We start from the raw sequence: 71,864 nt of genomic DNA on the forward strand, positions 1-71,864 counted from the left end.
ACAATAACCTGTTTCCTCCTTCCTCTTCTGCTTCTTTCCATTGTTCTTTCCCCCATTATTTCTTCTCCTCCTTTTCTTTCTTTTTCCTCTTCCATCCTCCCAAACTCTCTAGGCTTTACTTAGTTTCCATTTCTCACAATACAACTGGCATTTGGGCAAACAAGTGTGGACTCACTCTTGTCTGAGAAGGAATTAAAGGTGACTGAGAAGAAGTCAACAAGGCTGGGCTCTGGCTTGAGTTTGCCTCAGCCTGGTTCTATGTAGCCCCCTCCACTGTTTTCTTAGCTAGAAATGGGAACCAAGAAAGCTTGCTACAACATCTTCAAGAGGACATTGAGTTAAATTGGCATCATTGTTTAAATGCAATGGATCTACTCCCTCAGAAATGAGTGGGAGTTTGTCAGAATAATGTGATGGTATTTAAAAAAATTTTTTGAATTATAAAATTTTGAAGTTAAGATGTAAAGAGCAGATTGATAATACCTAAATCTTAAATATATCTACACCTAAAATAATGTATCTCCTGAAAATTCTGGTTTGGTGTGTGGAGTGGTAAACAAGCTGGAAATTTCACTTTAGATTTAGGTGTAGAGTTGAGGAAGGCTTTGTGAAAGTGCATTTTGCATCTTGAATGTTTTGTAGCTGGAACTAGGTTTATAAGTAAGAGGCAGATTAACACCACAGTTTGTATTCCCTTAATCCACAAGGTGCTTGGCATTGTGATTGTGGCTTACTTCTCTCAAATCACTAATGATATTTAACACCCCATCCACCTAATTTAATACTAAATTATACACTCTTCTATATTGTTCACCATTTCCCTAGTCTCCCTAATTACAACACAAACTCCTTGAAGGTAGAGTCGATGTTCTGTGTAAACTTCAGAGTTGGGCAGACCTGGACTGGAACCTTGACTTATGGTTTTACCAGCTATATGATCGTGGGCAAGACTCCCTGCGTCTCTCTTCAGAATGGTGATAACAGCCACCTCTCAAGACGGCTGAAAAGAATGAAATAAAGATGAGATATATTTAATGTTCAGAGCAATGGTTGGTACATACCACATGCCAATTGCCTGTTGTCAGTAGACTCACCCCAAATCACCCATCTCAGGAGACTCTTCCATTTTGGAAATATATGGGGAATCAATATATTGTTTGTTGAGGGAATTATTGGCAGATCTGCCACGTAGGGGACACACATACTTGCAGGTTTTACTGGTATCCCAAAACTGATCCCAAGACCGGTCACAGCAGCCATAACTCTGAGCACAAGGAATGCCATGCAGAAAATCTGGAGACATTGCCTGATGGGAGGCCAGCACTGCCCGGTTCCAGCAGAACACAAGCACAAAAAACAAGTCTGCATCTCAGGGCAGAGACTTGTGTTGAGGGCCTTGTTAACTAGCTAGGTGTTGTCCATCGTTACCTTAGGGTGAAAGAGGGTAGCCAAAATGATAGGACCTTAAATCTATGCTTTGAGTTATAGTGGTGCTTTTGATGTCTACAGTCTCTAATCTGATCTTCTGACAAGTAAGTTTGACCAGCCTCTGACAAGTGAGTTTTGCTCTCCCAGTTGTGCAAATGAAGATTTAAGATGAAGAAACAGGTGGGCACTGAGTGATGTATGGAATTGTTAAATCACTACAACATACACCTAATATAACCAAATAAACTAGTATAACACAAAACTAAACTATAAACTAAACTAATATAACAACAAAAAGAAATACATAAAAAATAAATAAAATGAAGAAACAGAGCCAGTGAGGTGAAATAGCTTCTGAGGTTTATGCTGGTATAAGTAGAATGATGTCACCTCAAACCCAGATCTTCTCTTTCCCTGCCAAGTTCTATTTGTACTATGCCAATGTTTTCCAAAACCTGGTTTTCAAACTATCTATATCAGAATCACTGAAGGAAATGCAGATTCCTGCCCCCACACCAAGACCTGCAGAATCCCAGTGTCTAGTGAGTGGGGCAGGGGGTCTACATATGTTTGAGCTTCTCGGGTTATTCTTACCCACACCAAAGCTTGAGAACAAGAGCCATATACCCAAGATGACATGCAGACTTTGGTCTTGGGTTCCAACCAGACATTCCAAAGGCTGTCGCTTGGTGGTTTCTGGAGTTGGCAGTCCTTGAGGAGGAGAGGCGAGCTGTTTCCCTTGAGTGGCTTGGCACCACGAGAACTGGCCTGACTGGTTTTATTGGCATGCTATGAAGAGAAAAACAGAGTGCTCAGTCTGCTCCTGATCATTTTTGTCTGAGTTCAGCAGCCCTACCTTCCCAGACATGGAGACCCTTGGTGTTTCTGAGGCAGCCTGCTGGCCCAAGTTCCTGAATATCTCTGAACCTTCTTTAGGGGCCCAAGTCTGCGGTTGTGGCACTTCTGGACCCCCACCCTAGGGAAATCAGCATTCAAACCCCCTTGTGGGCAAACAGTAGATTTTAATAGAAGACAGATGGGATGGCATCTTTTCTTGGGAGCCACTCCTAGACTCTAAGGCTTTTGTCCTTTGGAACTATATCAACTACAAATATTAATTATTTTCTAACACTTAATAGTTTAACAGAATCAACAGCCCTGTCATGTAGCTGTGAACAGTCACTTTATTGGTGAAGAAACTTAAGCTTAAAGACTCTCAGTGTCGCAGCCACTAAATGCTAGAAACAGAGACTAGAACTCAATCAGACCTCCAAGTCTTTTGGCCACACAACAAGGCTCCAGAAAATTCTCTCTGCTGCGTCACAAAAATCCTGTCAGCCCTTGCTCCTCAAACAGGAGTCTCCAGCTCTTGAGATCAATGTTAATTTGTCCTTCCCAAGTATCTACAACCTTTAATACGTCCTTAATCTTTAACTTAGAAATCCCACTTCTAGGACTCTCCCCTATGCATATAATAGGCTATACAGAGGGTGCCTGGGTGGCTGTTGGTTGAGCGACTGCCTTAGGCTCAGGTCATGATCCTGGAGTCCCGGGATCGAGTCCCGCATCGGGCTCCCTGCTCAGCAGGGAGTCTGCTTCTCCCTCTGACCCTACCCCCTCTTGTGCTCTCTCTCTCTGTCTCTCTCAAATAAATAAAATTAAAATAAAAAAATAGGATATACAGAATAAAGCTATGTGTAGGGTTTTTTTTACATACTGTAATTTATAATAGAAAATACTAAATGCTAAACAATGCTAAAACACTTTAGTCACTTTAAATATTAAATATCTATTTACTAAAATTGATTTAAAACCTACTCAGTTTTATATATAATGGGTTCTCAAAAGCATAAAACTATTAAATAAAAATATTGAGGATGAAAACAAAGGCTGGAAGAGTTATCCGTGGCTGTCTCTGGATAGAGGTTCATTTATCATTCATTCCTTCAGCAAATATTTATGAACACCTATGTCAGGCAGTGTGCTGGACTCTGTAGATGCAACACTGAACAAGATAGATCGATATAGTTTGCTGTTGGTGAGTTTCCAGTCTGGAGAACAATGTGATTTTTAGCAGGAGGGTTTTCATCAAAATCATTAGGGAGTACTTTTAAAAAATTCACATATTTCATGCTTCATTCCTGAAGATTGGCTCACTGAGTCCAGGATGGGTCTGGGGCAAAATAATAATTTTTGAAAAGCTCCCTTGGTGATTGTGAACACAGCTAGGATGAATAAGATGATCAATACTCCTCTAGAATAGAGATCTCCAAACTTTTATGACTGTATATCCCTTCAATAACAAAATAAATGAAATAAAATTAACATTCCCCCACAATATGTAAATACTTATTTATAAATCTACACCTGTACTTGCCCACTAAAACACTGTCCAAAATTGAAATTTAAGAAGGATGAAATTAAATTCTAATTTTCTAAAGTTCTAAAATTTTTTTTCTCTGACCCCACTGGATTCTCTTGTGCACCCTATGTGGTTCATCTGGAAATTATTTCTCTACTCTAAAGGATAATGAGGCTGTGAGTGGCAAACAAGAAAGGAAGCTGCTTTTAAGAAGTCATTGCTTATTTAGTGTGACAGTCCTGAAAGGTATTCAAAAGCTAATGCAAAAACTAATTATTAAAATATAATTAGAATTAACATAGACCTGTATCATTAAAATGGAATTAGAGCAACAGAGCATGCCTTCATTACCTCAGTGGCTAATGTGCAGCTGGAAATCATTTGACCACAGGTCAGCAGACACGAGGAAACTTTATGGGGTCTCTGGGCCCTAAAACGCATCTTAACGAAGCCAGAACACCCAAGCGGGAGGGAGAAGGAATTGTGCAGACTGAGAGAGGAACAGAGGGGCTTCCACGAGGCCTGGAAGCCTGAGGGCCTGCAGCGGCTCAGGACAAGCCTCAGACAGTGGGATTCGGAGGTGCCCAGGGGCTAGAATGTTGAGCTGGGGTGCCCACCACCTTTCATCCTGCCAGTTTCCGCATTTGCAGCTCAGACTCCATCTGGTGCAAGACCAACTTCCAAACTGAAGGGAGCAGCAGAGAGCAACGAACAGGCCCTAATTGTTTTTAGGATCTTTTCAGCCCACTGAGTGATGGCCACCACCCTAACTTGCTCAGGAGTGGCGCCGACAGGGAGGACCACGAGGGCCAGGAGCCACTCATGTCCGTCCCGTGCTACTCCGGAATGACTGGCTAGCACATTTTAAAGCATTTGGAGGTAAATCGGCGGCCACACGCCCCTGCCACTGTGATCGTGTTTCCCATCTGTAAGCAGCATGAGGATTGTTTAAGCACCTACGTATACACTGTCTCATCAACTTCGGAGTGAGTTGCTGAGGTAAATGGGATTTGCAGGACCATTTCATAGTTGAGGAAACAGATCCCAGAGATGTGAACACCTGTCCAACCATGGAAAGCTAGTTAGTGACGGAGCTGGGCTTAATAGGGTTTAACTTCTTCTTATCTCGCCTTTCTCAGAGTTCATGGACAGTTTCCCAAGAATCTGCAAATATATCCTGTAAAAAAAAAAAAATCTAAGTTTTTGTTTTCATTGTGATGATAATCTGCAACAGTCATAATAAGCATAATCTGAATTATCTGGAGGATCACAACTGAGGAATGGAATATAGCAGCAGAATCTTTGTTTTTATGCTTTAATTTGTGCCTCTCTTTGAGTTTATACCAAGCAAAATTCAGTGGACTTCATGGTATGCTCTATCACTGAGATTTTTTTGCAGGAGACTGAACACAGAAACGTGGCGGGAGAATTGAGTCATCTCAGGACCCACAAAATACAGGCATGACAGACTAAAAAGTAACTTGCGCCATAACATCCATGTCCAGGTTTCCAGTAGATGTGCGCTGAGGTCTCAGTCTTTTTGATAATATCATCTTTTAGTTATTAAATTAAAAAAATTTTAGTAGGAAGTATGCCCTGAAGAACGGTTCTGTTCTGGAGTACAGCAATAACTGGATTAGTTGTCCACTGAAGGCAGACTAGTATCTTCAAATGAAGAGAGAACCTTGGAGTTTTCAAGTGACATCTGCATTGCGTGCTTACAGAGTGCTCGTTAAGTGAAACTTTTGCTTCTCCTGAACGACAAACAAAGGGACATATTAACACTCCTGTTTTGTATGCAAACAGGCATTCCCAGGAGTTGTATTTTCAAACTCACAATATGGAAACAAAAACTGAGCTAACATTTTTCTACCATTAACCCAAACTGACATTTTTATGATTCAGAGCACTACTACCATCCACTTACCTATCACATTAAATTCATTTGCAGATCTGCATTTTATTACCTTTATGGTAGTTGATTTCTATTTTTTCTTCAGTTATATAGTAATCTATAAACATGGAGTTTATACATTGTTTCATGGTTCTACGTACTGAAATAACATTTTAATAAAAATTAAAATGAGAGTCACCTGGTGGGCGTTGGGGCCTGCAATCGTTTTCCAAGAGCGTGAAGGGGTTCCTTCAGTCCCCCGGGGCGGGGGGGGGGGGGGGGGCGGAACCTATAGCAGAGGGCGCTGTCCTGTCTCCGCGCGGCATCCCCTTCCCACTCCAGGATGGCTCACCTCCGAGGGCTGCTTACAGATTCCTTTCCTTCCCTTCTTCTTCTGCACCATCAGCCCCAACTCTTCCCTTACTCTAACTCCCTTCTTAGCTCCTGGGCCCATCAGGGGACTCTCTCTCTTGGGAAAAGTTTTGAGATCCTAATCTGGTCCAGTTACCTTATTTTCCACATGAAGACGCTGGGGCCCAGATGGATAAAGTGACTCTAGTTCAGGGTCACTGGAGACCCTGCCGCTGCCGGCCTTCGTGGTCCGTAGGGCAGGGACACAGGCCCACGGAGAGAGCACAGGGAAGCTGCAGTCATTGCCTGCCACGCGCCTGCTCCTCTCGGGTTTCCAGGGAGGGAGGCTGCCCTGCGGGCCTGCAGCAAGCCTCGAGCCGAGCGGCATTACTCTCCCGCAGGCCACCATGGCGCCCGCAGCTCCCGGCGCGCTGGCCTCCGGCTTCCTCCAGCAGAGGCCTGTGACAGACGGACGGCGGGAAACCTGAACCGAGACTTGGGTCTGCTAACGTGGCAGTCCGCGCCCCCGGGGGAGCCTTTGCTCTTCGACGGGCCTCCGTGTCCCCTTCCAGGAAACCGTCAGGACACCAGGAGAATTCCAGCGTCTCCCAGTCTTCCCTAAATCTAAGAATTCCTTGGCGTGTTTCTTAAAAACCCCGATTCCTGGGCTCCAGCCCAGATTTGGAATATCTAGGGGATTTGCCTGGCAATCTGTGTTTAACAAGGGCCCCGGCTCGTTGCTATCGGCAGGAAAACGCCGAAGTGTGAGCCGTGCAGAACTGTGAGTCCGCAGAAGGCCCACCCCATGGCCCGCGAGGCTGTAAGAGGAGCGCCGGGCAGGCGGGGCAGCTTGCCGCTCACAGGATGTCTGTCACACCGGTGACTGAGTCAGCAAGTCTGAGGGACTAAGGAAACAAAATGGGTGAGTTTAATCAGAGGAATTAATTGACAGAGGACAAGGACAGGCTTTGTGGTTTCGTTGTCTTTTTTATATATAAAGATTTTATTTGTCTGAGAGAGAGAAAGAGTGTGCACAAGGAGGGGGAGGGCCTGAGGGCGAGGGAGAAGCAGACACCACACTGAGCTCCTAGTCTGACACAGGGCTTGATCCCAGGACCCTGGGATCATAACCTGAGCCAAAATCAAGACTCAGACGCTCAACCGACTGGGCCATCCAGGTGCCCCAAGGGCAGGCAGCCCCAGGGACAGAGACTACTGTGAAGGAGCAGCAGTGAGCTTTTCTGGGTGACAGGGGCTCGACCTGTGGAGGAGGTCTGGCCTGGATGGCCAACTGCACTTCCTTCAAGGGTTTGAGTGGGGTCAGCCCTGTGGTTCCGTTTCAGAGGATGGGTTTTTGTCCAATGTGGCATGTAGATTAGCAGTGGCTGGGCTTCAGGGGATCAACTGCGTTCCCTGGGTGACATGTCCTTACTCTATGGGAGACCAAGTTCCATTTTCTGTCCTTATGGGTAATGACACCACCATTCAATCAGAAATAGATATGTGGATATAAAGGGTGTAAAAGAAAAATTATTCTGACACTTGTTAAAACGTTAAGGAAGACTTCATTTGACACTATTGCAGTAGGGGAGAGGAAACTCAGTTTCAACTATAGCAAAAATAATTGAGGATTTATAGCTAATGAGCAGAGTGAGGGGGTCTGTGGATGGAAAGTTATTAAGAGGAACTTGATTAGCCATCAAGGGTAGGGGGACCCTTGCTAAAGTAGGCCAACATGCCCAGCTATCAACGGCAAGGGATGCAAGACTGGACTCAGCCGGCCAAGGTCAAGGGAGTAGGCCAAAGGCAAAGTCAAGTCAAGAAGAGAGCTCAGAGGAGCCTGACTGAAGTTTGGTCAAGAAGAAGTCTTTGTCAGGGGGTGAGATCTCTCATGGTTGAAATGAGGTAATAAAAAGCTAGTAGGAACGGGAATTTTTCTCGGTCAGGTTAAAGAAGCTGGCTAAGAAGAAGAACGATCCTTAGGTAAATATGGAGGATTGAACTGGGGGCTTGTGTTACCTGATAGAGATAATATTAATAATAATATAATAGTAATAATTATAGATTATATTAAAAGCTCTCATTTATTAAGAAATTATCATGCACCAGTAATTGTATATACATTGTTTCAAATCCTTAGAAAAACCCTCAAATAGAGTATTATTTTAATTTTTTTAAAAGATTTTATTTATTTGTTTGAGAGAGAGAGAGAGAGAGTACATGAGAGGGGGGAAAGTCAGAGGGAGAAGCAGACTCCCTGCTGAGCAGGGACCCCGATGCGGGACTCGATTCTGGGACTCCAGGATCAAGACCTGAGCCGGAGGCAGCCGCTCAACCAACTGAGCCACCCAGGCGCCCCCTAGAGTATCATTTTAATTTTTACAGGTGAAGAAACTGAGGTTCAGGCAAAGCATTGTCAAAGTCAGGCACTGAATCCAGGTTCATCTGATTCTGAAACTGATTACTTTCACTGTAGTGTGAATGAATTTACAAAGTGAATGAATAAATGAACACATGAGCTTTGTTTCAAGACTAAAATAATTTCCCAGATAAAAAGACTTTTTTCATCTCTGACAAGCCGTAAAAACTGCATGAGCCTCTTATCCACACTAACTTTGCCTCTCTCCCTGGTATTGCTACAAGGCCCCAGGTTCAATACCATAGTTCTGTTGTTTTTTGTTGTTGTTGTTTTTTAATGTGACTGAGATGTTTAACAGGAAAGGTTAGTTGGCTCGGAGCCTGGAAAACTTGGTGGACAGCTGAGCACATTGGAAAGCCTGGAAACTGAGGAGGACCAAAGGGTATTACACAGATCTCCTTGGTGTGTTGGTGTCCTGGGCTTACGGACTTCCCTTTGCCTATTTCTGACTAAAGGCCACTGGTCAAAGTGGTAAAAGGAGAGAGAAATCTTGTGACTTGTGTGTGGAGAAGATTCGTTTCCTTGTTGCTGTTGTCTGTGGAGAGACGGCTTATTGCCAAAAATGCACCAGTGATTTGAATACCCCAAGAGCTAGAAATATTAAGAGCTAATCCAAACCATCAGAATTGTTGGCTCCAACTCTAACAAAGAAGGATAAACAAAATCTTTCTAAACTGGGAAATGGTTCAGGATTATTTTTCTTTGCTTTTCCAACTCATCAAAGATAAGCTTTCAACATCAGAATGTTTTATTAAAACTTTTCTAATTGCCTTCATTGTTTTGTTAATGAAGCTTATCGCAAGTGTAGCATCTTTTATCTGTACTGTTAACTGGGTTCTTTCAAACCATGTTGACATTTTGGTTGTTTTTGAACCACCTTCCCCTCCCCCCCTTTTCATGCAGAAGGGGGTCATGTCTTATTAACCTCTTTGAAGATGATTGGCTGTCTTTTTAAGGGATATTTGAATCATACTGATTTGTATGCTTACAAAATATGCAGTGAGGACAGATGAACAGAAGGCTGGAGTGGAAAGAAGGAAATAATTCTCTTCTAGTGCAAAGTGCGTCTTGTAAGTTTCTAATTATGCCACAAACTATGAGGTCACACACATAAAATAATGGTATGAGTTATTATAACATAGTTGTTTTCTGTTAGTCTCAGCCGACTGATAATGATACTATCAGCTAGGAATGCCTGCACCCCTTCTACTTGTGGCAAACCCTCACAGCCATTTCCGCAACCAGTGCTGCAGCTGGACCTGCCCTGGGGCTTCTGTACGACTGCAAATTGTACCTCAACAACAGCTATGGGGGAACCTAAAAAAAAAAACAAACCAAAAAACACAAGGTTTATTACTCAAGTCCTGGAGGGTACCAGGCACACCTGGGGCCATACATCCAGGTCATGGGTAGAGAGAGAGAGAGAGAGAAGGAGGGAGGGAGGGAGGGAGGAAGGGAGGAAGGGAGAGACCTTCTGCCTTTATGCGGTTGAGGGTGGTGCCTCTTGTCTCAAGGCTTCACTGTCGGTGAATTCTGACGCTGGAATTAAAATAGAACCTAGTTCCTGGCGTTATTATCTGATCCACCACATAAAATCAACTCTTGCTGTAGTTATATTTTGTTTAAAACAAGGCATTGTGTATTTCATCAAATCTAAGATGCTTTTGAGGTTGACGATTTCTGGATCCTATGCGAAGGGGGTCAATAATGGAAGAGCTCACATTACACTACATCATGACTGCCACCTGGTGGCCAGTTATTGTATGACACATCGACTGCATCCCGCTTTCAGAGAAGCTTGCTGATTTGAGAGAGGTTAAAATGAGGGGGAAAAAAAGTGCACAACTTTAGAATTGTTGAAACAGGGTATATTCACATAAAAGAAAAATTAGACACTAATTTTACATTTTTCATAAATTTTCTGAAGTTGACCCTCAAATAATGACTTTGGTCCTTTAAAATATAATTTGATTTATGAAATCCTAGTTGATACCCCAGTGGTGACGGAGTATCACTATTGCACAAAGTAGGTGACACCTCTGCAGGTCGCCACCATCTACCTGTTGAGAAATAAACGCTGTGGCCGCCCATCTACCTGTTGAGAAATAAACGCTCTTATATCCATACATAATTTAGTCCTGATAATCAACCAATCTCTATCTTTTCCCCTCTCCCTCTCTCTTTACTTTTGGAAAATATAGATAGAAAATTATTTATGGTCAGCATCTTCTTTCTTTTCTTTCTTTTTTTTTTTTTTTTTGAGAGACAGAGCATGTGTGCGCTGTGGGGAAGGGGCAGAGAGAAAGAGGGAGAGAGAGAGAATCTTAAGCAGGTTCCACCCTAAGATCATGACCTGAGCCGAAATCAAGAGTCAGGCTTTTAACTGACTGAGCCACCCAGGTGCCCCAGCATCTTCTCTTTCAAATAAAAACACTAACAGCAGACCTTACAAGAGAGGATTAATGGTTTTTTGTGCCTCTGTATTTCAGCCTGGAAAATGCCAAAGTGTATTACTGTGTTTCTATTTTGGGCTGTACAAAGCACAAGCTTGGGAGGCCTGGTTCCTTTCCTTTCTTACTAGTTGTATAAGTTTTTCCACCTCCCTGCATGTCAGTTTCCTTGACTGTCAAGTGGATATACTCACCCATCCTTTCAACCCGGAGGGGCTTCATGATGAAACAAATGGGGCAATGGGGGGAAACATTCTGGTAACCATGAAAGACCTTATACAAATATATGATGAGGATCACTGAAAAAATACTTAGAGAGTTTTGCAAGTGCCTGTGGTTGTAGAAACAAATCTTTTCAGTTTAAATTACTTTGACTTTTACAATAATTTGGAACAAAATCAAAGGGTTGGATCTAAATCTGTGTAGTGTGAAGGATTTAGCCTCTTTCTAGGGTTTAAAAATAATGACAGATTGTTATCCCATGGGACTCCCATTAGGCCACCAGTGATGGCGTTAAAGTCCCACTCTGTGAGTGGACACAATTTTAGTATATGTGCTGCCGAAGCGAGCACAAGTGGACACAATTTTAGTGTACAAGTTGGGTCCTTTGGGATAAAGGGAACAACCTCAACTTTCTCCCACGGTGCATGTTTACCTGGTAGGTGTGTGGGGACCTCAACAACTGGAACATGAATCCCTCTCAGAACTTAGGCAGCCAAACCTCAGGGCCCCTGGTCATCTCCAGAATGAGCTCTCCCTGAGGCTGAGGGGCCTGTGCTTTGGGGACTCCGTGATGAAGAGACCTAGGTCTACTCAAAGCAGGTGGAGACAGAGGCTTCTCTGAACTCTCCTGGAGGGTCGACACTTGTGGATTCCTCTGTCCTTATCCTCTTGAAGTTCCTAATTTGGAATAATCCTTCCCAGCTCTTAACTAAATCTCTGACAGAAGGATTATAAGTGCATAACTCTGGCACTTGAAGATGCAAAAAATCTGACCCTTGAGATCCTGTGGCCTGTGAAAATCTGCTCAGGTCATGATTGTGGAAAATCATCTTTAGCAGGAATGAAGATAGACTGCTGGCTTTAATTATTTTGTGAATGGCTTAGTCTATAACTTATAGGATAAAAATTTTAAGCAGTTTAACTACGTATTTGAATTGGAGACTGTGTGTTTAAGTATGTCAATAAATTTATTAAAATGTGCCTTTATAATGAAACTCTATGTATATGTGTGTATATGTCACGTGTATATGTCAATAGATGTATATGTCAACATATGCTTATTGACATTTATGGAAAACTGATGATCAGAAATGATTGTCAGTGGTTGTGAGACATTCTTGTGCATAACTTTTGGTTCCCAGGGGTCCTGAAGGATTTTGCCCCCATCACCATGGTCATGGGGAGTTTACCTGCGTTTGCCCTCCAGGTAAAGCCTCCCAGGAGCCAGAGTCCCAGAAACCCTCTGAGCCATGAGCTGACAGCAAGGACGATATTATTGACTGGCTCCTGGGTCCTAGCCAAATGGTTCTTGTTTGACAGAGCCCTTTTACTGATTTTAGGGAAAAAAGTGAAGTATCACCTTTTTTATGATTCAGCTCTGAAGGTATTTTCTTTGCAATGGAAAGAGAAGAGACTTCTGTCACCTATAAGGGCAGTAGCCTTGGTGACACTGATGCAGAGACTTACTTTGGGTTATAGAACACAATTGAGTGAAGTGAAACTTCTCTGAGGGAGAACTGCGCCGAGGCTCCCCCATCTAACCTCATTCCTAGAAGGTGCTCCGGGAATACTTGGGGAAGACAGGGAGGAGGGGGCGGGGGCAGGAAGGCAATTGGCCAGGTCCAAGTCTTTAGGAAGTGGGTATCAGGCTCAGCAGGGATAATTAAGTCCTGCTAAAGATAATCTAGAAGGGTATTTTCATAAAAAGGACAACTTATTTTCCAAAGTCATGAATTACTTATGGTTAGGGGTTCTTTTTTTTTTTTTAATATTTTTTTTATTTGACAGAGAGAGACAGAGAGAGAGCACAAGCAGGGCCAGTGGCAGGCAGAGGGAGAGGGAGAAGCAGGCTCCCTACCGAGCAGGGAGCCCGATGTAGGGCTCGAGGTGGGGCTCGAGGTGGGGCTCGAGGTGGGGCTCGAGGTGGGGCTCGATCCCAGGACCCTGGGATCATGACCTGAGCTGAAGGCAGACGCTTAATGACTGAGCCACCCAGGTGCCCCAGAGTAGGGGATTCTAAGCTAGGCACAAGTTGTGTCCTAGCCTGGCAGTCGGACTTGTCTGAATAGGACGGGTGAATTATTAGAATGGTGGCCCCGGGGGTCTATTTATAGGAGCTTGTATATTGTATTGAGTGGAGGCTCTTCTCAGGGACGGTTTGTGGAGGGGGCTGAGGCAGTGAGGGATGGTGAGACGGGGTGGTGACTGTCTCTGATATCTGCCCCAATGCTGGCCTTCCGGAATCTGGAACCACAGCTGAGCCCTGGAGAGAAAGAGGAGGGGAGTGGAGAAGGAAGGGAGGAAGGAAGGGGAAGAGAGGAGAAGGTGGGGGGAGCGGAGGCAAGGAGGGGATGGTGGAGGGGAAGAGGGGAAGGGAGGGTGGAGGTGAGGAGAGAAGAGAGGGAGAAAAGAGGGGGAGGGAGGAGGGAGGGAGGGGTGAGAGGCATGACCTGAACTAAGGGGCCTGCTTTCATAAAGGACTCCCGGTGCTCAGGTGGTCAGGTGGGACACGGGCACGGGAGAGGGCTATTCTCCTTATTTATTGTAACTATCAACATTCTTAGCATTAGAAACCCACTCTGGTTAAACAGAGAATCGATTGGAAAGCTGCTGGTTTACAGAAATACCAGGAAGTTGTGAGAAGCTGGCTGGAGGAAAGCCAGGGACAAGGGAGACCACGTAACCGCAGGACCACAGCCAAAATCTTGCCAGTGACGACACGGCTGTCATATTTCGCGCAGCATCCACTGCTCCCAGAACCTGGATATTGTTGTGGCCAGTGCTGTCACTCTTGTGGACATCACTGCTCTTAATGCTTTGGGTCAGTAGCTATCAAGTCAAAAATCTGGGGTGGGAGCATCTGCTTGGTTAAACCTCCATCACATACTTGCATTCTAGCTGCCAGGGAGGCTGGGAGGAGGAAGGCTGGCAAGTGGAGGCCAGGAAAGAAAGCACCTGAACTTTTCTGCTTCTCTAAAGGGAGGTGATTTGAGGGGCGCCTGGGTGGCTCAGTCGGTTAAACAGCTTCTTCGGCTCAGGTCCTGATCTCAGGGTCCTGGGATTGAGCCCCGCTTTGAGTTGGGCTGCCTGCTAAGGGGGGCGTCTGCTTTTCCCTCTCCCTCTGCCCTTCCCCCTGCTTGTGTTCTCTATCTCACCTAAGTAAATAAAATCCTAAAAAAAAATTTGAGATATTGTTTTGGGAGCACAAAGGTATTGGTGAACTTAACTACACAAAAATAAAATGTACATGCTGTGAAAAAAGTACCATAAAGCCAAAAGCAAGAATCCAAATGACAAATCAACTTCTGAAAGAAATTGGAACACTTTATTTTAACATGAATCAACTAGTCATCTTATTTACTCACCTTTATGCACAAAAGAGAAAAAGAGGGAGTTCTAAGACTGTTATTTTTAAGAAAGAAGGATGGCCGATTATATTTTCTAGTTACAAAGCTCCATGTGAATACAGTTATCCATGACTACCCGGCAGCATACAAAGTTTCTAAAGATTACAAAGCTGTGTTGAAAAAAACATCGTTTCTCCCCTGAATCGCAGTGGTAACTTTTTAAAAATTCGTTGACATACGGGCACAGATCTGTCTCTAGCCCCTATTCTGTTTCACTGGTTTATTTGCTTTGTCAACACCTGTATTAACTGCTGTAGCTTTATATGGTAAGTCTTGCTATCTGGCCGTTTTACTCTTCTAACTGTCCTTTTTCAAGTTTTGGCTATTTTAGGCACCTGCAATTCTGCATGCCAGTATTTTTTTTCTTAAGATTTTATTTATTTGAGAGCGAGAGAGACAGAGATAGCGAGAGATAGCACAAGCTGGGAGGAGAGGGAGAAGCAGGCTTCCCGCTGAGCAGGGAGCCCAACGCAGGGCTCGATCCCAGGACTCTGAGATCATGACCTGAGCCGAAGGCAGACGCTTAACGACTGAACCACCCAGGCACCCCTCCGCATGCCAATATTAATGTGGCCACACCCACATCATTTGGTCAATGTTTATGGTGTCGTTTCCCATCTTTCTACTCTCAATCTATTTGCATCCTTATATTTGAAGTTTGTTTCTTGGGACGCATGGGTGGCTCGGTCGGTTAAGCTCTGACTCTTGATTTTGGTTCAGGTCACGATCTCAGGGTTGTAAGATCGAGCCCCACATCGGGCTCTGCTTTGGGTGTGGAGGTTGCTTAAGCTTCTCCCTCTCTCTCCCTCTGCCCTTCCCCCACCCCTCTCTCTCCCTCTTTAAAATAAATAAATAAATAAATAAAATAAAACAATAATTTTTTTCTTTAAAATAACAATAGGAGATTCTTTCTTGGTTTCCTTAGTCCAGTCTCTCAACCTTTGTCTTTTAATTGGAATGCTTTTTTTTAAAAAAGATTTTATTTATTTATTTGAGAGAGAGAAAATGAGAGCCAGAGAGCAAGAGAGGGAAGAGGGTCAGAGGGAGAAGCAGACTCCCTGCTGAGCAGGGAGCCCGATGTGGGACTCGATCCCGGGACTCCAGGATCATGACCTGAGCCGAAGGCAGTTGCTTAACCAACTGAGAATGCTTTGTCCTTGTACGTTTAATGTCGAATTTAAGTTTACCATCTTTTTTTATTTTTATTATTATTTTTAAAGATTTTATTTATTTGACAGAGAGAGACACAGCGAGAGAGGGAACACGAGCAGGGGGAGTGGGAGAGGGAGAAGCAGGCCTCCCGCAGAGCAGGGAGCCCGATGTGGGGCTCGATCCCAGGACCCCAAGATCATGACCCGAGCCAAAGGCAGACACCTAACGATTGAGCCACCCGGGCGCCCCTACCATCTTTTTTTTAAAAAAGATTTTATTTATTTATTTGACAGAGAGAGAGACAAAGAGAGGGAACACAAGCAGGGGGAGTGGGAGAGGGAGAAGCAGGCTTCCCGCCGAGCAGGGAGCCCGATGCGGGGCTCGATCCCAGGACCCTGGGATCATGACCTGAGCCGAAGGCAGACACTTAACGACTGAGTCACCCAGGTGCCCCTAAGTTTACCATCTTGCTATGTGTTTTCTTTTCTTTCTTTCTTTTTTTTTTTTTTAAAGATTTTATCCATTCATTCATGAGAGACAGAGGGAGAGAGAGGGGGGGAGAGAGAGAGAGAGAAGCAGAGGGAGAAGCAGGCTCCCAAAGAGCAGGGAGCCCGATGCGGGACTCGATCCCAGGACCCCAGGACCACGACCCGAGCCGAAGGCAGACGCCCTACCATCTGAGCCACCCAGGCGCCCTGCTATGTGTTTTCTATTTGTCCCATCTAGTCTTTGTTCCCATTGTCTTCTATCCTGCCTTCTTTCAAATCAATCAAGCATTTTTTTATTAGTCCATTTTATCTTCTTTTGCTTACCGACTTAAGGTTCCTGGTCAGGGCTCTCCAAAGTGAATTTCATATGTGTTATACTTGTTCCCTTTTTTCCCCTTCTTCACAGAACGCCGGTGTTTCTCCCCACTTGGCCCAAGCGCCACAGAAGTTGCTGGCCCTCAGTTGACTGGGTATGACTGGTGGATGCTAGGTTAGTCTTAGTCTCTGTAACTGGTTCAGGAATGAGCATGTACCCCAATGTAGTAAACGAGACTAGAGGAGCAGCTCTAGACAGAAATGGAGAAACACATGGCCCCTGTTTTATTAGTAACCACACCATGGCCCCGAGGGAAAGCAGACTTAAGATGGTACTGAATTGTTCCCAGCAGAGCGCAAACTGAAGTAACCGAGTCTTACTTGACATTGATCTGCTACATCAACCAACGTTGAAGTCCCCTGAACTCTGGATTTCCTCCTATGTGAGCAAATACGTTTACTTCTTTGTTTAAGCCATCTCAAGTGGGTTTTATTTTTATAGCTGAATGCATACTAACAGATACAAGAAGTATACATTACTTTTATATTCAGAAAAGATAAACATAACAGTTTTTTAAATACCTAGGTACTGGGGATTCTGATTTTGGCTTCCTGAAGCCAAAGAAATAATTTTCTTTCCCAAATTAACTATTTGCCATCAACTTTTGTTATCTATTACCTCACATTGCTTCGAGCTTAGTTCATTTGTACCGCATTCTCTCCCTGACAAGACCACCAAGGTGCAGTGGCCATGACCCAGCCCCTGATACAAACCTGGACATTTGTGCTGTGCCCTTTCTCACGAGACAACAGTGGTGGATATATCTGATTTTCTCCCCCAGGAGAAGGCGATGTGAAAGCTGACCACACAGTACACAGTGATTTCTTGGGGAGGGCCCTATAATATCTCATCAATACAGGGAAGGCAACATTAACTTTTAAGAAGAATCTAGGGGCGCTTGGGTGGCTCAGTCGGTTAAGTGTCTGCCTTTGGCTCGGGTCATGACCCCAGGGTCCTGGGATTGAGCCCCGCATCGGGCTCCCTGCTTAGCGGGGAGTGTGCTTCTCCCTCTCCCTCTATGATCTCTCTCTCTCTCTCTCTCTCTCTCTCAAATAAATAAATAAATAAATAAATAAATAAATCTTTAAAGAAGACTCTAGAATGGCACAAAGAGAGTGGTTTATCTGTGAAGAAAGCAGTAAGGCCAAACTCTGGCTCAAATGGGCTCTTCATCAGGGCAGCCAATTCAGAGGAGAGAGAAGTTTTCGTAACAGGCTGTCATGGAGGAGGGGTTGATTACCTGGCTTTGTGGATGAACCCGGTAAGCTAGCAGCAGTTCTGGGGGGCCCATGCTCAGGCAATGCCTGTGTCCCAAAGGAAATCCTAGAACAAAGGAATAACAAGACAAGCTGTTTGGCATTTGTTGGTATGAACTACTCTCCTGGATGTTCAGGGCTCCTTTTTATCTGAAAGGTAAGCAAAAGAAATAAACAATTGTATCGCATCAGAAGTGGGCTCTGTCTTTCAGAAACACAGATTAATAAAGGATGTTCAGTCACAGCTAACAGCTCGTTGAATGATGAAAGGTGAATTATTCACAAAAGGTAAGATTAGTGTTTTGAAATTCTTTGTCACAAAGACTTAAAGGGGAATGTGTTTACCTTTACAAAAGAATCATGGCAGGTACCAACAGGCCAGAGAGAAAGGATAAACCAGGTTCTTTCATAACGTTATTTTGTGGACAGGATGGCAAGGCAAACGTTAGAATGTGGTTTGGCATACACTGGTTCCACCAGCTAGAGCAACGGTTGTCAGCTTTGGCTATACATTAGAATCACCCAGGAAGCTATTACGCTTCCCCATTTGGCGTCCCAGACTAATAAATCAGATTTTCTGGCGGTGAGACACTAGCTTCAGCATTTTCGAGCCCCCTCCAGATGATCCCATTGTGCACCCCAGCTTGAGAACCAATCAATTGCCCTTGGAAGGGAACCTCCACGACTCTCAGATCCGCTCCCTCTCTTTCCTCTCAGGACATAGAGGTTTCTGTTGTGTCCGTTAGTCAAGGAGGACTAGTGTTAGGACGCAGCAGAACAATCAGCACATGATAACCCCAGTGACAGGCATTTTAGAGCCTTGAACATGCCTCAGTTAATACGTGACATTTTTAACTTGTCCTCAGGATGTACGGGACAACTGGAGACAATTTTAAACAAAACCACACTTGCTGGGAGGCAGACTCTGTGTAAGGTGTGCAGGGCAGGGCAGGGAGCCAGGTCCCTGTGGGTATTCTCCACCACCCCCCCGCCCCCCGGTCCAGCCCAAATCTAGCATGGAGTATGGGCTCAATAAATGGGTGTGATTGGATGACTGTTAGGGGAAGTGTCTTAGTTCAAATATTTAATCTTTTAGAGAAGAGACAGTGAACAGAGGACTAACTGAGCACCAGCAAGGAATTTATGACACTTTCCATGAATTGATTCTGAGATATGTAATATGTCTGACTATGCTCAGTGGATGTGAAGAGGGAACATAATGGAAACATCTAAAATTTTAAGATGGTTTCCAGGCCCATAAAGTAACATGAGTAATGTTTCTTTTTTTTTTTAAGATTTATTTATTATTTATTTTGAGAGAGTGAGAATGAGAGAGAGAGAGCACATGAGAGGGGGGAGGGTCAGAGGAAGAAGCAGACTCCCTGCCGAGCAGGGAGCCCGATGCGGGACTCGATCCTGGGACTCCAGGATCATGACCTGAGCTGAAGGCAGTCGCTTAACCAACTGAGCCACCCAGGCACCCATGAGTGATGTTTCTGAATGGAGGGGTGCCTTAGTGGCTCAGTCAGTTGAGTCTGCCTTCAGCTCAGGTCTTGATCCCAGGGTCCTGGGATGGAGCCCAGAGTTGGGCTCCTTGCTCAGCGGGGAGCCTGCTTCTCCCTCTCCTTCTGCCACTCCCCCTGCTTGTGCACACTCCCTGTCAAATCAATAAATAAAATCTTTGAAAATATATGTCTGAATAGAGAGCAATTTCACTGAATTTACGAATAAAAAAATAAAACATGGGGCAAAGGGATCATAACAGTGATCTACACTTCTTTTCACGGGGAGAACTCAGCAAGCAGTGAGTCTAGGGCAGTTTATTGTGAATGTAATAATTGTGTATCCAATTGTAATTTCAATTCCATAGAACTTAAAATCACCAATAATCAAGTTTCCTGCCCTGAGTCACTGACATGGTCATGCAGGTGAATTGTGTTCCTGTGCACACAGCCAGCATCACATAGGCTATCTTATTCAGAAAAGATAAACATAACAGTTTTTTAAATGCCTAGGTATTGGGGATTCTGTCTCACTCCAAAAGGCTTTACTTGTCTTGAGAGGAAAATCTATACAAAAAACAAAATAATTCTTTGAAGTTTATTTGAACCAAAGAATATTTACACAGTTCTCTTTGTGTTGCACAAAGAGAATGATTGTATTTCCTTTTAATAAGTGATTGTATTTTCTGCCTCAATGCATGTCTAAAAGGCTTCAATCATGTTATGGTCCTTTCTTATATCTTTGGTGTGATCTTATTTTTTTATCCTTTATTTTAAAACCAATATACATATATTAAAAATTTCTTTCTTTTTTTTAAAGATTTTATTTTATTTTGAGAGCGAGAGCACATGAACGCAGGAAGGGGCAGAGGGAGAGAGAGAATGAGGGAGAAGCAGACTCCCCACTGAGCAGGGAGCCTGACGTGGGGCTTGATCCCAGGACCCTGGGATCATGACCTGAGCTGAAGGCAGACACTTAACCGATTGAGCCACCCAGGTGCCCCCTAAAAATTTCTAAGCATTAAAAAAATGTTAAAAGTTATTGTTACCATTTGCATTTTATCAATAGTATCCACTACAAAGAGAGAGGTGGTAAACTTTTTTTTTTTTTTAGATATTTTATTTATTTATTTTAGAGAGAGAGCCCACAGGAGGGAGCAGGGGAGGGGAAGAGCAGAGAGGGAGAGGAGCAGAAGGTAGGAGGAGCACAGGGGGAAGGAGAGAGGGAGGGAGAGGGAGAGAGAATCTGAAGCCGACTCTGTGCTCAGCACAGAACCCCCGCTCCGGGCTTGAAGCCATGACCCGAGATTGTGGCGAGAGCCGAAATCAATGGTCAGACACTTAACTGACTGAGCCACCCAGGCTCAGTCATATGTTCTTCATTTATTTTTTTTTTTTAAAGATTTTATTTAACAGAGAGAAATACAGTGAGAGAGGGAACACAAGCAGGGGGAGAGGGAGAGGAAGCAGGATCCCTGCTGAGCAGGGACCCCAATATGGGGCTAGATCCCAGGACCCTGGGACCATCACCTGAGCCGAAGGCTGACGCTTAACGACTGAGCCACCCAGGTGCCCGAGGTATTTGATTTTTAAGAGAGGAATTTTATAACTGCTTCTTAAGGATCATTCCTATTGTTTAATTAACTTGCATTAGTGTCTACTTCTTACGGGACTTTTCTGAGGAATGTTACCAGGGTCCCTGAGGCTAAAAGATGACAGAATTGGAAAGGGGAATTTTCTTTAAGATATTCTCTGAAATCTGTTGATCTAAGAATCAGAGTAGGAGTTCGTTGGTTATTTTAGACTCCACTCCAGCATTAAGTCGTTGAGTTGCTCTTCAGTTATAGAGAGCACAGGTAGGCAATACACCGATGTGCCCAAATGGATCGTTGGATTTTGTTACCTTACCATATGAACAGAGACTAATGCTTCATGGGTATGTACCATTAATAAGAAAGGGAACCAGGGGCGCCTGGGCGGCTCAGTTGTTAAAGCGTCTGCCTTCCGCTCAGGTCATGATCCCAGGGTCCTGGGGGAAGGACCTCCGCAGGAAGCCTGCTTCTCCCTCTCCCACTCCCCCTGCTTGTGTTACCTCTCTTGTCGTGTCTCTATCAAATAAATAAATAAAATCTTAAAAAGAAAGAAAGAAAGAAAGGGAACCAAATGGAAGGGTTAATGGTTTTAGGTAAGCCCATCAGAAGTGCTGGAAAATCGATTTGAAGTATATGCCTGAGAATGGGTGAAACACTAAGTGCTGTTTTCACATATTATTTAGATGGCCGTCGGGATGAACATCCATTATTTTTCTCTCCTTTCTCTGTGGTTTTCTTTCTGGCAGGCTTTGCCTCTTGCATTCCAGGAAGTCCGGGGGCAATGGTGGATTGTTAGCCAGTCATCCCCTTCTCCCCCAACTCCAACATAGCAGTCTATTTATATCCCATGCTAGCTTTCTCACTCCTAGAAACTTAAATCTTGAGCACAAGGATAAGGGGTTTTAAGCTAAACATTACCAAAACAGCATCCAAAATAACTGGCAATGATTTCCTGATTGAGATCCCTGGCCTAGTCTCCTTCCTTGGTATTGCCGGCTTCTTCAGCTTTGCTCTCCATTCTGTGTCTTTCCATAATTCCCTTTTGCTTCAGTTGGATGAAATGTATATGGCTTACAACCCAAGTATCATAACTGATGTAACATCTATTTGAACCCAAGTCTCACACTCATTGGGCAAGCAAAATTCCAGCCCATGGCTCTCTTTTCTAGATTTTGGTGTAACACAAATTTATAGTGCTCCTTTTGTGGAGTTAAAGAACATATGACTTTTACTGAAGGACTAATGTTTCCTACTGAAAAACTTTTTTACAAGAGAAAAATATTCCAAATATACTTCTAAAAATGACAATTAAGTCTTTGTTGATTGACTTACATTCAATTTATTTTAATTATAATGTTTGATCTAACAGAGTGTCCTGGCAGGACAGAAGGCTAAACTAAAAATCCTAAAGTAATCCATTAATAATCATATAAAATTTTTAAAAAACTACCATGCAAACTAACAGCAAAAGTACTTTATTTATTTATAACATCATTTTGTAAACAATCACACTGTGCATTTTTAAATTTAACAATAACAAATTTTTTTCCTTTAGATTTATAGCAAACCTGTGTGAAGTCAATGAGTTAATACAAGAGTGAAGACGAACAGGGTAGAACAATTTTTGAAAGTGTTAAGTTACAGCACTTGATACAAAGACAGATAACTATCTGTACCATAAAAATTTACATGCCACAAAACATAAATTTATAATTTTAAATATGCAGTAAAACACATTTATAAAAAAGCATCAACATTAATTTTATTATAAACCAGTGGATTACTCAGAGGAATATTAAAACTTACTAAACCCGGTAAATTTTGCAACTGAGGTAAAAATTTATAAGTAAACAAAACTATCGTTTATAAGAGCCGAAAAGTAAATGGAAGGGCAGACAACACTTCCTGACGACTATGTCTACTCCTTGATATTCTGAAGCAGCTTCAGTAAATGTGACTCAATGACCTGTTGAACTGGAACAGACAGGTTATCAAGATCAAGACCACCGCATGTTGATCACAGAATTTTACACAGAACTATCAAATTCTACTTAACATCAACTTCTCCTTAAAATAAAGGTATTCCTCCTATTCTGAGGATATATGCCCAATAATATATATTCATTGTCTGAGGATGGTAAGATTGCAGTGCAATACTTAGTGCACTTAAATTTAGTCTGTCACTGACTTAGTGATTGTCCAAGTTACTGGATTCTGTTCTTGTTCAAGGTGTGTTCTAAAGAACAGAGAAAGGGCAACTTTTATAAGTAATTTGCTACAAAAATGTTAAACAAGTCTTGTATGTAAATAGGTGTGCACTCTAGCAACGAATTATTTGGGCTGGTGAAAAGTAATAGTAACAAACTCATTTCCAGACTTTATAAAGAATTTGTTGATTTTGCCCACAGTTAAATTACAGTCACTAGTTAGGATAACATGCCATATTTTATGACTACAAGTGATGAGAACGTTTAGTCCACTAGTCTGTACTGTTTACAGAACTTTACCAACTAAAATAAAACCTGAGAGTTCTAAAATACTTACCACTTCTATAGCCCAAGGCTACCGCTAAATCCATAGAATTATACCCAGAGTCCGTTTCAATGGTCGGGTCAGCTCCATTTTCTGTACCAAAACAGAAAGATCTGCATAAATAAAATGAAAATGTAGATATGTTTGTCTGTGCCTGGCTCATGTGCAAATGGCAGGACAGATTTTCAGCAAATTGGATATTTGCAGCATGGCCTAACAAAGTACAGAGCACACAAAGTGCACAGAGTTCACTTTGGTGCGTCAGCGGGAGGATGCCTCAAACAGGCGTCCTCGATAACAGTTGAAACTCATAAACAACTATAGACAAAACTTATGCACAAAGACACTGAGGACAGAGAAAACAACGATGGATTCAGACACAACCTTCAAGAGGAAAGCAACAGGGACAAATGTTCCAAGCACAGGTGTGCTACGGGATGGAGCTGCTTATCACATGGGCAACTCTGTGGTAGCAGGTGCTTCGCAGGATTAAGGTATTTAGTAATAGGTAAGGATTCTCCTGAGTAATACCAGGGGAGGCCAGCTTGTAAGGAATTAAAATAAAGTCCTCACATGGTATTTTCCAAATATTGTCACTTTTATTGGCTTACCTAAGAGCATTTTTACACATTTAACATGATTTCCATGTACAGCATAAAGCAAAGGTGTCCCTCCATTCTGCAAAAGGAAAAGGTGATTTAGTTTTTCAAGGTGAGCAAGAGATGAATAATTTAACGTTGCTGTGAGACGTTTTACTAAGAACTGGGTATGTAAAAGTCGTTTAAGGCAATTTTCATATTTTGTGAAGAATATTTAAATCAGAAGTAATAACTGAGTTTGTACCATTAACTTTTTCTTCCGTGTTTAACTGCTAAATAATTTTTCCAGATGTTTAGTAAAATTTATTATGTCTCTCCAAACTAAATAATTCCTAGAATTTATTACAGTATTTTAAAAATCAGTATCATAGACTCACCCAATCATATTCATTTACATCAACTCCACAATCAAGCAGCATTTTGACAATATCTGTGTAGCCTTTACTACAGGCCAATGAGAGTGCACTTTCTCGACCTTTTCCTAAAAGCTGGGGATCAGCACCCTGCAGTGGCAAGTGGAGATAACAGACTTCAATTCATGTAAACAAGAATATCGTTATTTCTGTCAATAAGAATTACAGTTCAGTACTTAGGTCAAGTACTGTTCTGGGGTTAATAACGTAAACTACTCACGGATGCCTTTATTATCAGGGTTGTCTGGAGGGCCTTCCTTCCTCCATCTCAAATGCTAACTCTGCTTTCACTCTTAAGTTACATGAAGCTTCCCCCGTGAAGCTTCTCCTACAGCGCTGACCATACTTTTGTTCTCATTGCACTCTGAGGGAGCTGGGCATGAAGTTCTCTCTTGCTGTTTCATGTATGCTTAGTCTTACTTGCCCAACTACATCCAAGTTCCCCAGGAATATGAAAAGCTTGCAAATTTTTTTTGGATCCTCTACCATTACATCTAGTTGGCTGGAGATAGAAAATCTTTACTCAAGACGTAAGTAACTATACATATACATTTTCCAAAGCATTTTCCTTACATTCTGAAGTAGAAACTCTACCACAGCTATTTGCCCGTGTGCTGCAGCCCACATCAGAGGAGTAAATCCTTCTTCATCTGTGTGATTGATAACATTTTCTGTTTAAAAGAAAAACAATTTTTGTCATCTAATTTAACAACCATCTATTAATATCATTATGAAAATACTGGCATTCTAAAAGGTGGATTATACTACTCAATGAGGCTCACTTCCTGCTGACTTATTTGCTGAAGTCCTACTATGTGAGTTTGTACCATTAACTTTTTCTTCCACATGTTTAATTAGCTAATTAATTAATAAGCAAAGGTGTACAATAGTCAAACTATGGAAAGAGCCAAGATGCCCATCGACAGATGAATGGATAAAGAAGATGTGGTATATACACAATGGAATATTATGCAGCCATCAAAAGGAATGAAATCTTGCCATTTGCAACAATGTGGATGGAACTGGAGGGCATTATGCTGAGCGAAATAAGTCAATCAGAGAAAGACATGTATCATGTGACCTCACTGATATGAGGAATTCTTAATCTCAGGAAACAAACTGAGGGTTGCTGGAGTGGGGAGGTGGGAGGGATGGGGTGGCTGGGTGATGGACATTGGGGAGGGTATGTGCTATGGTGAGTGCTGTGAAGTGTGTAAGACTGATGAATCACAGACCTGTACCTCTGAAACAAATGATACATTATATGTTAAAAAAAAAAAAAGATAGTAGGAAGGGAGAAATGAAGGCGGGGCAATCAGAGGGGGAGACGAACCATGAGAGACTATGGACTCTGAGAAACAAACTGAGGGTTCTAGAAGGGAGGGGATAGGGGGATGGGGTAGCCTGGTGATGGGTATTAAAGAGGGCACGTACTGAATGGAGCACTGGGTGTTATACGCACATAATCAATTATGGAACACTACATCAAAAACTAATGATGTAATGTATGGTGATTAACATAACAATAAAATTAAAAAAAGATTAGGGAGGAAGATAGAGTGATAGGAAAGGGACAACAAGCAGAAGAGTTTGGTGTTTGCAGGAGTGTGTCTACAGGGAAAATGAACACAAGATTGTAAATAAAGATGTGGTTGCATTTGGAAAAAAAATTAAGCAAAGGTGTTCCTCCATTATTTATAATCTTGAAGTAGAAAATTCTTTCGAAGGATATAAAACTCAGAAGTTACAAGGAAAAAAATAAATTTACCATTACAAAATGTTAAACTTTTGCTGAAAACATGAGAATCAAAGGAAAATGACAAACTGGAAAAAAATATGCAACATCAACAACAAAAAGTAAATTTCTTTAATTTAGATGAGGACATATAAATCAATATGTATCAGGCAGTTCACATACAAAAGAGCTTAAATAGACCATAATTTAAAAAATCTAAACACACCCAGTATGAGATACCATTTTTCTCCCATGAGATTAGCAAAGATTAAAATCTGATATCTTGTGTTACTGAGGGTATGGGGAAATACAAACTCTAACTTTGGTGTGAGGACAGGACAAATATCTGACGATATATATAAAAGTGAAAAATCCATATACCTTTTGACCCAGCAAATAAACTTTGTGGAACTTATCCTATAGGTATTCTTAAAAAGTATGCCAACAAGAATGTTATTTAATACCGAGAAACTGAAATCAACCATCACCAAGGGGATTAGTTAAAAAATAAAAACATAGTATATACGTATGCAGCAATACAGTGCAAAATTAGGGACCTATTAAAAAGAATGAAATAGGGGGCACCTGGGTGGCTCAGTTGGTTAAGCATCTGCCTTCAGCTCAGGTCATAATCCCAGGGTCCTGGGATCGAGTCCTGCCTTGGCGGAGGGGGGGGTCCCTGCTTCTCCCTTTCCCTCTGACCCTCCCCCCCTCTGCTTGTGCTCTTTCTCTCTCAAAATAAAGAACATGTTTAAAAAAAATAAAAAAGAAATAAATCTTTATGTGCTCATTTGGAAAGATCTCCAAAATATTAAGTGAAAAAGTACAATACAGTGTGTATAATATTTTCCCTGTTGTTTACGTAGTAAAAAGCAAATACATATTTCCACACATGACTCCAAAAATAAACAGAAATGCTTTCTAAAAGAGTTTCCTGAAAACATAAGAAATTTATAATGTTTGCTTTTGGGGAAAAGGTTACGGTGGTAAGGGAGGCTGTAACTTTTATACTTTGTAGTACTTTATTTTTTTTACTACCTACAGAGTTATCTGCCTGGTGAGATTACGCAAATATTTTTTTTTGGTCTTTACACCTTCCTGTATTAAATCTAGTAAGTCCAATTAAATATGTTTTAAGTACAGTTTAAAAAACAGGCTATTACCTTGTTCAATCCGAGTAGCTAGGTAGAGCATCTCTCCCTGAGCAGCCAACTGGTGAACAGATAAAGCTGAAATGATACCACAAAAAGCTTCATGTGTTTCTACCTGCAGGGTACACTTTCATCATGTCATTCATATTTGTGCAGCAACTCTTTTCTAAAACAAAAACTATTTTATTGTTTAAAAAAATTTAACTTAAAATATATCCTAACATTACAAGTAGCCATTCTGTATCTGAGATTTAATATACATTTAAGGCAATTCTGACATCTGCAAAGTATTGTTATCAGTGAATATGCAAACTGTTATGATCAACTATTAACAATGCAAATTGCTAATGATCTTATCAATCAAACAAATGGCTTAGGTATTTAATTTTTAAAATGCTAACTCAATATCCAAACTTAAAAGGATGTTGGGTCTAAAACACACAAAGACACACCTTTTGTCTTTTTATTAATTAAATCCTCTGAAATCCCAAATAGCATTATTTCAAGACTCCATGGGTTTTTCTTAACTTTTGGAGTGAGGTAGTAAATGGAAAAATGACTTCAAGAGTAAATTCTTGAATGTAGACCTAGGTGTGGCTAGTTAGCTCTGTGACCTTGAATAAATGATTAACCGTTTTTGTCTATAACATGAGGGACATGAACTGCATGATCTCTAGGTGTTTCTTTTCAGCTCAAAAATAATATGGTTGGACTATTTTTAAGAGAACATCTGTATTTAATTTATTCATTTATTCATCCATCCATCAATTCGTTCATTTATTTATTTTTTAGGACAACACCTTTAAGACAAAACTAAACAGGCACTGTTCTGTGAGGGTTCATCTTAAAAATTAGTATCACTTGGTCCTTGACTTCAGCGATATGACTGAGCAGCCTTAACAGAAAGGAAAGCAATTATGAAACACATGCAAATTTAATAAGTAGAACAAAAATGGTTAATAGCGAAGTAAGAGTCATGGACTCCTCCTGGCTTAACTATTACAGCATGTGATTCAAAATCAGGATGGATATGGTGTTTCCAAAGTAAAAACATATATTTTACCATGCTTTAGAATATAAATGCATTTACATTATATACTCAAATATAGTTCCTAATATCAAACTGCTACCTGTTTTCTCTCGTTAACATATCTATACTATTTAGAATGTTTTCTGATTTATATAGAAAAATTTCATTTTATTTCTTCTACATTTTTAAAAAATTGTGGATTCAAGGTTTTTTTTTTTTTAAGATTTTATTTATTCATTTAAGAGACAGAGATACAGAGAGAGAGAGACAGTAAGACAGGGAACACAAGCAGGGGGAGTGCGAGAGGGAGAAGCAGGCTCCCTGCTTCGACCTGAGCCGAAGGCAGACGCTTAACCATCTGAGCCACCCAGGCGCCCCTGGATTCAAGGTTTTAAAGGAGTTAATTTCATATTCATATTATTATAGTCAAATTCAAAATTACAATAGAAATCACTCAGGCTTTACTATAAATCACTTGCTGATCACTGATCTAATTTATAAGTAAAATGTAAAGCCTTGCACTCTAAGAACAGAAAAACACTCACAATGTCTTAGTTTGCACAAAGTTCAGAATGATAAATTGTTTGTTATACTAAGACTATAAAGGTTTTAAGAAAGAAAATCTGTAGGGGCGCCTGGGTGGCTCAGACTCTTAAGTGTCCAACTCTTGATTCTGGCTCAGGTCATGATCTCAGGGTCCTGAGATGGAGCCCTGTGACAGCTCTGTGCTGGGCATGGAACCTGCTTAAGATTCCCTCTCTCCCTCTCCCTCTGCATCTCCCCTCTCCACCTCTCTCCCTTAAAAAAAAGAAAACTTGTATAAAATCTGTATGTGTATAAACAAATATAAACCTGTACTTGTATACATCTATATAAAGTCTGTATTAAAATCTGTATTTGTTCTTGGGGCACCTGTGTGGTTCAGTCGGTTAAGCATCTGTCTTTAGCTCAGGTCATGATGGCGGGGTCCTGGGATCGAGTCCCGCATTGGGCTCCCTGTTCAGCAGAGAGTCTGCTTCTCCCTCTCCTGCTCCCTCTACTTGTGTGCTCTCTCTTTCTTTAATAAATAAGTAAAATCTTTTAAAAAAAAATCTGTATTTGTTTTTAAACATGAAATATTTGATTATGCAGTAATAGTGTGAAAAAAATTTTAAATTACTAAAACTATCAAGATATCACTTAAGCTTTCCAAAATAGAATATGGATTTAAAGAAAATAATGTTTCAAAGCCAGATTCTTGAAAGCATTGTATTACTAATAAGAATATTTTAATACATCAGTGGGATATACTTACAATTTGCTAATAGAGGTGTGGTTGAGACCTCATTTCCTCTGTGTTTGTTGGTCAAAGTAGTTGACTGTTTTATGGGTGAGAAGTGCTTTGTTGTAGAGGGAGTGTAGACATGTCTTACTTGAATTCCCGGAGAAGGAGATGTATGGATATTGCATTCAGCTAAGTAAAATAAATTTAAACACATTAAACTAACATTTTAATGACAAAGCATTTCAAAGTTCTATGTCAATGTTTACATTAAAAAAGAAATACATGAGGCATATCTTCAACCATTTCTCAAGTGATATTATTCTTTGCTATAAAAATTCTGTATTATCACAGTGAAAGTTCCAGAAAAAAATCTGTATTAATCTTGAGTGATTTTATTCTGAGATTAGTTTTTTTATTCAACAGATTGTTATAAAAATAAGTCTACAATATAATGACAAACTTCACTGAATTAAAGCAGGGAGCTGATATCAATCAAATATTCATGGAATAGGGAATAGTAAGGTAATTCATTTCTTAAAAGGCACAAATAATTTTTTTCACCTATCATTTTAAAGGGTACAATAAGGGGCGCCTGGGTGGCTCAGACATTGAACATCTGCCTTTGGCTCAGGTCATGATCCCAGGGTCCTGGGATCAAGCCCCGCATCGGGCTCCCTGCTCGGCAGGAGGCCTGCTTCTCCCTCTCCCACTTCCCCTCCTTGTGTTCCCTCTCTTGCTGTGTCTCTCTCTATCAAATAACTAAAATCTTTAAAAAAAAAAATAAATAAATAAAGGGTACAATAAGAAACTTTAATTTGTAAATAAACAAAGGTGAAGAAAATTTTTTTAAAAAAAATCAACATATACTTATAGATATCAAATAACATGAAATTATTTAATTTTGGTTTTGGTGAGATTCTAGAAAATCACATTAAAATATGACTTCCAAACTCTCTCTTCCAAATCATATTAAAATATGACTTCCAAATTCAAAATCTCATGATCAGAAAGGAAAAAAAAACAACAAAAAAAATGAAATAAATAAAAACAAATGCAGATATTTATACCATAACTTTCAACCTTTAAATAGGACAGATGCCACTTCCAGGTCAGAGTTAACCTGATCTTGAATATTTTTACTATCCTCTTCATTTAAGGACTTCACAAATCGAGAACACACGTTCATATCAAATCGGTTAGGTAATATGAATTTCATTCCCATGGCAACACCCTGAGCTGATCCTTCTTCTGCATTCGAGTCCAGCTGATGTTCTATTTTAATGTCTGGCATGCCAGTTAGACTGTAACTGTCAGGACACTCTTCCACTATCAGCTGAGCTCCAATATCCAGATTTGCTGATGTAGCCATGATTTCAACTGCAGTTTCAATAATTAAAACATTCCTTCATGATTTCCTCTTTGTTTTATACGAGTGGTATCCACTGTGCTCCTGGAATTCAGATATTGAAAAATCTGGAAGAAAAAAGTTAAAAATATCATTATCAACTTAGCTAAAGTACACAAAATAAGCAAAAAGTGCTCTTATAAGCACCTACACACAATAGTAAGCATATACAATGTTCAGAGGCAGACACCTGGGTACAAATCCAAGCTTCGCCACTTATTAGCTGTGTGAACCTGTACATTACTCAACCTCTCTAAGCCTCAATCTCACCTGTAAAATGGAAGTGTCACCATTAACCTCCCAGGATTTTGGTAAAGGACAAATGAAATATAGTAACATTCTCACCTTCATCACTAGGTTTCAACAAATTTTACTCTTTTCTCCCCTTTCCTATTCCTGAACATTGCCAAATGAACAGAAGATCAAGGTAACAATGAAAATAAACTTTCATGCTCCTTCACCAAGTCAGAATAGCCCAAGAAGATGGCAGCTGTGAATCAGGAAGAGAGAGCCCTCACCAGAACACAACCACGCTGGCACCTTGATCTTAAGACTTCCCAGCCTCCAGAACTACCCGAAATTCCTGCTACAGCAGAAGCCCACAGAGGACTTGGAGGCACTTCATCAAAACGGAAAGAAGCTAATTCTTATTGGGACAAAACATGGTAAAAAAATTCCTAATATCATCTTTTTCTCAAAAATTTGAATTTGTTGTTTTCAATAGTTCAAGTGAGTGATCCTTTCATTGATTGCTAGATTCTTTAAACCACCTTCTAATGTTAAAGTGCCAAGACAAACATTAAAAAAAAAAACCCTTTCATGTGAAAACTTTAAACTCTTACCTGTAGTTCATCTTTCAACATGCTATGTTTGTAAGTGGCTCTCAGTTTGAATTTAAGATAGAACTCATGTTGTACCCATGTCTATTAGCATCTACAACACCTGTGATTCTTGGATAATCAAAGGCTTTACAAAGTTTTGGTTATGATGAACTGAAGATATACTTATCAGTTTTTGTTCGGCTCAAATGTTAGTAACTTAATACAGGTTTTTATGAAAACTGTTACTACAGAAACTATAGACTGGCTTCCTCTGCCTTATCATCTCTAGGGCATTAGGATCCAATTATAATTTCTAGATCTCAATTTTTGTAATAAGCATTAAGAAATAAGAATTAAATATAAATAACAACTGATTTTTTTCAAATATAGATAATCAAGACATGAATTCAATAAATGCAAACTCTCAAAGCATAGATTATAAGCACACCTGTCATGGAATCATTACTATTGTTTTATAATGAGTTTTTGGTAATCGCTGGCACTTCCCTATGAGCCTTAATATAATTTCAAGAGAATTCCATTATTGTACCTAAAATTGTTTCTAAAAAAAAATGAAGAACTCCAAGATTATAAATGCCTGATGCATATAATCCCTGAGATGGGGGGAAGAAAATTAAAACATCTAGTTAATCTTTTCATGTTAGTGTTTACTGCCTCTTAGCAATTTTGAGAGGATGCAGGGTGTTTTAACATTGGAATTTAAAAAGAAAAATGCATTATGATCACAGTGGAGCAGGGGCTGGAAAACCACACATTTACAGATAACTATTTTCAGTTTTAAAACATTTTCCAAGACAGGTCCTTATAACAATCCTTTGAGTAGTGACAGTAGTTACCTGTTATTTCCTATGCAGAGAAAGAAAAAGGGAGCTTATACATTATGACGGACCTATCCAGCTATTTGGATAGATCACCTTGACCACTAAAATAAGCAGCAGCACTAAACTAATCCAAACTTCCAAGGGACAAGAGGTGAAGAAATAACAAATTGTAATAATAATAATAAAAAGAAAGTAACAGGTAACAAAGTCAATATACTTTAGCAAAAGGAAAGAAGGAAACCAGAACAGAAAATGAGTTGTGATTCAAATGGAGACGGAAGCTCAATGCAGAGGGCTTTAAAAATGTATTGGAAGAAGGGAAAAATGAAGGGGGGGAATCGGAGGCGGAGACGAACCATGAGAGACGATGGACTCTGAGAAACAAACTGAGGGTTCTAGAGGGGAGGGGTGGGGGGATGGGTTAGCCTGGTGGTGGGTATTGAAGAGGGCACGTTCTGCATGGAGCACTGGGTGTTATAGGCAAACAATGAATCATGGAACACTACATCAAAAACTAATGATGTAATGTACGGTGATTAACATAACTTAATAAAATAAAATTTAAAAAAATGTATTGGAAGATAAGAACTGTGTTTCCTGAGGGAAGAACCATCTCCCACAGACTCCTATCCAGAGCTGGCCTAAATGCAATCCCCTGAGCTCTCTTAGCACACTGCATTTATTTCTGTTTTTAGTATTTATCATTCTCTTGAAAGTTTCCACTTAAACTCCAAAGACATTGAAAACTTCTCTAGGATGGAGACCACTCTTACTAACTTTGCACACAAAGCAGAACCTGATCCTATCAGGTGATCCAGAAATGTTTTCTGATCTGAACTTTAACATTGTTTTAAATTATTTTCTATACTGAAATGATCCTGCAAGACGCCCAACAAAGGCTTGCTAATTAGATTTGGCTTTACATTCTCAACATCACTACTAACTAGCTGTGCAACCCTGGACAGAAAAATCACATACGTTTTCTGAGACTCATTTTATTAATCTATACAATGTAGATGGTTGAAATAGACATCTCTAATACTCTTTCTAGCGCTAAACATCTTCCATGTCATAAATCAGAGTTTATAGACGGAATTACAGGTCTTTGAGGGGAGAACCTGGGGGAGGAGGGAGTGAACACAGAAGGCTGTCTTGCCACTACTCTAGAAGAGATGAGCCAAATTGGTTAAGCTAAGATTCTGAAGACTAGGAGAAAGAGAGGGGAAACATGATCGAGAGTAGGAGGCGGTGAGAAAGAGGTACGGCCAAGGATAGCTAGGATCACCTCGATCGATCAGAGCCCAGGGATGAAGAGAGAGACACACTGGGCAACTGTGCTACTCCGCAGTGGATCCTAGTAACAGGAGCCCCCTGGTTCTTCCTAATCCTGAAATTGTCCTACAAGGAAAGGAAGGTGCTATGAAAATGAATGATGCCTCACAAGCAACAGGTGTCCCAGGGTCCCAGGACAGAAGCCCGCTGGAGGGGACACTTGTAGGAAGGGAAGTCCGTTCGGTCGCCACCCGCCAGCTCTGCCGGAAAAGTCCCAGCACAGCTCAAATACTGCGGGTGGAAACTCTGGTTCACCCACGGCGGGAGGGTCAGGGGCACAGGGGCCGGAGGCCGACTGGGTGGGAGCGCAGGGCCTCGCGACTACCTTCGACAGCCGACAGCGAGTCGGGCCTTTCCATCTGCGGCCACAGATTCACTGCAGGCCCCCAAACCCCGGCTTGTTTTGACCGCGACGTCACTTCCGATTTCTTCTTTCGGTTTCTGGCCAAAAAAACGTTCCGCGTCACTGCAGCCTACAGGCCTTCCAGGTTTTTTTCACCGCCGCTGCTCGGTCTTTATTGCCTGAGTACTACAGAGACTGGATCACTTCAATAGACCCTTCTGGGTCACTAGGGTAACACCCGTCTGGCCGTCGGATCACATCTCCGCCTCTCCCATCGCCCCGCCCTCCTGACCCTCCCCTGCGACTCTCGGGCTGCGTAAGGTGCGTGAACTTACGTCATTACGTCACTTTTGTGCGACTGGCCTGACTCTTCCTGTCTTGCGACCTGGCGGCTCCGTGGAAGGTGCGCGTGATCTTCCGCAAGTGAGCCTAAAGAGTCTGTGGAGGGGACGGAATCCAAGAAATTCTCCTTGGACGCAGAGTGTCCCGCCGGGCAGGTGAGGCGGTACGTAGGTGAAGGCGGCTCCCAGTGGGGGTAGTTCAGGCTCAAGTCGGGCCTTTCTTGGTATCTGGCATGCTCCTCTGGGGCTTCCCAGTCTTCACCGAACGGCTAAAATTCCTTAACCAGCCTCTCGGGATCCCCGCGATTTAGCTTCGACGTAGATTTGCCTCTTCTACAATCACATCCTCTCTTCCTGTGCACCATTATTAACCCGCATCCCTCCAAGGCATTGGGCACATTTCCATCTCTGTCTTTGCTTATGATCTCTCGATTTCGAATGCTGCCCTTATCCCCCGCGCTTGTGCCCATCTTAAGAGGTCAGTCTGTTTTAATATTAGACGTCAAGGCCCAGTTGAAATGCACACTTTGAATCTTTCTGGGAGCCGCCCGGTTAGAATTAAAAAGCTGTTTTGAGCTCTTAGTACTCTGTACGTTATCTATAGCATATATTTGATATTCTGCATTGTATTGTAGTATCTGTTATTAATCTAGTCCCAGTTTCTCCGGCTCTGACCTCTCCCTGATCATTTTCTTCTTACTCATTTTCACATCATTTCTTGCCTCCACACCTTTGTATGGTGTCATGTTCCCCCTCCCTCACCTCCAGTGCTGTATCTCACTTTAATCTGGCAAACCACTGCTACTACTCCTCACTTGCTTTTTTTTTGAGATTTTATTTATTTATTTGTGTAAGAGAGAGAGCGCGAGCGCGCGCACATGCAAGGGGAGTGGCAGGCAGAGGGAGAAGCAGGCTTCCCGCTTAGCAAGGGTGCAGTCTCCATCCCAGGACCCTGGGATCAAGACCTCAGCCACCCAGGCGTCCCTGCTCCTCACTTGTAAACTTTTAGAGCTTTAAACTGTTTCTCTCAAGGCAGAGTTATGTACTCCTTTGCTGATATTTTAGTAATGTACTGTACTACAGTAAGGGTCTGAGGCCTGCACGCTTGATTTGGCCGGGTGGCTGTTTTCATCGGTCAGCCAGTGAGCCTAGAATGTTTTTTACAGGTGAATATATGCAATCTGATGATAGGAAACACTAACCTTGAACCCGAAGTCAGTGAAATGTTTTTCCCTTCAAAATTCTCAATCTTTTCATTCATAAACATAAAATTGTACTCATAATTATTTGGGGGGTTTTGTTAGTAAAAATTTGGGATTTTTTTTTTCTTGCTTGCTTCCTTGTAATTACATAATACTGTTCATTTTGCCTGTTGGCCTGCAAAGCCTAAGATATTTATCATCTGGCCCCTTACAGAAAACGTTTGTTGACTCTTGATGTCAAGATGTCTTGATGTGTAGCAGTGTTCATATTATAGACACCACTTGTGCCTTTAATTTTGTGTTTTTCCGTAGAACCCAGCACAGTGCTTCCTTTCTTTTCCTTCCCCAAGTTTTCTTTAAGCACTTAAAAAATATCTTCCAGATACGAAATGTTAGTTTAGTGGGAAAAAGAGATTATTACAAATTCAGTGTTACTATGCACACAGACAGAAATATGCAAAATGAAGTGGAGTTAGGAGTAGAGAGAAGGATGGAGGATATGATCCTTGAGTTGAGCTTTGAAAGATAAAAATGAAGTGGGTAGAGATCATTCCTGGCAAAGAGGACAAATGAGCAGAGACAGTGAGAGAAGAAAGAGCATGGTGTGTTAAAGGGGATAACAAAGAGTTAGAGCTGGAAAGGTAAGTAAGGGCCAGATCACAAGCGGTGTTAAGGAGCTAGGACCTTTGTTTTCAGGCAGTGTTGTGCTTTGTAGCAAAAGCTGGATTTGCTGGGTAGTTAGGTCTTGCTGATGGCTATTTCAAAGATGGATGAGGGAGTCAAGGGGCCCTTGTACTGCACTATTGCTGTAGATGAGAAGATCTGAGTTAGAGCAGTGGAGTGGACATGATGAAGTTTAGGGAGGTAAAATCAGCAGATCTTGTTAACTATTTGGATGTTAAAAGTGAAAAGGAAGGACAAGTCAAGGCTGATTCCGTATTCCTGGCTTCTGCCGATCACAGCTAAAATGGAGACTTTTGGAGAGTGTGAGGGCACTGTTCTATTCAACATTGTATGTCCTGACCCTAGAACAATGTCCTATACATTGTAGGTACTTGAATGAATAGAAAAGTTTGCTTCCTTTTAATTGTTGATTGCTATGTTTCATCAAAAGAACTTTTAGAATATGTCATACCTACTTATTTTGGTGTTACTGGGGTACTGTTTTCAGGTTTTTTGGAATAGATGATGAGTTGCACCACTGATAAAATGAATCTCTTTTGCAATTGAATAGTCCTGGAGAGACATTTTGGCTTCATTTCATGTCAGTTAAAAGTTTTATTTTTATTTTATTTTTTTAAAAGATTATTTATGTATTTGACAGAGAGAGAAAGAGCGCACAAGCAGGCAGAGGGAGAGCGAGAAGCAGGCTCCTTGCAGAGCAGAGAGCCCGATATGAGGCTCGATCCCAGGACCCTGGGATCATGACCTGAGCCGAAGGCAGATGCTTAACTGACTGAGCCACCTAGGTGCCCCCAATTAAAAGTTTTAATTCATTTTTATCCTATTCTGTTATTTAAATTGAGAATTTAATTTCAGAATTGCTTTATTCTTGTTTCTTTTCTTACTGTTTAAACTTTTTTAAAATTAATTTTTTAAGCTTTTACATTTAAATTTCTACATCAGTATATTAACTTATTTTAAGCTTTTAAATTTAAACTTCTGCATCAGAATATTAGCTTTTACTTTTATTTTAAGCTTTTAAATTGAAAGCTTCTCTGTTAGAATATTAGCTTTGTTTTCCTTCTTGGTATTGCTCAGGCTTTCAGGAAGTCAAGACCCTAGTCTATGTTCATATAGATTAAATGTCGTCCTAAATTTAGTTTCAGGAAACTTTTGTATTTGCAGTTTCACCTTACTGTTTTCTGTTATTAATAAATAAACAGTCTAAGCCAGTGGACTTTTGCTTTGGCTACTGGATGGCTGAGGCAGATTATTTCCATGTGTTGTAAATTGGTTAGTTAGATGTGAGAACATTAGTGTACAGCTTCTGTATAGCTGAGTGGATGGTGCACTTTGGGAGCCCTGTCTGTATTCTACCTGCTTCCTTTAGATTGTCTCTTCTGTGTTAGAGTTAAATGATTTATTGGTCACTAATTTATAAGCTAGCACACAGGCTTTTGAAAAGACACAGAATGAAAATGGTGACTGTACGGGTTTAAGAATAATATGTTTATATAAAATATTTTCTTTTTCAGACATAAAGCAGAGTCACTATAATTATTTCTAACGTCAATTTCAAACTACTTACCCTTGGATAACAGTCCAATTATATGAAATTATGGCTGGTTATAAGCCTGCAGCTATTCAGACATATCCTGTACTTGGTGAAAAAATCACCCAAGACACACTGTACTGGAACAACTATAAGGTAAGTGTAGATGGTAATGAGGGTTTTTCATTTATGCTTATTTCTCCAGCATATGTTATACTCTGGTAGAGAACTGATAACTAAGAAGAATCTGTCAGCAGTTTACAGTTTGGGTGGAAAATTTGATATCTGGTATTTTTTCTTGGAAATTTTAAATTAAAAGTCCATGCTGCTTAATGATTTTAATCATACAAGTGCCTAGCAAAGAATAGATGATTAATGACTGCTGAATGAAATAAATTTTTGAATTTGAATCTTATATGCAAGTTTTTTTTTTTTTGCCTTTCTAAAACTAAGACAGAAGGAGGGGAAATCGGAGGGGGAGACAAACCATGAGAGACTATGGACTCTGAGAAACAAACTGAGGGTTTTAGAGGGGAGGGGGGTGGGGGGTTGGGTTAGCCCCGTGATGGGTATTAAGGAGGGCATGTACTGAATGGAGCACTGGGTGTTATACGCAAACAATGAATCATGGAACACTACATCAAAAACTAATGATGTAATGTATGGTGATTAACAGAACATTAAAAAAAAAAAAAAAAAAAGCTCACAGGGCTGTGACCCCAGCCATGCAGCCTATGGTCCATTCTTGCTTGCTTCCTGTAGAAGTAGGTCTTCATCATCTCTTCAAGACCTACTGGTTGCATTGGTTCTCCTAATGGTACACAGTGCTCCAGTTATGGAATGGATCAGTCATGGGTATAAAAGGCACAGCATAGGGAATCCAGTCAGTGGTATTGTAATAGCATTATTTGGTGACACATGGTGCCTGCACTTGGGGTGAGCACAGCATAACATACAGCGCTGTCCACTCTGCTGTACCCATGTCATATGGTGTGTCCGTTATACTTCAATGAAATAATAGACATAAAAGCACACACAAAAAAATAAAACTAAGAAGTGATGCAGAATTAGTTCTTCTAGACTATCTACAAAGACAATTTTTTTTAAAAAAATGAACAATTAAATGGAAAAATGGAAAAGATTTGAGATTGGGAGGTTTATGGAACAAGAAATTTAAATGACCAGTAAATATATCAAGGAGCTGCAGCTTCACTCATAATTAAAGAAACAAAAAACAGTAATTTGCTGTTTTTCATCTCTTATAGTGGCTCAAATGAAAAATTTTGATCATCATTGCTACTTGAGAGAAGAAAATTGGTGCAGACTTTCTGGAGGGCAATTTGACATTATCATGATAAAGATACCTTTTAGCCATTTAAATTCTGCACTTTGGAACTTACCTCAATGATTATACTCCCCCAAATTTGCTAAGATATATGTTTATGGGTGTTTATTATAAAGTATTACTTTTAATACTAGAAATTTTTGAAAAATCTATGTCTGTTGGTAGTGGACTGGTAACGTAAATGATGATGTATCCTATAATGGATGGCAAATCTATTGATCATATCAAAAGCTAAGATGAGTTATTAAGTGGAAAAAAAGCAAGGTGCAGAACAGCCTGCATCGTATGATCTTTGTGTTAGTTACAGAATACATGGTTAAATGTATTCTGATACAGACATAACTCTTTTTCCTCTCAGCAGTAATCGCAGAAAACTCCACAGCTAAAGAGAAAGAGTGGGGTATTGTTTTCCAGCCATATATTTATGTACTTTAATGGCAACCAGGATAGTCTGGGTGATGGCATTTGAACCTTTTTTGCTTTCTTCATACTTCTGTATTAAATACATCCTAGTAAATGTTATTAAGAACAGAGAGAAATGATCATTAAGAAATTATGTAATGCTTAAAAGGTCTTAGCAGTTGTAACTCTGTTAATCCTTTGTATTGTTTTTTATTAAGACCCCTGTTCAAATCAAGGAGTTCGGTGCAGTGTCAAAAGTAGATTTTTCTCCACAGCCTCCGTATAATTATGCTGTCACAGCTTCCTCAAGGGTAAATATAATATTAAATTTATTTTCGCTTTGTGTAGTTGATATTTACTACTGATCTTGAGCCATCTGGTTAAATACTGTGTTTTTTATCTTCTTGTAGATTCACATTTATGGCCGGTACTCTCAAGAACCTATAAAAACCTTTTCCCGATTTAAAGACACGGCATACTGTGCTACTTTTCGTCAGGATGGTAGACTGCTTGTGGCTGGCAGTGAAGATGGTGGAGTTCAGCTTTTCGATATAAGTGGGAGAGCACCCCTCAGGCAGTTTGAAGGTCATACTAAGTAAGAGTTGTTGTTTTTTTTTTTGTCATTGTAAGCTTTTTGTATGTTTTTTGGACTTTGAATAAAAACATAGAGCAGTTCTCTGAAGATTATGTGCCAGTGTATACTTTCTTTCCTGGTTGTTCTAAGACAGAGTACCTAATCTTTTTTTTTAAGATTTTATTTATTTATTTGACAGAGAGAGAGATCACAAGTAGGCAGACAGGCAGGCAGAGGGAGAGGGAGAAGCAGGCTCCCCGTTAAGCACAGAGCCCAATGTAGGGCTCGATCCCAGGATGCCAGGATCATGACTTGAACCAAAGGCATATGCTTAACCAACTGAGCCACCCAGGTGCCCCGACAGAGTACTTAATCTGGTCCAGTCCTATGGTCCAGTTTGATGGGGCTCATGAATTGCCTAGAATTATATGTGACATTTAAGAAATGTATATTTGTTTAGGGAGATTTCCTATAGCTTTCGTCTAATCAGTGAGTTCTGTGACCAGTTGAGGTTATAAACCACAGTTCTAAAGGCAGCCTCACAACTATAAATGAGAACTCTATGGGCTGGACTACTTTCGAGGTTGTCATTTGAAGTTAAGTTGAAAGGTTGATTTTTTTTCTTCTTGAAGTTAATGTTTTGCCACATGATAAATTAAATGGTCAGGGCAGTTTTATATTATAACTTTGTATCAAGATTATCTGGTTTGCTACTGATTTGAAATCTCAAGTTGTTTTTTATAGTATATTATCAGGATGGTCTTTCCCCATCAGGGAAACATTTAAAATATAACAGAAATTCACTTCACATGATCTTACTTAATGGCAAGTCTTCTTAGAATTTTGTAAGGAACTATCCATTTTGAAATTTTTTAAATTAAAAGTACCTTTGCTCTAGGGGACGCCTGGGTGGCTCAATCGGTCAAGGGTCTGCCTTCAGCTCAGGTCATGATCCCAGGTCCTGGGATCAAGTCCCGCGTCGGGCTCCTCGCTCAGTGGAGAGCCTGCTTGTGCTCTCCCTCTCTCTCTCTCTCTCTCTCTCTCTGACAAATAAATAAATAAAATCTTTAAAAAAAAGTACAGGGCGCCTGGGTGGCTCAGTGGTTAAGTGTCTGCCTTCGGCTCAGGTCATGGTCCCAGGGTCCTGGGATTGAGCCCCACATCGGGCTCCCTGCTCAGGGGGAAGCCTGCTTCTCCCTCTCCCACTCCCCCTGCTTGTGTTCCCTCTCTTGCTGTGTCTCTCTCTGTCAAATAAATAAAATCTTTAAAAAAAATAAAAATAAAAAAAGTACATTTGCTCCAACATTTAGAACATTTATTTAGCAGTTTTGTAGAAATGTTAGCATACTAGAAAATATAATTTTAAGGCTATTATTCTTAACTTCATAGAGTAGGGGTATTTAAAATTTTAAATTGGCTTAGGGACAAACACCTGTTTTAAAGATTTTCTCTCATAATTTCCCCCTACAATTACTCCCTGAAACTGAGCTGCTTTTTTTGTTATTTGGGGAAAAGGAGTATTTTATGTTAGAAGATGCCAGACATAGAATTTTTTTCTTGCTTTTTAATATATTGATTCTTGATCTTTTAGAGCAGTTCATACGGTCGATTTTACAGCAGACAAATACCATGTGGTCTCCGGGGCTGATGATTATACAGTTAAATTGTGGGATATTCCAAACTCCAAAGAAATTCTGACATTCAAAGAACATTCTGATTATGTGAGGTGTGGATGTGCTAGCAAACTGAACCCAGATCTGTTTGTAACAGGTTGGTGAACTGTTTTTCCCTCCTGAAGTTGATAATTTAATTGTGATGTAAATTGATACTGCTTTGGAATAGAGCAGTTTAAAAATTTTTTATAAAGGGATATGTTTCAGCTTATCTAGTTGTTTGATTTTCTTTTTCTTCTTTTGGTGATTGGTCTTAACTGTCCTCCAGACGTGTTTGGAAGCATCAGGCTTCCCTGAAAACATGAGTGTCAGAACTGTAATGGTTTTAGTACTCTGGTTTTCGCAGAGCCTCCAGCAGCCAAGAAATAAAGATAATGCAGTGCAGTGTTTGTGGGTGCTTTCACAGAGGTTCCCAGGTGATTCAGTAGCGATAACAGCTTGAAGATCCGAATAGTTTAAGATCCTGTATGACATAGTTTAGTATAGTATAGTATAATGCTTTTTTAGGAAACAATCAGTGGTACTAGAGAGTTTGGAGGTACTGTGCACCTTCATGAACGTACCTCTGTGTCTTTAAAATTTCATCTAAGTCTTTTCTCCTCCTAAGATTTATATTTGGATACACACACACATACTTAGTTTTCATTGTTTTGAGTAATGAAACTCACATAATACAAAAATTGGCATTTTAGGGTCCTATGATCATACTGTGAAGATGTTTGATACACGAACAAACAAGAGTGTGATCTCTGTTGAGCATGGGCAGCCAGTGGAAAGTGTCCTGCTTTTTCCCTCTGGAGGTCTTCTGGCATCAGCAGGTATTTTAAAAATTACTTTTCCAATACTGTTGGTCTTGAATTAGTTGTTTTTTTAATCAGTTACTTTTTATAATTTAACACTGTGCCCTTGAATTGCATACCTACGTTTTGGTCAACTGATAAGTAGGGCAGGCCAGCAGTTACTATTTATTGAGTACTTAATGTGAGCCAGATACTGTGCTATTATATACACGTTATTGAGCCTAGAAGGTAATTAGTTTTCTCCCTATTTTGCAACTAAGGAAATAAATAAGAGTTATTAAATTAATTTTTCCAAGATAGAGTGATAGATCTGAAATCTTAAAACTTGAGAGCCTGCATTGTGTATTTACCAAAAATCCAGGTTGTATTCCTGTCATTCCTACCTAAGAGATCCGTGACAGCTTTTGAAAACACATTTCTTTCCGTTCTAGAATCAGGCTTGTCTTTTTTTATGTCTCTCGATTGAAATGACTTTACCCAGCAAATAGCCAGTAGTTCTGGAAGAGGATATAATATGGAGTCAAAAGGGGTCTTGATACATTTTTTTCATCAAGTTGGAACTGAGGTATTTTTTTTTTTTGTTATGTTGATCATAGAGCATTTTCAAAATTAGAGTGGAAGAAGTAAATTGGCTTTTTTCATTTATCAAGTCAAAATTAATATGTTGACAGTAGAATACATAGGTAGTATGTGTAATATATAGCATATATATGGCTGTGTGTAGCCTTTTTTTCCTTCATTTTAAAATCCAAATAAAAATTACCCTGTTTTGTACTTCTTCCCCAGTACCTCTTTAATTTCAAAATAAATTAATAACATTGACAGATGTATCCATTTTTCTTGCTGTTATTTTGAGAAATGGAAGTAAGTTCAAGTTGAACAGGGAGAATGGACACCTGTATACTAATCTTCACTGTGTCACTAGCTAATTGTATGACCTTGGGCAGTCCCTTCACTCAACTCCTGTAGACTCTGAAAATGAGAGTTTGGATAGGATCAGTTATTTTAAATTGTGCTCTCATGAGCTGCCATATGTGGTGAGACAGGGACTATGAATTGGCTTACAGCCCCACTTTCCCAGTCAGGATAGATAAGACCTTTGCTTCTCCCTCTCCAGCTCATTTTTCTATTTTACCTTCTAGACTTTTGCCAAATATATCAATGAAATGAAAGATGCTGTATTAAAAGAATTCTTTTTAAACTATTGGATTAAATTGCCTTTAAGGACCATCTAACTCTTAGAGTAGAAGTTATAGGGAAGTTTTTCAAATGAGTAACTATATTACTCATTTCCATAGTGACACAAAATTTCTTTTGCAGGATGATTTTATTACAGTTTTCTTAGTAGTTTTTGGTTATACTTTTTATTGTGCTAGGCAGTTCTGTGAACTTTACAAATATGCAGTTATCTAATCACCAAAACAGTTCTTTGAGGTAGGAACTATTATTATTCTCAGTTACAAACTCAGTAAGTAGCCAGCATTGAAACCAGGCAGTTTTGCTCTGGGACCCCTCACTTCACCTCCATGCTGTATAGTCTCCAGTGTAAAATGCTTTTCAGATCTTTAAAATATTGAATGTTTAGGCAGAATTTCAAACTAAAGATTATTTCTTTTTGTAGGAGGCCGTTACGTTAAAATCTGGGACATGCTGAAAGGAGGACAGTTGCTAGTGTCTTTGAAAAATCATCATAAAACTGTGACGTGTTTATATCTGAGCAGCTCTGGACAGAGGTTACTTTCTGGGTCACTGGATAGGTTAGCATTTTAATTTTCTTTATTATTACTAGTGTACAAGTATTTACTGCTTGAGGAAATGAGTTATTTCTGAAGTATTTGTGCTAAAGTAAATATTCTGTCAAATGATTTCTGTGGAAAAAAAAATCTTTTCAGCTGAAAATAGTTTTGACCTTTTATTCACATACAGCAAACTTTTTTTCTCACTTGACATAACAGTGCTTTAACTTATATACTTAAGGAATTTTATTGAACCATTTGAACATTGATCTTTTAAAATAGTCTGTTATTCTGTGGTTTTTTAAAAATCCTTATTGTATATTTGTATATTTAAAAATATTTACAGTGAGTATATGTATATATCCTAGCTTATATTCAAATTTAAAACTTCATGTGACTATGGACTCTGAAGAACAAACGGAGGGTTCTAGAGGGGAGGGAGGTAAAGGGATGGGTTAGCCTGGCGATGGGTAATAAGGAGGGCACGTTCTGCATGGAGCACTGGGTGTTATATGCAAACAATGAATCATGGAACACTACATCAAAAACTAATGATGTAATGTATAGTGATTAACATAGCATAATAAAAAAATAAGTAAATATGTTCACATGGAACATTGAAAAAACTTAATGTGAAAATTTCTATACATTTATGTGATTCAAATATTACTATTTTAAGTAGGTATTAGTATTCTATTAGTTAATGTTCTAGAACAGTGTTGTCCAACAGAAACATTATGTGGGCTACGTATGTAATTTTAAGTGTTTTAGTAGCCACATTAAAAAGGCAAAAAGAACTAGGTTTCATTAATAATATATTATTTAGTTCAGTGTATCTAAAATATTATTTCAATATGTAATTGATGTAAAAATTATTACCGAGAAACTAGAGACAAGTTAAGCATCCGATACATGTCCTGTGATACAGTAATAATATTGTATAGTGATTAAAGTGAAATATAGTTGTGTTTAACAGAAAAATATTTTTTACACTACCGCAGTTTTTAAATTAAAATTTAGGTTAATTAAAATCAGGTAAAATTAAAAATGTGGTTCTTCATTTTCACTGGCCACATTTCAAGTGCTCAGTAGCATGTGGCTAGAACTATGGCACAATTCCAGGATTTATTCGTAGTTATTTGTTTTTGGTCATTTTATTTCCATATTTCCTGTTTCCATTGTTATGGAAAGCTTTGGTTTTTCAGTATGTTTATAAAAATGTATACGTATTTTATGGGGTGCCTTGGGGTGCCAGTCCATTAAGCATCTGCCTTCGGCTCAGGTCATGAACCCAAGGTCCTGGGATCGAGTCCCGCATTGGGCTCCCTGCTCAGCGGGGAGTCTGCTTCTCCCTCTGCCTGCACCCCCTGCTTGGGCTCTCTCTCTCTGTCAAATAAATAAAATCTTTAAAAAAAAGCATACCCATTTTAAAAGCTAGAATGTATTTTTAACAGAAAGGAATTTATCATGTAAATACGGAGCAGGCTCTCTGAAGTGCTGTTACTAGGCAGTTTGGGGCTCCATTTTTAGATGTGTCTCTCAAAAATCAAGTGCGAGTTGGCTCTCTTCACAGTAGTCGTCAACCCAGAGTGGGTTTTATCTCTCAGAGGATGTGTGGCAACATCTGGAGGCATTTTTGGATGTTGTTGGAAGTTGGTGGAGTGCCGCTGGTGTACAGTGAGTAGCGGTTGCTGAACAGCCTACCGTGCACGAATAGTCCCCACAACAAAGGAGTATCTGGCCCATAGTGTAACTCACGTTGATGTTGAGAAACCCTGCTATTTTGGTTCCCAGGTGCTTTGAAACCTTTCTTTTTACTCTCAGGTTTCATTGTCAGTGGTTCATGGTCTGTGGTTCATGATCTGTCCTTCTGGTGGCTAGTCAAGTCTTTATATAAATACAGTTACTGCTAATAGTTCATTTTTAAAAGGGATGCAGTGATGAATTTATAATTATATTATTAATCATTATTTTTCTTTATTGCTGTGTAAATTTTAATATTTATACATTGAGTTTCTTAAAAAATTGGAAATTTGCATTTTATACTCATTTCCTCGGTGATTTGTAACAAAGCTTTCTTTTTTATTAGGAAGGTGAAAGTATATAGCACGACTTCCTATAAAGTAGTCCACAGTTTTGATTATGCAGCTTCAATTTTGAGTCTTGCACTTGCAGTAAGTACTTTTAGTTCTTGTTAAAGATTTCACTAACCCTTGTCTGTTAAACTAAAATGGAATTTTAGGGTTCATCTTTGTATTTGAGTAAATCTTGCTTCTTGCCATATTAGATAGTTGAGTTAAGACAATTTCTATTATATGACTTGTCCCAAAAATTTACTATGAATTGAGATTTAGGTCTTGCCCACTGTTATGTAGGTTCAAACCAAGTACAGCTGTAGGCATTGTTAACACTAAGAGCAGGATCTGGGAACGTCCACGGTCAAGTTTCATGAGCCGTTGAAGAAGAGGATATTTGAATCTGAATTAGAAGAGGAAAAGCTTATTACAAAATATTTTCTTGGCAAGAAATCTGAATTAGAAGAGGAAAAGCTTATTACAAAATATTTTCTTGGCAAGATTGTGGAAAGTCATGGTATCATGCATTCCTTTTTCTAGTAAGAGGATGCAGGAAAAAAAACTATTTTGGAAGTTTCCTAAGATGTCATTAACTGTATTATTATACAGTGATAATTTGCACCAGGTATAACATGTTCCATCAATATAATAGTATTCTGGAGGAAAAAATGATTTATCTAACTTTTTGCATGGATCATTGTTAGGCAGAGTGTATCTCATTGGAACTCTTGGTGAAAGTATGGATAAGCAGAAAACACGTTATAAATGGTGTTTTGAAGAAAAACTAAGATAAATGATGGGTTAGGAATAGACTAACTTATTTTTCTAATTGCTCTTAGCATGAAGATGAGACAATAGTTGTAGGAATGACCAATGGAATACTGAGTGTTAAACATCGGAAATCTGAAGCCAAGAAGGATTCTCTTCCAAGAAGAAGAAGGCCTGCATATCGAACTTTTATTAAAGGAAAAAATTACATGAAGCAACGGGTATTTGCATATTTCTTACAATTTTTTTTTTTAGAAAGCGTAGTTTGTTAGAGTAGTCAACTCCATCCCTGCATGTTACTGGAAAGTGCAGTTCACATGGGATTTAACTTTATTTTGCTTTTCTCTACATTAATTCTCTCTTAGATTGCTAGTTTGGGGACATTATTAATAAGTAATGGGGAATAAGGACTACTTTAATACCCTGAATCATAACTATGTTACAGTATTTTACCATATTCAAAACAATGTCTTTGACACACTATCTGATTTGATCTCCTAAACAACTCTGAACAGTAGTAGAGCCAGTTATGTGCCCGTTTGGCATTTGAGAAGATGGAGATGCAAATAAGTTCTGGTCAATCCAGCATCTTATTACTGGTAACCAGAGTCATTGGGACTAAATCTCAGTCTCTCCCATCTTTGTTTTCTCTTTCTACTAAGTCATCCTGCCTGCCACGTGAAGAGAATTGAAATGAGTAATGTTTTCCCAGAGTGAGGTATTGTGTACCTGTTCTAAGTTAAATCATTGGAGAGTAAGAACACATTGATGTAGCAGATTATTCCATTTTCAGTTAGTCTGCATTCTGGGCACATGCCCGTTATTCATAATACACTTCAGGGTCACCCAGGTATAAAAAAAATCCACAATGAAAAAATTCGTTTTGAATGAAACTCTATACATATACTGACTTTTTTTTTATAAATTTATTTTGTCATACAGGATGACATTTTGATTAACAGGCCATCAAAGAAACACCTAGAGTTATATGACAGGGATCTGAAAAATTTCCGGATCTCTAAGGCACTTGATAGAGTCCTTGAGGTGAGTGAGGACCATATATACATATATAGTATGCTCTCTCTATGAGTGAGAGAATGTGTATGTGTGTGTGTGAGTGTGTGAGCATATATATATATATAGTATGTTCTCTGAGTGAGAGTGTGTGTGTGTGAGCATATATACATATATAGTATGCTCCCTCTGTGAGTGAGAGAGAGTGTGTGTGTGTGTGAGCATATATACATATATAGTATGCTCTCTGAGTGAATGAGACTGTGTGTGAGAGCATATATACATATATAGTATGCACTCTCTGTGAGAGTGTGTGTGTGTGTGAGCGCATATATACATATATAGTACACTCTGAGTGAGAGTGTGCATGTGTGTGAGAGCATGTATACATATATAGTACGCTCTCTCAGTGAGTGTGTGTGTGTGTGCGCATATATACATATATAGTACGCTCTCTGTGAGTGAGAGATTGTGTGTGAGCATATATACATATATAGTATGCTCTCTGTGAGTGAGAGTGTGTGTGTGTGTGTGAGCATATATACATATATAGTATGCTCTCTGAGTGTGTGTGTGCATATAAACATATAGAGTACGCTCTCTGTGAGAGATTGTGTGTGAGCGTATATACATATATAGTATGCTCTCTCTGAGTGTGTGTGTGTGTGTGTGTGTGTGCGTGCGCATATATACATATATAGTACGCTCTCTGTGAGTGAGAGATTGTGTGTGTGTGAGCATATATACATATATAGTACGCTCTCTCCGTGAGTGAGAGTGTGTGTGTGTGTGTGTGTGTGAGAGCATGTATACATATATAATATGCTCTCTCTGTGAGTGAGAGAGTGTGTGTGTGAGCATATATACATATATAGTATACTCTCTCTGTGAGTGAGTGTGTGTGTGTGAGCGTATATACATATATAGTATGCTCTCTCTGTGAGTGTGTGTGTGCATATAAACATATATAGTACGCTCTCTGTGAGAGATTGTGTGTGAGCGTATATACATATATAGTATGCTCTCTCTGAGTGTGTGTGTGTGTGTGTGTGTGTGTGTGTGTGTGCGTGCGCATATATACATATATAGTACGCTCTCTGTGAGTGAGAGATTGTGTGTGTGTGAGCATATATACATATATAGTACGCTCTCTCCGTGAGTGAGAGTGTGTGTGTGTGTGTGTGAGAGCATGTATACATATATAATATACTCTCTCTGTGAGAGAGAATGTGTGTGTGTGTGTGAGAGCATATATACATATATAGTATGCTCCCTTGTGAGTGAGTGTGTGAGTGTGTGAGCATATATACATATATGGTATGTTCTCTCTGTGAGTGAGAGAGAGAGTGGTGTGTGTGTGAGCATATATACATATATAGTATGCTCCCTCTGAGTGAGAGAGTGTGTGTGTGTGTGTGTGTGTGTGTGTGTGAGAGCATATATACATATATAGTATGCTCCCTCTGAGTGAGAGTGTGTGTGTGTGTGTGTGTGTGTGAGCATATATACATATATAGGATGTTCTCTCTGAGTAGGAGTGTGTGTGTGTGTGTGTGTGTGTGTGAGCATATATACATATATATAGTATGCTCTCTGAGTCTGTGTGTGTGTGTGAGCATATATACATATATAGGATGTTCTCTCTGTGAGAGAGTTTGTGTGTGTGTGTGCGTGTTTCAATTAAGACTGTAACTTTTTAGAGCAGTTTTAGCTTTACAGCAAAATGAAGGGGAAGGTACAGAGATTTCCCATAGACTCCCTACCCCCCACATGCATAGCCTCTCCTCTTATCAACATCCCCACCACAGTGCTACATTTGTTACAGTTGATGAACCTACAAGGGCATAGTTTTAGAAGAATCATTTTATTACTTACCTTATGCATTACTGTACAGTTTATCAAAACTGTAAAGAGATAAATGTATTTAAATTTGGTAATTGTTAGTGAGTTCCAAGACTGTGATTTTTTTCCTGTGCTGTCTTATCTGCTCATGTTGACTCTGAAAATTTTTCTAGCCCAGTTGTACAGTAAAGACACCTGAGATTACAGTTTCCATCATAAAGGAGCTAAATCGAAGAGGAGTCCTTGCAAATGCCCTTGCAGGTCGGGATGAAAAGGAAATCAGTCGTGTTCTTAATTTTTTGATACGGTATGTCTTACGTCTATGAAACACATATTTTGCATCTGAACTCCTTCTTTTTCTCAAATGAGAGACATTTACTTTTAGATTGACCTTTGTAGAGAACTGATGGAATAATTTAGTAAGTCTATTTTAAGGATTTTTTTTAAAGTTGGCAAGTTTCAGTAAAATTTTTGCTTTGTAGGAATCTGTCTCAGCCAAGATTTGCCCCTGTTTTGATCAATGCTGCTGAAATAATTATTGGTAAGTAGTTGTTAAAACTTGAAAAATCCGGGGTGCCTGGGTGGCTCAGTTGGTTAAGCATCTACCTTCAGCCCAGGTCATAATCCTGGGGTCCTGGGATCGACAGGCTCCTTGCTCAGCAGGGAGTCTGCTTCTCCCTCTCTCTCTGCCCCTCCTCCCCCCGACTGGTGCTCTCTTGCTGGCTTGCTCTCTCAAATAAATAAATGAAATCTTAAAAAAAAAAACCCAACAAAAAACTGGGGCACCTGGGTGGCTCAGTCGGTTAAGCGTCTGCCTTTGGCATGGGTCATGATTCCAGGGTCCTAGGATCAAGCCCCACGTCGGGCTCTCTGCTCTGCGGGAGCCTGCTTCTCCCTCTCCCTGCCGCTCCTCCTCTTGTACTCTCTCGCTGTCAAATAAATAAACAAAATCTTAAAAAAAAAGAAACTTGAAAAATTCAAGCATGCTTATACAATAGAGTTGTCAAATAATAAAATCAAATAGATCACAATGCCTTGTTTTTATCAATTCTCCAGTAACGATTGTCATGAAGAAAACAACCACATAAATCATTGTATTTTAAGGGAAGTAAAACATTTACAGTAGTTTGACTCTGAATTAGAGTTATTGTAATTAAATAACTTTTGCTTACACATCTACGATGACCATGACTATTTTTTAAGGGGAAAATGAAAGTAGGTCAGAAACTGCACACTGTACTTTCTGTAATTATGTCTTTTTGAAGTACATTTATTCAGATGGATTGTTTCTTTTTGGTAAATCATAAATTGTAAAATAAGTACAGATTTTTCAGTGTGTTTATAGTTAATATTTTATACTTTTTGTAACTACTGCTGTTCATTTACTGTTTAGAAAGATACTTCTAGTTAATATGTTTTTTCTCTCTTTCTAGATATATATCTTCCTGTGATTGGTCAGTCACCTGTAGTTGATAAAAAGTTTTTGTTACTCCAAGGACTTGTAGAAAAGGAGATTGATTACCAAAGAGAACTCCTAGAAACCTTGGGGATGATGGATATGCTTTTTGCTACTATGACAAGGAAAGAAAGCACTTCGGTGTTGCAGCATACATCTGATGGCTTTCTAGAGAACAAGAAGGTGGAATCATAGTGTCTGCTTAATGAGACTTGTAAGAACAACTAACTTGAAATAGATTTGAGTCTATTAACTATTGGAAAGAGAATCTCTCTGATACATTAAAAACCAAAAAACTATTCACAGAAGCAATTTTATGGAAGAGACTGGAATATCTAGAATTGGAAAATTACCTGTTTTAAGACATGGTTTTCCATGTAATATTTTGAATTATTTCATGGTATCTTCAGCTAGAAGATCTCAGTTGTCTTGGTCATAGTATATTGTCCACCTTGGACAAAGTGATACTAATTTTAATACAGCAAAGTTCTTTATCAACATTTGGGTAGACATTCAGAACTCTGGAATGGGTTTCAGCTGGGAATGCTGCCAAAGGGACAGGGCTTTATTTTTTACTTTTCTCCTGGAGAAACAACAGCAGCAGCAGGAAAAGAAATGGCAACAGCAAATAAATGTTCTCTTCACTCTGATCACTGTGGGATTTCCAGGCCCTTGCTGATCTTGCCTCCCTCATCTTGATGTTATCATTTATCCTAGGTCACTTGTTCTGCCTCCGCTGGTAATGGGACTGCATCTGCTCCAAATACGACAAATCAGTTGCCAGCTTTGAACAGTTTAACTCTGATCTAGTTAGACATGTATTCAGAGAGTGTGATGAGGCAGACCTGATACCTAAAAATTGTGCTCTCCATTCCAGATTTTTTTTTCATTCCTTTAATCTTGACCGTTCTCATCAGAACAAGGTCTACAGATAGACCTTATTGCACCACGTTGTTTTTCCTTCTCAAGATGCAGTTTTTCTACCCAGTTTTCAACTTGCTTCAGGTCAGAGGAGTGATAAAATTTGCCATTTTTCTCATAATAAATAGCCTTTCAACCTTGTATACAGATGTTTGGAGCTTATCTTATAGCTCCCTACCCTTCTGAAAACCATTTTCTGTAATCTGTACTTAGATCTTGTTTCTCTAATCTCCACAATCATCTTGTGTTTTAGAACTGGAAGCTAGAGTAGCTTGTTTTGGAAAATAGTTTTGGTTTTATTTTTTTAAAGGACAATGTAAGTCACATTTTTTATAAAGATATTCTTATTTTCTTCTTGGCTTTCTGAGATATATGAATTCCTGATGGATAATCACTGGCTAGTGTTAGGTCACTGATTTCACATTTGCTACCTCTCCCACCTTCTCCCAATTCCTACTCCACCTCAAGTAGTTGATTTTCTGTAAGCAAACATTCCTTGTGTTAGAAGAACCCTTAGTTAAAGGAAGATTCTGTAATGAGAATCTCCTCTTAAAATTTAGTTCTGTGAATTCAGATTTTTCTTAAGGCAGAAGAAAATATTTCTGTGGTCTGGAAAGGGCATGTGCTCAAAAATAGGGCCTAGTTTCCCTTTCGTGAATTGATTTATGCAATCCTAACAGCACAGTGGCTTATAAGGAACCAGGAGTTTGCTTCCCTGAGTAATTATGACATTAGACAAGGTCAGAAACTGTCTTCATGTTGGAAGTGTTAATTTATTTAAATAAACTTTGTATTTAAAAACTTTTAAAAATATTTAACTTCATGAGTATGCTGGTAATTTCTGTATTAGTAAAAGTTAGAAGTCAAAATGTCATCTAAAACTAGCTGCCATCAAGTGTGTAACATGTGACAGGGGTTTTCCCATACATTATTTTATTTGAGTCTCATCGCAGCCATCCAGTGTGTTCTCATTTAAGGCTAAATTAGCTACAGTGGTTAGCCCACTCTTGAATTCCCCAACCTTGAGTGCTTCATCATCCTGGCACTGGGACTGGCCTGCCCTCTGGGGCCAAACCTAGTACTTCCCTTTAACAGGACTTCATTGAGTGCTGCAGTTCTTGGATGAAATCAAGAATTAAGATGAATTTTCAAAAAGGTTATGCAACTTCCATAGCCATCGATACTGTATGGTAATTTCAGGAATAGTTTCTGTATTCATTGGGACAAACTAGTATTTGTTATTTAAAGTATTTAAACACAATTGGCATATTAGGCGTATTGTGGCATGTGGCATTGGTCTTTGGATTCTAATTTAAAATGGCTAACAGATTTTAAGACTTCTGAGTTTTAGTTGAAAAGTATTTTAAAATGTTACTAAACCTGCAAAAATATTGACATGTTCTAGAGAATTTAGGAGCTCAGTGTACATTTAATTTATTATATGCATAAGAGTTAAGTACTTGGGAAGGTTTTGCTTGTTGGATCAAGTATTTGAAGTGCTATGTAGAAGAAAAATATTTTAAGCATATAAATGCTGTTTAATGGAATTTGAGTTGTAAGTGGGTTTGTTTAAAGAAATTTAAAATTTAGTGTATTCAACTTAAATCTACTCTATCAAACATGAATTAAAGGCCCCCTTGAAAGTGATTATTAAAATATACTCGTTTTATGGTTGGAATATTTATAAGTTAAACCTAAAACCTTAAGGAAAGTTTTCAAATGCTTAACAAATATCTATAAATTGGCTTTCCTATGAACAAAATGTTCCCCTCAGACACGAAAAGACATTGGTGACTAAGCTACATGCCTCTTTCCACTGACTGTAGTGAACTAGACTAGGGGTGGCATATCTGGCTCAAGCCCTGTCTAAGCCGAGAGATGTAATCGGGAATTATTATCAAATGCTTGGTCTAGGAAAATGTGGGATTCTGAGAATACTTTCTGGATTATCAATAGAGAAAGCTGCAGAGAGAAAGGAGAAGGAAACCTAAGTCCAGGGAAAAAATAAGCAAGACAAGGCCATCCTGCCTCAGCAGGTGAGGCTAGAGAAGAGAGAAACCATCATAGTTTGCAGCAGCTGTTGTTCCCTTCTGGTTGTACCTTAGGGATTCCCTCTGGGGTCCACGAGACTCTTTGGAATCCTTCTAATAAATTCTTTTTGCTTAGATGAATGTGAGTGGTTTCCTTTATTCACAACCAAATAGCTCCAAAGACAATAGTTCACTAATCCTGATATTTATTGAGACATACACATTAGAGGTCAGGGAATTGGGGATATTGCAATGAACGGTATAGACAAAATCCCTGTTCTCTTGGAACTCATATTCTTCTTGGGAGAGGTAGATGTTCAGTAAACAAGTAAAATATATTGCGGGCCAGATGGTGATAAATGATACAGAGAAAAATCAGGCAGAGAAGGGAGATAAACTGTTTGTTGGGGGTGAGTAGGTTGCAGTTTTAAATAGAGAAGTGAGGGAGGCCCTCACTGGGGCTACAGTTGGGCAGAGGTCTTAAGGAAACTAAGAGAGATGCTTATGGATATTTAGGGGATGGGGTGGAAAGACCCCGAGGCAGAAGCATGCCTCGTGAGTTCTGAATATCAAGGTGGCTGGTTTAACTGACACAGAGCAAGCAAAAGAAGAGTCTAAGAAAGTCAGAAGGAATGGGATGGAAATGAGATGGTGTGTTTAGGCAGCTATTTGAGGGAACTTTACCATAAAGGGAAGCAAAAAAACTGGGCAATGGCTGATGGGATATGGGGTCAAGACAGTGTTCTAAAAAAATAACTTTAATGAGGTATAATTGGTATGCTATAAATTGCACATTTTAAAAGTTCAGTTTTATGTTTTGGCATGTGCACCCATGAGACCATCACTGAAAGCAAGATAAAGAGTATGTATCCCACGAAAAAATTTCCTCCTGCCCTTCTGTAATCCCTCCCTAGCTAGGCCCCACCCACTTAGGCAACCACTGATCTACTCTTGGTGCACTATAGATTTGCAGATTGGTTTGCATTTGCTACAATTTTATACAAATGGAATCATATGTAATTTAGGATTGGGGGGACTGGCTTTTTTTTTTTTTTTTAAAGATTGTATTCGACAGAGACACAGCAAGAGAGGGAACACAAGCAGTGGGAGAGGGAGAAGCAGACCTCCTGTGGAGCAGGGAGCCCGAAGTGGGGCTCGATCCCAGGACCCTGGGATCATGACCTGAGCCTAAGGCAGATGCTTAATGACTGAGCCACCCAGGCGCCCAGGGACTGGCTTTCACTTAGCATAAATGTTTTGAGATTTGCGATTCATTTGAGATTTAAACAAAAAAATTACAGAACAGAATGCTGATGGGGATAATTCTGCAGACTGAAATTGTAGTTATATAGGAGAGAGGGAGGCCAGTTGTTGGGGCAATGTTTTTGGGAGGGGATTTGGGGTCGAGTGCCCAAATGGAAGGGTTGGCTTAGATAGGAGAATGAATAGTTCGGGCGTTGTTCAAGAGGGAAGGCAAAGTATATAGGCACAGATGTAATGAGGCGTGTAGATGTGATGGTTAGGGCTTGTGGAAGTTCTTTACTGGCCACCTTCATTGGAAACAAGATAACCAGCTAAAACTGAGGTTGGTGGAGAAGTTTAGAGGTATTGGAAGTGAGAGAACAGAAGACATGATACACTCCTAGAAAGGTCAAGAGCTCAGACTTTGATCGGCCTGGGTTTGAATCTTAGCTACTCACTAGCTATGTGTCTTTGGACAAGTTACGTTACCATTTTGTATTTACTTTTCTTTGTCTGTTCATCAGACAACATCCCGTTGTTTGGTTGTGAGAAGTAAAAGTATCTAGAATATTTCTGTTAGCTGTTACTATTTTGGGGAGAATGGATGAACTAGATAATGAAGTAGGACTACCAGCAGCACTAAGGGCCCACCTGAAATTAATGTCATGGATTTGAAGTGAGGCCTATCAGCATGATTGTGTATTTATTTTCTATTCACATTTGTTTAAGAGGGTGTAGATGTAGGATACCTTGAGACATGGACTTAACCAGCATTGGAGTTTTCATTGGTGAAAGAAAATAATCGAGAAAGGGACAAGGTAGTTGTTGAGATTTATGCGGTATGGTTATGATGGACTATGAATCCAAGCTGGGTAAGGAAATAAAATAATGAGTGAGGACAGTGAAAACATAGCTGGATCAATGGGCTGTTGGTTTGTGTGAAGAGTTACAGTTTGTGTGGTAGACGTAGTGAGACACATGGAAGGTGCTGGTGAAAGAGCCAAGAATTATGACCGGAGGAATGTTGGAGACAGTGACAGCAAGCCAGGAGATAGAATGTTCAAGAAATGATGGGGAGTGGCCAGTGATCAGTGGAGACCAACAAGGTGGAGTATTAGGTATGCGGTCAGATGGCATGAAAGTCAAAGCTGAGGCTTTCCTGGGGAGTGGTGAGGGAGAGTGATCCATAATCAGCATCGAGGATCACCTACCGCACCTGTTAGGGCTGCTGTATGAGGGGTGTGGGAACATTAGTAGCACCTGGGCAAACTGGAGAGGAAGCTTGCTAACAATAACACGCAAGAAGCTGGCCTTCCCCTCACTCCTGCCTTCCAAATCATGTGTGAATATATCTAATCGGTGGAACTCAGATTTGCATCCAGAGCACTATCTGCAAAGGAATCTGGGAAATGATGGTTTTTGAATTTGCAGCTCTGTAGTTCCTGAAGGCAACCTAGAAGGATGGAGCAGCAGGTAAGGAAAGCAATCCATACAGTATTCTTCCTCAACTATTCTACACCCATTTAAACATACATGTATGCATGCCCTCACTTCTAAACAAATAGGAGCACGGTATACTTGCTCTTCTGCGTTTAATAGAGATTGCTCCATCTTAGTGCATATAGTTCTGCTGCATTCCTTTTTATGCTGGCCTATATCACTGTGCCGATAGAGGTGTCAATTTAATCAACGGGTACAAGATACAATGCTTATAATTGTTTTTCTGATATCTACAACTCAATGTTTCTGGAAGCTGTCTTTATTGCCCATTGAGAATTTTAATCAGGTGAAATTGAAACTGTGCATTAGGACAACTTAATAGGCTAGGTTGTCCTAATTCAGTTTCTTAATAGCTTAAGTTGTCCTAATGCAGTTTCAATTTTGCCTCTAGCTCACCATTAGTCCACGAGGTGGCAGTATTATTTCGAATACCAAGAGAAACCCACTTTTCCACAGTCCTTTCTCTGAATCAGGCTGGTGTTTCTTCGTAGAAAGCGGAGTTGTCTCACAAAACTAAGATATTTGGCTAGCGCTATGTTGACAAAGTGAGTTCAAAAACCATCTATAATTATTATTAGATGCTAACCAGAAATACAGAAATAATATCTAACCCAAGTCCTTCTTTGAATTAAAGATTAACCTTTTTAACAATGTAGACTAATGAAAAGAACAAAAACTGTATGATCCTGGGCCAGTCCCAGCTACTCTGGGACTCAGCTTCCATATCTGTCAAACGGGACTAATGTCCCCTCCCTTGCAGGACTGTTGCAAGAATAAATGTGATGATATATGAAAAATGTCTTACCTGCTTTACTGTGTTTTTCACATGTTTGTGATTATGGGAAGTCTACTTGTCCTGCACTAGTTGGGAGCTTTTTCTTAGTTCCTCTGATTATTAACATCATTTAGACCACTTAGATAAGGGTTGAGTTGAAGTTTTGTTTTATACTGTTACAAAAGATGTTTTCTAAGTAAATTAATCACATAAACTATAAAATGAGGGGTATAGGGGCACCTGGGTGACTCAGTCGGTTCAGCGTCTGCCTTCAGTTCAGGTCATGATCCCAGGATCCTGGGATCGAGTCCCGTGTCGGGCTCCCCGCTCAGCAGGGAGTCTGCTTCTCCCTCTCCCCCTCCTCCCTGCTCATGCTCTCTCTCTCTCAAATAAATAAATAAAAATCTTTAAAAACATAAACATAAGGTTATTTAATCTTCACAACTTTCACACTCTGGAGTATGTACTATTTTCGTTAAAATTACTTTTTTTTGCAAATACATATTTCTGTACCATATAAAGTTAATAAAAATTAAACACACTTAAAAACAAGGTGGTAACTGTGTGAGGTGATGGACATGTTAATTAGTTCGGTTGTAGTAACCATGTCACTGAATATGTACATCAAATCATCACTTTGTATATCTTAATATATATAATTTTTATTTGTCAATTACACTTCGCTGAAGCTGGAAAGAATAATGAAAGAATGGGGGCGCCTGGGTGGCTCAGTCAGTTAAGCGTCTGGCTTCCACTCAGGTCATGATCCCAGGGTCCTGGGATCGAGTCCCGCATCGGGCTCCTTACTTGGTGGGGAACCTGCTTCTCCTTCTGCCTGCCACTCCCCCTGCTTGTGTTCCCTCTCCCTGTCAAATAAATAAATAAAATCTTAAAAAAAGAAAAGAAAAATGAAAGAATGAACTACCTGAAAAAAAACAACAACGAAGAAGTAACCACCAATATAGAGGAAATTTAAACAACTTAGAACGGTATCTAACAAAACTTTATATAAATATATTTCAAAAGGTGGATCACAGGGGTGCCTGGGTGGCTCAGTTGTTAAGTGTCTGCCTTTGGCTCGTGTCATGATCCCAGGGTCCTGGGATCGAGCCCTGCATCGGGCTCCCTGCTCAGCGGGAGGCCTGCTTCTCTCTCTCCCACACCCTCTGCTTGTGTTCCCTCTTTGACTGTGTCTCTCTCTGTCGAATAAATAAATAAAATCTTAAAAAAAAAAAGCTGGATTACATGGATACTTTTTAAAAAAGTTTTTATTTAAATTCCAGTTAGTTAACATACAGTGTAATATTAGTTTCAGGTGTACAATATAGTGATTCATCACTTCCATATAATACCTGATGCTCATCACAAGTGCCCTCCTCAGTCCCCATCACCTATTTAACCCACCCCCTGCTCTGGTAACCATCAGTTTGTTCTCTATAGTTAAGAGTCTCTTTCTTGGTTTGTGTCTCTTTTTTCCCCCCTATTTTTGTTTTGTTTCTTAAATTCCACATGTGAGTGGAATCATATGGCATTTGTCTTTCTCTGACTTATTTTGTTTAGCATTATACTCTCTAGCTCCATCTATGTCATTGCAAATGGCAGGATTTCATCCTTTTTATGACTGAGTAATATTCCATTACACACACACACACACACACACACACACACATATGTATATATACCACATGTTTATCATCAGTTGATGGATGTTTAGGCTCTCTCCATAGTTTGGCTATTGTAAATAATGCTGCAATAAACATCTGGGTACATGTATCACTTTGAAGTAATATTTTTTATCCTTTGGGTAAATACCTAGTAGAGTAATTGCTGTATCATAGGGTAGCTCTATTTTCAACTTTTTGAGGAACCTCCATACTGTTTTCCAGAGTGGCTGCAACAGCTTGCATTCCCACCAACAGTGTAGGAGGGTTCCCCTTTCTCCACAGACATGGATACTTGAAAATATAAATGAAAAAATAGGTTCCAAAGAGACAGAAAAATGAAACAGAACACTGACCAGGGAACTAATTGAGAATTTAATCTGAGAAGCTCTGGACTCAAATGCTTTATGAGTGAATTCTTTAAAACTTCCAAGGAACAGAAAATTCTAATGTATTTAAACTGATCTAGAACATTTTTTTTAAGATTATTTATTTATTTATTTGAGAGAGAGAATGAGATAAAGAGAGCATGAGAAGGGAGAGGGTCAGAGGGAGAAGCAGACTCCCCGCTGAGCAGGGAGCCCGATGTGGGACTCGATCCCGGGACTCCAGGATCATGACCTGAGCCGAAGGCAGTTGCTTAACCAACTGAGCCACCCAGGTGCCCTGATCTAGAACTTAGAGAAGAAAACTTTCCATATAACTCTCTGAAGCCAGCATGACACAAATATTGACAAACCTCTCTTTTTGTAGGTTGTACTATTGTTGAAAGTATTTGCTGTTCTTCCTTGGAGACAGATTATAGTTCTTCACACAGTGTACATCTGGTTTACCTCTAGGACTTGAGACACTCCTCCTGGTGGTAGGATGATACATCCCCACTGTGGAAATCAGGAAGTGGTCATGTAATGTGCCTTGGCCTATGAAATAAGGACAAAAGTGACATTGTGCCACTTATAACAGAAGCTTTTATTTATTTTTTTGAAAGATTTTATTTATTTATTTGACAGAGAGAGACACAGCGAGAGAGGGAACACAAGCAGGGGGAGAGGCAGAGGGAGAGGGAGAAGCAGGCTTCCCACTGAGCAGGGAGCCTGATGCGGGGCTCAATCCCATGACCGTGAGATCATGACCTGACCTGAAGGCAGATGCTTCACGACTGAGCCACCCAGGCACCCCTGGCAGAAGCTCTTAATTCCAGTTCATGGCTCACCTGGTCTCTCTCTCTCTTGCCATGACAACCAGCCACGGGCCAGATAAGTTCATCCCAGAGGGAATGTGCCATGGAGAAGAGACGCAGTAGTAGTACGCAGACGCAGTACTCATTCTAATGAGTAAGAATGAAACCTTCGATACTCTAAGCTACTGAGAATTGGGGATTGCTTGTTATCATAGCACAGCCTAGACTGCCCTGAGTGATAAACTCCTCTTCCCCAACAAAAGAAAACTGTAAGCAAAATTCACTTATGAACATTAATGTTAAATCTTCAATTAATAAGAATAGTATTTCAGGCATACATTGTGGGAATGATATACTCCCAAGTAAGCCTCTAAACAGGTAGGTATGTTCCCCACTGATGACTTGGAGACCTCCCACTTTATGCGTGTAGGTTGCCATCTAAAGAAAAGGTAACATGGATTAGTTTGTAAAATATGTAAGTGACATTGTTCCCTCTCTCCCCCAACCTACTGTGTCAGTATCAAAAAAGAGTTAAGGGGGCGCCTGTGTGGCTCAGTCCTTAGGTGTCCAACTCTTGATTTTGGCTCAGGTCCTGATCTCATGGGTCATGGGTTTGAGCCCTGCCTCAGGTTCCATGCTCAGAAGGGAGTCTGCTTCTTTCTTTCTCCCTCTCCCCTACCCCTCCGTGCTCTCTCTTTCTCTAAAATAAATAAATAAATCTTAAAATAAAAAGAAGAAGAGTTAAGGGGCGCCTGGGTAGCTCAGTCAGTTAAGCGGCTTCCTTCAGCTCAGGTCATGATCCCAGGGTCCTGGGATTGAGTCCTGCAGCAGGGGGTTCCCTGCTCAGCAGGGAGTCTGCTTCTCCCTCTGCCTCTGCCCCTACTCCCCTCTTCCATTCTCACTCTCTCTCTCAAATACATAAAAAAAAAAGTTAAGGCTTCAAAGGCTTCATGGTATCAAGATACCCTCAAGTGGGAAAATGCTTCTTAGAGCTGAGATATGGATGAAGAATATATTTATTTTATTTTTTTAGATTTTATTTATTATTTATTTGTCAGAGAGAGAGCGTGCACAAGCAGGGGGATCAGCAGGCAGGAGAAGCAGGCTCCCTGCTGAGCAAGGAGCCCGATGCAGGACTCCCTCCCAGGACCCTGAGATCATGACCTGAGCTGAAGGAAGACGCTTAACCGACTGAGCCACCCAGGCATCCCTGGATGAAGAATATATTTAATGAAAGTTCCTAGGGCTCATTGCCTTATAAAATTTCACGGTACAATGCTTCCCATGAGGACATAGGAAGTGGATATTACTCTTATTCTGCAAGTGGAGAATTCGAAATCGTTAACAGGGAACTCTGGTATGGATTCAGATCACTATGCTCCTGGTACAGCTTGACTTGCTAATGTTTTCTTGTTAAAAATAAATCAACTGTGGGCACCTGGGTGGCTCAGTCGTTAAGCGTCTGCCTTCGGCTCGGGTCATGATCCCAGGGTCCTGGGATCGAGTCCCACATCGGGCTCTCTGCTCGGCGGGAAGCCTGCTTCTCCCTCTCCCACTCCCCCTGCTTGTGTTCCTGCTCTCGCTATCTCTCTCTCTGTCAAATAAATAAATAAAATCTTTAAAAAAAAACTAAATCAACTGTTGCCTAAGTCAGTGAGTTTCTACTAAAAGTACTCTAATGTTTGTTGCAGTTTTTTTCTTTTTCCTTTAAGTAATAATGGATGTGGTGATTTCTACGTCACTAAAAGATGAATGCATCAGGCTTTTGTAAAGCATCCCCGAGAAGCAGTTGTCCCTGTGAATATCACATTGTCTCTGCTATTGCTGTAAGCAGCCTATGCGATCAGTGATCGATATTCTTAGAAAGCAGGACATGGAGGTCATCTGTTAGAGGAACACCAATTTAATATTCAGCTCAACCAATATGAACTGTTATGTCAATAGTCTGAATAGTAACATAGACTAGTTTATTTCTGGATTTCTTTCTTAACCATGTAGGAGATAAGGGTAGGCATCTCCTCGATCCATCCTGGAAAAACAGCAGTGAGAACAATATTTAGAATTTGAGTGGTGACTCACTTAAGTAGTGGCTGACATAAGGTTGAATTCGTAACAGAATCTATGAGAGGACAGGGACCGTAGGTGCCTTCCATACAGAGTCTGGCATACAGGGAGTGCCAAGTGTTTGCCGTTTGAAGGCTGAACTCTGAGGAGTCAAATGTCAGATTTGAGATGGGTGTGACCAGGGCTGCCAGAGAGGGAGGCGGCTTGCTCTCTTGGGACTAAACAAGGATGTGAGTCTTTGTTCTCTGGGGAACTCGACAAAAATGGAAGCCTCATGGACAGAAGGCTTTAAAACCCTAGAGTTTATTTTGTTTTTATTTTGAAATAGTTTTAGACTTATCGAAAAGTTCCAAGAATGGTGCGGCTTTCCTCAGCTTCCCCTCATGTTAACAAGTTGGGTTGCTAACCACAGGACAAGTATCAAAACAAGGAAATTAACATTGGTGCAGTGCTAGTAACTAAAATATACCGGTTTATCCAGTTTTCTTCCTGATGTCCTTTCTCTGTTCTCGGATCCAGTCCAGGATCCGACATCACATACAGCTGTTGTGTCTCTTTAATATCCTCTGGTCTTTGATGGTTCCTTTGTCTTTCATGACCTTGAAACTTTTGATGAATGCTGGTCAGTTATTTTGTAGCATCTGTCTCAGTGTGGGCTGTCTGGTGTTTTCTCATGATGAGATTAGGCTACATGTTTTGGGCTAGAATACCACAGAAGCGATACCGTGTTTCTCTCAGAGTATCACATCAAGTCTACATGATGTCCATAGGCCCTATTGCTGCTGAGTTACTTTGATCCCTTAGTTAAGGCATTGTGAGCCAGGTTTCTCCACTTTTGTTATTTTTCCCTTTGTATTTGAGAAATATTTGAGATTATACAAATATCCTGTTTCAGCTTAAACATTCACTAATTTCACCCACTACTTGTGGTTTTGGTTTGCATTTCCCTGACCATTAGTGATGTTGAGCACTTTTTCTTGTACCCGTTGGCCCCGTGTATGCCTTCTTTGGAAAAGTGTCTTTTCTCTTTTAAAATATGAGTATTTGTTTTTTTGCTGTTGAGTTGTATGAGTTTCTTATATATTTTAGATAGTAACTGCTTATCAAATAGAGGGTTTGCACAACTTTATGGACAAGCTCTTTGTAAGGGGTCAGTTAAAGAAGGATCTGTAAAACTTCTTTCTGAAAAGCCTTTTATTACTAACTTCTACTTCAAAATGTTATCGTTTTTAATCTTAGGTAATATGATGCTACTTAAATAAAAAAGACAATATTCCATTAATAATGAGAATTAAGTGGCTGTTCAACTTGTGTATGCTATTGCTATCAAGAAATAGAAGTGATTTAATTTCTATACTTCATGAAGTTTTTGTTCTAATGTGTGAGTTCTTAACCTGTGGACCATTAATGGACTTTGGGGTAGACAAGAATTCCCTAGAAAGTAAGTGTAAAAATTGGTGAATATGAGTGAATGTGTATTATTTTGGGGTGAAGATCTGAGCTTTTTTTCAGATTTTCAAATGTGTTTGTGACCACACTCCCTTTCCCCCTGAAGCCTTCTGCTTTCATTAATCTAGTGAACAAACATAGATCATTCTTTCTTCCTTACTCAAACTTGAACCACTGGGTTTGGCAATGTTGATAGAGGAGGACAGAACAAACTTTAATTCAAGTTGATCATTTTGGTTGGAGAAAAACATGTCCCTACAATGGACAAAAGATGATAAGTTTCCCTTTTATGTTACCAACTGCATAGATTTGAATCAGCATTGTACCATGAGGTATGTTTAACTCACAGAGAAACAATTACATTTTGATGCCAACAGAAAAGCAAATAAGTGTTTGGTATGATTAATGATACTTCCCACTTGGGGCTTTAATCTTGCAGTGTGATGTTTACTTATTATGGTTTATACAATTTGTCATGTAGTCACCGTATCAAAGGTGAAAGTCAAATGCAGTAGGTTGAAGTTTTAAGGAATACCATTTCCATTCTCCTCTGGAACACTTTCATCTTAACCTGGTTCTTAGTACAGTTTATATTGTGTGGAGGAAGAATGCAATGTTTTATACTAAGTAATATTTTAAGGGTTTTATTTTGTATTTGCCACCAAACTTATTTTAATGGCACATTTTAACGGTGCTGAAATGACCGGTGAAACAGACTGAGTTCTGCAAATGTAACCGGGGCAGGGGAACCATTGTGAGAATGATGGCAAATGAGGTTTGTTGATCATATATTTCATAATCTTGGAAAAGATTATAAGTGTTCTGGGGGATGAATAGGAATTATAGGAGAATATCTTTTTTTTTCAAGACTTTATTTATTTATTTACCTATCTATTTATTTATTTAGAGGGGGAGAGAGAGAGTGCAAGTGTGTGTGGGAGCGAGCGGGGGGAGGGGCTGAGAGAGAAGCGGGGGCGGGGGGAGAGAGAGATTATCAAGCAGACTCTGCACTCATTGCAGAGCCCAATGTGGGGCTTGAACTCATGACCCTGAGAATATGACCTGAGTTGAAATCCAGAGTCAAACGGTTAACTGACTGAGCCACCTAGGCCCCCCTATAGGAGAATATCTTTATCTATAAAACCAAATGAAGTCTTACAGAGAAACTGAAAGACAAGTGCCATTCTGTGTTTCTTCTCATTTGGCTTATTTCCGTCCTTGAACACTGTGTGATTCCTCTGGCAGTTTCTCCTCACCTCCTTTTCTGTGACCCCTCGCACTTCACAAGGCGCAACTAATTCTGAAGGCCTCAACGTTTAAAAGATAAAGGCAAGAGAGTTTCAATCAGCAACCTTTATGTTGTAGAGGACTATGAAGTGTTTCAGCATGTCATACGTCTATTTTTTTTTTTTTGGAGCCTCCATTTTGAACCTCCAGGACCCCATTTTGCATGCTGTAGTAGGTCCCCTATGATTAAGTCCAAGTAGGGTGAAAAAGAGAGAATTTGGGATAAAGAGAGTACTCTCTTGTGAGAAAAGCTGGAATTTGAACGGGAGCATATCTATTGCAGATTAAGTAAGACAGTCTGGGCCCTGGCTTCTTAGCTGTAAAACAAATGAAAACAAAACATAATTATATTGGGGCAGGGTTTGGAGGAGAAAATAGGAACAGATAATGAGTCTAAATAGGGGCCCACGAGATGTTCCTTCTTGCCTCAGACTCCAGAGCTGAATTAGTAAGTCCCTGCTGGAAGGCTGAGGGAGGTATCATTGAAGCCAATGTTGTTCATTCAACAAATAGTTGTGTTTCTTCTGCCAGATCTTATATGAGGCATCAGAGAATCAAAAGATAATTAAAACAGGGGCGCCTAGGTGGCTCAGTTGTTAAGCGTCTGCCTTCGGCTCAGGTCATGATCCCAGGGTCCTGGGATCGAGCCCCACATCGGGCTCCCTGCTCAGCGGGGAGTCTGCTTCTCCCTCTCCCTCTGTCTCCTCCACCCTGCTTATTCTCTCTCTCTCTGTGTCCCTCTCTCTCTCTGTCTCAAATGAATAAATAAAACCGTTAAAAAAAAAAGATGATTAGAACATACTTCTGACCTCAGTGAACTCTCTGCTGAGGGAGACAGAAGCAGATACAGATCATCCAAATGCCATCCAGTAAGTTCGGTGACCAAGAGCTGCACAGAGTTGGGAAGGGCAGATGAAGGCATCTGGCCCAACGTGGAATGGAGGGTGCTGCTGAGTTTTCTGGTAGGAGAGACTGAACGAAGGCGTAGGCGATCAGGAGAAAAACAGAGATCTGCAATCTGGCTTCCAGAACATATGTGGCTGAGCAGACTAAGAAGAGGAGAGGGCTGAGGTTGGTGGTGGAGCCAGATGGACCAGGGCAGGAGCGGTCAGCGTGGTGACGGTGTTGGTTTGACCATAAAGAAATGTGACTCCTGAGGTCTCCTGAAGCTCACTGTGTGAGGCTGTATAGGGCAGGGTTTGTAAGTACGGGCTGGGTTTAAACCCGGGCTTTACCATTTATTGGTTTCTTTCTTGGCAAAGAGGGATAGCCCTGGGAGTTGATAGCATCTCTAGTGCTGTGAGGAATAAATGAGCTCATAGAAGTGACGGTCTTAGAACAGTACTTGGTTTATGTTAAGCATAGTGTTAGCTGCCATCACCCTGAGTCTGAGGCGGTGACCCATAGTGCAGCCCCTTGCAGGGCTGCTGGCTGAGACCAATGTACAATGAGAAAGTGGCTTTCTAGAAACCGTTGCCAAGCGCAACTCCAAAGAAGGGAGTGCAGGTTACCTAACAGAAATACCTAGGTAGCATTTTGAAAATACACGTGTTCAGGGGCACCTGGGTGGCTCAGTCATTAAGCATTTGCCTTTGGCTCGGGTCATGATCCCAGGGTCCTGGGATCGAGCCCCGCATCGGGCTCCCTGCTCAGCGGGGAGGCTGCTTCTCCCTCTGCCTGCTGCTCCCCCTGCTTGTGCTCTCTCCGGCAAAAAAATAAATAATAAAATCTTAAAAATCAAAAACCAAAAAACAAAATACGTATGTTCAGGATGCACCCTGGAGCTGCTGAATCATCATGCGTAGGGGTGAGGCGCAGGCATGAGTCACAGGAAAGGGCTTCCAGGTGAGAGGTCCACTCAGGCCTCTGGGCTGAAGTGCACGGCTGTCTCTGCCTCACCTCGGGATAACAACGTGACAAAGGAATGTATTCGGTGGAGCTGCATGCCAGGCACGATGCGGCACTGGGTAGTTTCTTTGAATACCCAGAAGAAATCAAATGGCCTTCCTTTCCACCCTGAAACTGGATGTGCAAATGTCAAGAGACAGGGAGAGGCAAATGATGAAAGGACAGAGCAAGAGAAGACCTTTGCAACCAAAGGGGTCAGGACAAAATGCCCTGTGCTTTAGGAACCAGACTTAGGGTAAACCAAGAGGTGGTCTGAGAAGTTTTGCAGAGCCTTTGTGCTTCTGACATCACAAGCACCCAGCGCAGCTATTTATGTAGGTGAAGTCCCTAGAGGAGGGGACACAGATGGGACTGGCCAGGCCTGAATGCCTCTCCACATCCTGTACTGAAAAGGGCGGGTCCGTGTAGACTCTAGATCAAGCACACAGGCCACAGTGCACATAAACGAAGTTTTGTGAATATGCAACATATTTATTAAACCATGAAACGTAAAAGAGGGAAAGAAGGAGTGCTTGTTAGGTGTCTAGAATCTCAGAATTTCAAATGTCCCTCAAGGAGAATTCTACAATGTCACTTACCATCTTCTTCGGGGAGATTTAGTTCCTAGAGCTTCCCTCCCGGCTCCGAAGTGGTAGTGACATGCACTCCACCACCATGGGCTGGCCTTCTATGTGCTGGAACGACTCTGGTCAGGGCATCCAGCACTGTGTCGATACGGGGGGTGCACAGAAAGATAAGTAAGATATTAAGAGCCCTTAAAGACCTCAGAGCCCAGCAGGAAAGACACAAATAATATTGAAGGCCACCATTTACCAAGTTCTGGCTGAATCTTAGGCTCCAGTCCTCACCAAATCTTAAAGGTGCCTGTAAGTGTAATGATCTTCACTTTAAGGGTGATGAAAGCGTGTCTTCAGGAGATAAAGTAACAGACTGGAGGGACACAGTTAGCAAGTGGCGAGTCAGGTGTGTGTGATGACAAAGTCCATGCTTCTCTTTCTGCTCAACCACACTGCATCTTAACCAGCAAAACGATAAACCAACGAAATAGCAAAATGTGGTCACTAGTATTATAGTGGTATCTTCAAAGCACCGAGGGCAAATGGATGAGAAGGACAAAGGCTGACCTTTAGTGCACAAGCAGAATGGAAGGCTAGCCTGTATTGGTCATATTGGGGCACACAGCTGAACGCTGCTCAGTCTCTCTAGAAAACTATAGAAGGTGCAAAGTTTCTAGAAGGAGCAGAGCCCCATGTTTTTTAAGTTTAAGTATTTAACTATAAAAATTATTAACTATTTAGAGTTTTTAAAAAATTGTGGTTAAAAAATATGTAATAAAATTGACTACCTGAGCCATTTTTGAATGTACAATTCAGTAGTATTAAGTATATTCATTTTGTTGAGCAACCAATGAACTCCTTTTAGAAGTAACTAGATATTAGTGTTTTCCTCATTTATGTTTCACTTTTATTCCTTTCTATGCTTTTCAAACTCTATTTAAATTTATTTATTTCTCTACCTATGTCTTTATTACTGGTAGATAATTTGCTAATTTCTTTCTCCCCCTTTCAGATTTTTTTGTGTGCTTTGTTTTCAGATAACTTCATAGTCTAACCTAATTATTTGATAGAAATGGTTATGTCCTTCTTCTTTACTCCTGAAAGCTTGTATTAATAAGAACAGCAATGTGCCCTGCTTAGAAAACCTACATGCTTCCAACCTCCTATGACTGACAGAGGTCCTCAATAAGATGTAGGTAGAAGTTGTGGGTGGGGATGCCAAGGAAAATCTTTAAAAGAGGCTGTCTGGCCTGGGAGGTATGCCTCTTTTCCCTTGATCCTTCCTCCTTCCTGCTGTGTGGAGGATGGATACGATGGCTGGTACGACAGCAACCATCTTGCAATTATGAGGCCACTCTGAGGATGGAAGCCAATGCTAAAGATGGTGAAGCAAGAAGGGAGGAGTCTGAGGCCCCTAGGAGGATGAAGCTATTGAAACAGCCTAGGACTGTATAATTCTGGACTCCTTCGACATGAAAGAAAATTAAATTTCTATCTTGTTTAAGCCACTGTGGTCTGAGTTTGCTGTTCTATGCAGCCAAACCTAATACTAACTAGCATGATCTCTGTCATCTGGATGGGCTACTTACTTACTTTTGCATGAATGCTGCATGCTTATAAGAATCCATGTCTTCACTCTTACTGGTTGTTTGGCTCAGGTTCTCCCTTCCGCCTTTTGCCATCCTTCAAGACTCCCTTCCTCCATGAAGCAACTTGGGCTACTCTGGCCTTCACTGGTCTCTGTCCTCTGAGTTCCCAGGCTTTGACATACTGCACGATTCGGCAGGAGGCTGTACCGGAGCCTTGATCACTACTAGCCATCCATGTGGGCCTGTCTTCCCAACTCTAATGTAAGCTCCTGAAGGGCCAGGCACTGCCTTTTCCTTGTGTTCCTTATCTGGGTGCGTGATCTCCGCCTAATCAGGAATTTCATGTTCTTTTCTTAAGATTGTTATTTATTTTTCTGACAGCGAGAGAGGGAACACAAGCAGGGGGATTGGGAGAGGGAGAAGCAGGCCTCCCGCAGAGCAAGGAGCCCGATGCGGGGCTTGATCCCAGGACCCTGGGATCATGACCCGAGCCGAAGGCAGATGCTTAACGACTGAGCCACCAGGGGCCCCTCATTTTCTTTTCATCCCGACCCTGATAATCTTCTGCTCTTTCTTCCCAGAGATACTGCAAAGGGCAAACTTTTTTCCCCCTCTCTATAATATTATAAATAATTTACTTATTGCTTTTGATTTTTAAAAATTACAGAATAAACACATGCACACTGTAAAAACTGATGCAACAATAAGATATATGTAAATGTAAAGTGAAAGGGCTGTTCAAAAACCCTCTCCTCTTCCAAGAGATAATCACTATGAACAGCTTTTTGGTAGTTTTCCTGACCGGCTACAATGCATTTGCAAACATATATTGATCTATAGACACTTTATTATTTATGTTTTTAAATAAAAACGGGCTTCTAGTAAACATACTGTTCTGCAATTTGCTTTTCTTAGTAGTATATCCCTGGACATCTTTCAATGTTAGTATCTCCAGAGCCACATTATTATTTTTTTAAACAACTACCTGGTGCAGGTGTTCCACAATTATTTAACCAAATAACTGTATGAACAATTAGGCTATTTCCAATTTTTGCTATAACTAAATGTTGCCAGAGCATAGTTGTGTGTGTATGTTCATGCTCCTGCATATTTCTTTAAAATAGATTCTGAGAAGTAGACTTACGTGTCCCTGAATTCTTGAGTTTAAAAATATTGTACCTTTCTGGGTGGGAGGGAAGATGAGTTAAATGGGTTATGGGTTAAGGAGGGCACTTGATGTGATGAGCACCGGGTGTTCTATGTAAGTGAGGAGCCACTAAGTTCTGTACCTGAAACCAATATTACATTGTATGTTAACCAACTGGAATTTAAATAAAAACTTGAAAAAAAACTGTACCTTTTTTTTTTATTTTTAAAAATGAGATGATTGGGGCGCCTGGGTGACTCAGTTGGTTAAGCGTCTAACTTGATTTCGGCTCAGGGCATGATCTCAGGGTCATGAGGTCAAGCCCCGTGTGGGGCTGCGTGCTGGGCTTAGAGCCTGCTTGGGATTCTCCCTCTCCCTCTCCTGCTCCTCCCCTCCCCACAAAAATATATTGACAAAGAACATTGGATATGTTTAAGGTATACATCCTGTCCATTTGATACATTTGTATATTGCAATATGATTACTACCCTAGGGTGAGCTAACACTATCAAAACACATAATTATAATTTCTTTTTTGTTTTGAGAACATTTAAGATCTAGTCTTTAAGCAATTTGAAGTATTTAATACAGTATTATTGTATGTATCAATTGATTGTATCTACACTGTGCATTAGATCTTCAAAACTTACTCACTTTCCAATTGCAACTTTGTACCCTTTGGCCAACTTCTTCCAATTTCTTCACCTTCCAGTCCCTGGTAATCAACATTCTACTTTGTGTTTCT

At 40.3% G+C, this 71,864-nt stretch overlaps 2 protein-coding genes across 5 annotated transcripts; one reads left to right on the forward strand and one right to left on the reverse strand.

Moving 5' to 3' along the window:
- Positions 1–22,396: 22,396 nt before the first annotated feature.
- Positions 22,397–34,642, reverse strand: ANKRA2 (ankyrin repeat family A member 2). 3 transcript variants are annotated; one of them, XM_028089660.2, is made up of 9 exons: positions 34,349–34,642; positions 30,704–31,096; positions 29,654–29,812; positions 27,342–27,407; positions 25,017–25,114; positions 24,408–24,533; positions 24,043–24,109; positions 23,444–23,524; positions 22,398–22,873 (listed from the first exon to the last, which is right to left on the reverse strand). In XM_028089660.2, exons 2-9 carry the CDS (start codon positions 30,990–30,992, stop codon positions 22,818–22,820), a joined length of 942 nt encoding a protein of 313 aa, XP_027945461.1. In that variant the 5' UTR covers positions 30,993–31,096; positions 34,349–34,642; the 3' UTR covers positions 22,398–22,817. The 3 variants fall into 3 exon arrangements, with proteins under 3 accessions (XP_027945463.1, XP_027945461.1, XP_027945462.1); XM_028089661.2 differs by lacking the exon at positions 34,349–34,642 and adding an exon at positions 34,133–34,337; XM_028089662.2 differs by lacking the exon at positions 24,408–24,533 and having other exon boundaries at positions 22,397–22,873.
- A 99-nt stretch (positions 34,643–34,741) lies between these two features.
- UTP15 (UTP15 small subunit processome component) lies at positions 34,742–53,548 on the forward strand. 2 transcript variants are annotated; one of them, XM_028089659.1, is made up of 13 exons: positions 34,742–34,871; positions 38,108–38,280; positions 40,090–40,182; positions 40,282–40,466; positions 42,037–42,215; positions 42,811–42,936; positions 44,540–44,675; positions 46,744–46,828; positions 47,569–47,718; positions 48,440–48,541; positions 50,527–50,660; positions 50,836–50,894; positions 51,787–53,548. In XM_028089659.1, exons 2-13 carry the CDS (start codon positions 38,191–38,193, stop codon positions 52,002–52,004), a joined length of 1,557 nt encoding a protein of 518 aa, XP_027945460.1. In that variant the 5' UTR covers positions 34,742–34,871; positions 38,108–38,190; the 3' UTR covers positions 52,005–53,548. The 2 variants fall into 2 exon arrangements, with proteins under 2 accessions (XP_027945460.1, XP_027945459.1); XM_028089658.1 differs by having other exon boundaries at positions 34,742–34,863.
- Positions 53,549–71,864: the final 18,316 nt, after the last annotated feature.

This window comes from Eumetopias jubatus, unplaced genomic scaffold (assembly GCF_037043125.1).
Source record: "Eumetopias jubatus isolate StellerSeaLion01/CBP00866 unplaced genomic scaffold, mEumJub1_p1.0 scaffold_5, whole genome shotgun sequence".
NCBI classification, from domain to species: Eukaryota; Metazoa; Chordata; class Mammalia; order Carnivora; family Otariidae; genus Eumetopias; species Eumetopias jubatus.

Coding starts and splice junctions, on each gene's coding strand:
- ANKRA2 (XM_028089660.2), bottom strand. CDS start 30,992: ATGGCTACATCAGCAAATCTGGATATTGGAGCTCAGCTGATAGTGGAA. Junction 25,115..27,341: donor AGCTACTCGGATTGAACAAG/GTAATAGCCTGT, acceptor TCTTTTAAACAG/AAAATGTTATCAATCACACA. Junction 22,874..23,443: donor AGCCTTGGGCTATAGAAGTG/GTAAGTATTTTA, acceptor TGTCTGTTCCAG/TTCAACAGGTCATTGAGTCA.
- UTP15 (XM_028089659.1), top strand. CDS start 38,191: ATGGCTGGTTATAAGCCTGCAGCTATTCAGACATATCCTGTACTTGGT. Junction 42,216..42,810: donor CCCAGATCTGTTTGTAACAG/GTTGGTGAACTG, acceptor TTGGCATTTTAG/GGTCCTATGATCATACTGTG. Junction 47,719..48,439: donor AAAATTACATGAAGCAACGG/GTATTTGCATAT, acceptor TTTGTCATACAG/GATGACATTTTGATTAACAG.